Source organism: Malania oleifera, chromosome 2 (assembly GCF_029873635.1).
Source record: "Malania oleifera isolate guangnan ecotype guangnan chromosome 2, ASM2987363v1, whole genome shotgun sequence".
NCBI classification, from domain to species: domain Eukaryota; kingdom Viridiplantae; phylum Streptophyta; class Magnoliopsida; order Santalales; family Ximeniaceae; genus Malania; species Malania oleifera.
In genome coordinates, this window is record NC_080418.1 from 131,917,547 (window position 1) to 131,989,635 (window position 72,089).

The window sequence follows — 72,089 nt, forward strand, 5'->3', positions numbered from 1 at the left end:
AATCAAAACATATCAAGTGAAACTTATTTTTGACAATCAAACAAAATATATAAATTTTTTAGATTAATCCAATTGCATAAGATTCTACTAAGTGCAGAAGAAACCTATGTGTATATTAAATTGGGATGTTCATAAAATTGCCGAACCCAACCTCGAACTAAACTACCCATAAAAATAATGGTGAAAGTGTTTGGGTTGGGTTGTCGATTTTAATTACGTACAAGTTGAAGATGTGGGTTGGATGCTGATTGAGGGTGCAAATAACTTGACTCATCTTGGCCCAAATATAATGGCAAATTAAAAAGAAAAAAAAAAAAAAAAAGGGAGAAAAGGTGAAGGCTAGATATTGTGAGTATTGTTATGAGGTTAAAGTTTCTCAGAGAAACTCGTTCTAGTTCAATCTCCATATTTCTAGCCGAGGTTACTCACTTGCTTATATTCTCCAAAATTTCAATTTTAATCGTACTTTTCCATGTTATTTGCTTCTTAAAAAAATCAAGATTGTGAACCCAACCCAATCCACCGAGTTATCAAATCAATTTAAACTACTCCAAACTATATCTGATATGATTTGTTTTTGTGTTGAGTTTTTTTTTTTAAAATGACCTAGTCAGTTTGGTTGCAAATTTGAGATCAAACTGAGATAAAACTAACCCACGAGTAGTCCTAATAATAAACTCCATGATTGTAATATTTATCTTGATCATAATTTTTCCAAAAATAATCAAATCATATTAACAAGGGGTGTCCACAGAGTCGTTAAATCCAACCAACACTGACCCAACTCCATCCAACCCGCCTACAAAAAATAATTTCAAAGGTGTTGAGTTTAATTGTGTTATAACTCTATACAAATTGAGTTGAAGATGTGGGTTAGATGATGGGTTAAGGGTACAAACAACCCCAACTCGATCCGACCCTGATATAATGATAAAAAAATTAAAAAAAAAGAACAAAAACAAAGTGAGAGAAGACTGAATGCTACATATCATGATGGTTGTTCTAAGGTTAGGGTTGATTAGAGAAATCTTTTTCTCTTCAATCCCTATATTTCGAATAAAGGCTTAACTTGTTAAATATGTTCTTTAAAATTTAAATTCTACTCATATTTTTTCATGTTGTTTGCATCTTTAAAAAATAGAACTAAACCACGAATTTGGCCAAATTCCCTAAGTATCAAATCGAATCAAACCATTTCAAATAATATGGGTTTGACCTTGATTTGAGTTTTTCACTCAAGCTAATCTAATCCATTTAATTGAAAACTTAATTTCATTCTACTCTCCTATGAATATGATAATATAAAAAAAAATTATATTGGGCATGAATTTTAAATCTTAAAATAAATTTAAATTTTTTTAAATTTAAATATAATTTCTCATTCAAATTCAATATAAGTTTAAATTTGAGCCGAATTTTGAGTGGGTTCTCCTCTCCTGTTTCTCTCCAAGAGCAAAGATATAATTTTTCTAGGAAAAAAACTATCTTTCAACTCGTCGTCTGTTCAAAGTAGCAGAAGGTCATCTCCGTACAGAGCTCGTCTTACTCGTCTGTCTGAAGCCCAGAGAGAGAGAGAGAGAGAGAGATTGAGAGGGCCTTTACGAAGGTAACATACCATTGATTTTTCGGTATAGATAGATTTTTATGCTCTTCTTCCTCCGTGTCTTCGCAAGCCCTAGTTTCCCCTGTTCTTATTTGCTTCCTCTCTTGTTCGGATTATTGTGTTGAATCAGTTCAGTATATTTCATTATCATCTTTATTTGCTTTCGGCTTTCTGTGTGTGTGTGTGTGTGTGTGTTTTTTTTTTCTATATTAATGTAGGCGGTTTTCTTATGATTTGATTGGTATAGGAAGAAAGAGATGGCAATTGCCGGCCCTGGGCAACTCAATCTCAACGAGTCCCCTTCCTGGGGATCCCGAAGTGTCGACTGTTTCGAGAAATTGGAACAAATTGGGGAAGGAACATATGGGTCAGTTCTCCCTTTTAATTCAGCTAGCTTGTTTTATTTTTTTTGTTCTTTCATTTTTCCCCTCAATTTTTTTTTTTTCCCCTTTTGCTATAGCTCAATAATATTTGTTTGAAGATTTCAGTCTGTTTGCATGATGATGGGTTTCTTCAATTTTTGTAGTTCCAAGTTGGTTGCACCTATTAGTGTCGTTTTTGTGGTTGATGCTGGCCGTTGCATAGTGTTTTAGGGACTATTGTTTTGGATCTTGCAGGTGGATGGGCCTGTGGGCCAAATTTTGTTATATGGTCTAGCGAATTGGTTGTCTTTAGCCATGAAAAAGTTGCATAGGATATGATTTAAAGTGGTTGACGACACTGGATATGCATTAATTGCAGAGATACTTGGCACGATTTTCATCAGGTGTTCTTTCAAGTCAGATATGGGGATTCAAAATTTCAACTGTAAAAACTAAATTAGGAAACAAGATAGAAGGATTTAAAGATAGGATTAAGTCACATGCTGTTATCAGGTGTACCTAGTGTATCACCTGCAGAACTTCCGATTAACTATAAGCAAAATTGAATAACCAGAACCAACCTAGAATGCCAAACATGCTTGCTTGCCTTGCCATTTTGTTTGTTTGTTTGTTTTTTAGATTGGCATGTTTTTACTTAGAATAATTGAGAACTAGAGAAGCTTTTGTTTATCAGCAAAATGTCTTCGTTGGAGGATCAACCAGTGTTACTGTGATTGTACAATTTTACTTAATTTTTGTATCAACATTTTTTTTATGGGGTGACAAGGAAATATTTTTTAAGAAATTTTTTAGGAGGTTAGATTGGAAGGAGGGTTGGGGGTTTAAATAGAAACTAACTGACTTGTAGAGAGGTATTGTTACTTTGGTGTTGTTCAAGTTGTAAATGTCTTAAAAGGTGAAAGCATAAGGCAAGACGTTTTGATCCTAAACCTAATGAGGCGGGGAATTAGCCTCAAAGCATTTAGGCATGAACCTTTTATGAGTTTTTTTTTTATTATTAAAGTATATAAAATTTAACTGCATATTTTTTCAAAAAAAAAAAATTCTAAATTAATATATTTACAAAAGAATTAAGAAGAAGAGTACAAAAAATAAATGTAATTAAACCATCTGTAGTTCACTCTAAACTTGCAAACTTAATTTTCCTAGGAGGTGAAACAAGGCAGGGCGCGGCGGGGGCGGGGGTGGGGGTGGGGGTGATTAGGTGTTGCTCAAGTTGTAAAGTATTGCAGTTTCCATGTACTTTATTTTTTCAAAAAATCTTCAAATCAACTTGGGTTTGTTAGCTGTGAATTTGTTTATGCATTGGCTGGATTAATAAATTGATTTCCTTTGGTAAGCCATTCCTTTTTTTTTTTAGGGCTGATAAAAGCCCTTGATCTGCCACCCAGAGAATGATAGGACAATAGGCATAAAAATTTCACTCTCAAATCCTAAGAATCCATCCTATAGAACTGAGGTCATAAAGATTGAAAAAATTATTAACTGATGAAGGATTCCTCGAAAGTTAAGGATTCGGTCTTTGGATCAAGGGTTGTTGTGTTTAATTAGTTAGTTTATTATGTGCATTTAGTTTAATTAGTAGTCCGATTATGCGTGTTTGGGGTTGGTTATAATACTCGTATTTTTTTGATTCGTTTTTAGTTCATGCATCTTTTGGGGTATATGTGTAATTTCTTGTATTATCGGCTTTCTTATAAATAGTGTGTGAAAACCATGTAAGAGGTGGTTTTTGTGTTTCCCCCATTGTATGTCCTTTCTTCTCTTCCTTCTTCCTTCTTCCTTCTTCTTCTTCTTCTTCTTCTTCTTCCTCTATCCTCTTCTCTTATCTCTCCCAAATTATATGTTGGCTCATGGCAGTAATTCCATGATGCTGCGCTGCATCACAAACACAATAAATTGCAGTAAACACATTGCATCTCCAATTTTCTAGCATCCTTCCCCTCCTGAAACTCCTACAAGAAGGAACTAGAAACCATCCAAGAAAAAATCTACGCAAATCCACTGCTCTCCAATTATATGATAGGCAGCAGAACAATGCAGGAGAAAATGTCAACGAGATTAATCACTAAGGTGCATCAAACAAACATGAAGAGATAATGCCTTCTAAGGCTTTGTGACCTGCAGTAGATTGTTGGTGTGGACTTCCCAACTTTATCAAGGACTGTAATAAAAGAAGCCTTACCTTGGAAGGAACTTCAGCTTCCAAATATAATTCCCTAAAGGGAAAGGGGAATGAATAATATGAATGAAGAAAGGTTTGCAAGAACAGTCTAGAATTATCCAGTGTCCAAATCTTATTATCATCTCTAGAAGAAAGCTGAAAAAAATCCATAATAAGGAGGAATAATAAGGAAAATGAATCACATAGAAGAGAATAATTTGCAAGAACACTCTCCAGAATTATCCAGAGTCCTAATCTTATTATCACCTCCAGATGAAATCTGAAAGGAATGCATGTTAAGAAGCAAAATGAGCTTGGCTGTGCCTCTATCCTTAAGATCCCTGAAGAAATGAGACTTTGAAGAAAGAGAGTATCCTTCAATATGCTAACAATGGGAGATTATGGAGACTAAAGTGGTGATAACGGCAAGGAAAAGTTTCCAAAAAAAAAAGAAAGAAACAGCACCTCTTCAAAGTCTTCAAAAATCCGAAACCTTTTTCCCACTTTATATTTTGCCCAAGAGAAAAAACACAGGAAAAATCTGGTATAGAAATTTCGGAGGGCTGTCTTTGGTAACAATGTCATTATATTATCCCACCACTTTGTTTAAAACTGAACTTAGTTTTTATTTTACTCTGAGCCAAAGGGAATTAATTCCCAAGGGGAACTCCATTACCGTTTCCAAAACCACAGCAATGTTCGTAGGCACCAAATTATTAAGATATCAATTCCTTAGGCATCATCTATTCTTGAAATTTTTTGTGAATTGCATGCTTGAAGGGTGTGGCAGACCCTTTGTTAATAGATAAGAAAATAGCAACAGTCAAAGATATGTTTTAAGGCCATGATTGAAGAGTGATGTCTTTGTTGTCATGGTATCACACTTGTCTTATGGTTGAGAAAATGGGTAGTTGGGCCTTGAGACATATTATCAACTGCTAAGTTTGCTCTTTAGTTAGTCATCTATCTGTAAAAGTTTGAGATTGTTAGGGTGTTCTCCCACATCAGCCCATTGGCATTGTTCTCTTACCACTTGACTCTTGTCCTTCTGATTCTCTGAATCTGTTCTGGTAGTTGCCCCAACACTATGAATGACCAATGTCCTGGGGTAAAGTGTAAGATTTAATGGGGATTATAAACTTGGTTGCAATGTTGCATAATTTGTGTTGTAGGAATTAGGAATTTAATGAGAGTGATAATGCCTTGGTTCATCTCTGTCTTGAGTGTTACCTCAAAAATTTGGGTCAAGAAATCACATGCCCCAGCTACTTGAGAATTCCCTACTCCCTACTTCCTTATTCCTCTCTTTATGCTATTTTGTTTGTCTGTTTTTCATTTTTCTTTCCCTATTTCTCTTCCTTGTTCTACAGGCATGCATAGCAAGGCAACAAAGATCAGTTGATGCATACGAGAGATTTTAAGATAGTTGATATCCATACTAACATGGAAGTTGGGGGCTTGTTCAGTCTAATAGTAGTATCGATAATGAGTGATTTATATCATGCTACTGGTGCTAGAAAACAAAGAGGAAGCTTAAATAAAATGAAAGATAACTGACACTTCAAGAAAAGATGTGTGACATGTGTCTGCAATATTTTCCTTATGGAATATTTTCTAGATTGAGGTATGGCTAAATTATTTTTAAAAAAAAGAAGAGATTGGGCAAATACCACCCAGGTTTTCCTTTGTGGATTCCATGAAATTGTTCTCTATTTCTTGCTCTGGAAACCTGGAACCTTTCGTTTTCTGAACCCTTTTTTTCTTCATCTTCTTTTGTATGATTTGTAATGGATGTAATAGGTAAGGAATTTATTTTTCTTCTTTGCTGCTGCACTGGCAGTCAAGTGTACATGGCTAGAGAAATTAGAACTGGTGAAATTGTTGCGCTGAAGAAAATACGAATGGACAATGAAAGAGAGGGGGTATGTTCTTTTTGTCAATCTTTTCTTTAAAACCTTTTTTTGCTTATGTAAGTTTTGGGTTTTAATTTCCTAATTTCTCTGTCATAATATGTAATCTTATTTTGTATGATTCTGCAGTTTCCCATCACTGCCATACGTGAAATCAAAATTCTAAAGAAGCTGCATCATGAAAATGTTATTAAGTTAAAAGAGATTGTAACATCTCCAGGTAACTTATTTCTTTCCCTACCTTTTTTTTTTTGTCATTTATTATGTAGTTCTGTATTTATTGTTTGTGTTATATTTCAGATTTAGCTTGTGGTTTAATCTGATTCTGATGCTTTAAGATGGTTTTCTAGGTCCTGAAAAGGATGAGCAAGGGAGGCAAGGCAAGACTTTTTCGTTGTAGCTGTTTGAACTTATCATGTGTTCTTTATTTTGGAATACCATATCATTTTTCGTGGTTTCATTTATGATTGCCTGTTTTGTGAAATTACATTTTTCCTTTTCTTTGTGGGTTCTCACATAGTTGCAAATTACTTGTGAATTGGGATTGCAGATGGTAATAAATATAAAGGTGGGATCTACATGGTGTTTGAATATATGGACCATGATTTGACCGGTCTTGCTGATCGACCTGGGATGAGATTTTCAGTGCCCCAGATAAAGGTATCACAACTGGCACATAGAATGCTGCTTCATTTAATATAAATATTATAAAAGATCATCTGATTCTTGACATTCAATTCTTCCTTCTTCTTCAGTGCTATATGAGGCAACTTTTAACAGGGCTGCACTATTGTCATGTAAATCAAGTTCTGCACCGTGACATTAAAGGTTATTATAAAATGTAAAAGCACATCTTTTATTGTTGATCTTGGTTTTTTTTCCCCCGTCCCCCTCCCCCTCTTTTAACATTGTGAGGCTAAGAATGGGTTGTCCTTAATTTGTGGCTCAGGCTCTAATCTTCTAATTGACAATGAGGGGACTTTAAAGCTTGCTGATTTTGGGCTTGCCCGGTCATTTTCAAATGACCACAATGGGAATCTCACTAATCGTGTAATCACATTATGGTATAGGTAAAAACAATTAACTCCAATGAGTTTAGCCCTTCAATTTTTATGGTTAAGCTCTTCCTTTCCTTTCCTTCTTCTTTTTTAATGAAATGTATGCATCATTTCACTTTAGAAGAAAGTTGGTTTATTTCCATTTTTTAAAAATTTTCATTTGTTGTAATTTGAACAGACCACCAGAGTTGCTGCTTGGGGCAACAAAATATGGGCCAGCTGTCGATATGTGGTCGGTTGGTTGTATATTTGCTGAGCTTCTGCATGGAAAGCCCATCTTTCCTGGGAAAGACGAAGTAAGTTCTTTGTGGCATTTATGAGATTCTGCTAAAGTAAATAGCTCAGGACTATACTTATTGTTTGAGCTATAATTCCATCCTTTTAAAGTAATCTCATTGTTGTTCAAAGAGTATATAATGACTGGTTTAGCCATCCACATCCGGGTTGCTGTACTGTCACTAATCTCCCTTTTTTCATTTGACATGTAAAACTGTATTTTCAATCGATGGCACCTAGATAGTGCCAAAGGAGATCAAGCTAACAGTTGATGCCAAATTTCCAAACTTAAATATTTTTGGAATTTCATTTGTAACAAAATGTACAGGTTTTTCCTCATAAAAAACTCTCCTATTTGTTAGCCTCCAAACGTATGCACAAAGGAACCAGGATATGTTAAAACAGCCGCCCTAGAAGCTTCTAATGCAAAAGGCTACTTTTCTTGTCATTTTAAAGTTCCACACTGCTTTAATGTAAAATATTTCTTTTCACTACAAAAACATTCCTTGAAATAATTTTTTTACTGAAAACTTCTGGTCTTCGCCTCATAACCAATTAACCCTGTGATACAGTACCTACAGTCACAAACAAGAGATAATCCCTAAAACCTCAAAATTAATTCATGATATTCAACTCTCTTTAAAATCTTTTACAATCATATATGCCTGACATGCTTGAGAATCAACAAATAAAATAATGAAACCTATTAAAACTAAAATACTACTTAGGACCTAATAAAATGCTACTAACTCTAATATAACTAAATACTACTTCCCTAATAGCCAAATACATAAGATATACTCACTCAGGACCTTATCGAATTACTACTAGAAAATGTCACAAAAATAGAAAAAAAAATTACCAAAAGAGCTCAAAAATTGAGATTCCAAATGGCTTAATTTGCTCATATGCGATCTCTTTGCTTTCTCCATCACCCTGTGTTCCATAGTGCTGTTAGTCATTGTCTTGTAAAGATTGCTCAGCAAGTCTCCACTTCCTTGACATCCCAGTAGTTCACTAATCTTCTAAGAGTAATGTTTATATTTTTTGATTGAAAAGGAAAATAAGTTATTAGAAGAAATAAGAATGTGCATGATAGTTAGCACTTGGCACATACAGAAGGATAAGAAATCTTCCACAACAAAATAAATACCACAAAAACATGCATGCACACACACACACACAACATCAAAAGAGAATCTATATACTGCATCCTATCCCAAAGCAAAGATAAAAGTTAACCCCTTTGCACCAACCAAATCCCCCACAAAACAGTGAACATCACACTTTTCCTCAAACTACCTGTGTCCTTACTCCCCCCAAAGCCACTAAACAAAATAGCCAAAAGATCTTCTACTGTCTCTGGACAAGCCCAAATCTCTCCAAATTATTCACACAACTTACTCAGCATTTCCCATGTAAATGAACAGTGTAAATTCAGATGAGAGGCGGTGATACAGGGTAGCATCAATGATCCGCAGCCATGGGAGATGTAGGAGAGGAGTAGGGAAGAAGGAGATGAAGGAAGAGAGATAAGGGGAGATATAAGGGGAAATCACACGTTCAACTCAATTAAAATTTCATCAACAAAGAACTTCTCCTACATGGTTTTCACACACTATTTATAAGAAAGCCCATAATACAGAAAATTGCACATATACCCCCAAAACTACATGGAATAATAAACAAGCCCTAAAATACACAAATATTACAAGCAAGCCCCCAATTCACCTAATTTTATACAAATTAAACTAAACACCATAAACTATTAACTAAACCCAGCAATCCCTTAATCCAATTCTTCTAAATTATTCTCCAACAAGGATCTTCCAAGGTCTTGCTTCTTATCCTACATCAGGCAGTCTCTGAATTGTTAAAGCAGAGTACAAAGATCTGAGGAATTAATACTCTTATTCATCCTGCCCCCACCATCCAGGCAGAATTTATTCTCGACGATCTTCCTTCAATAAGCATTATCCTCCACTACAAATCTCCAAAGCTAGTTACTAAGGAAGGTCTGATTGAAGTCTTGAGGACACGTTGCCCGCAAACTACCATCTTTAATGCTAGAGCAGATTTTATTCCAATCCACCAATTGAATTTTGAGCATTCTCACTATCATCCCATAAAAAATCCAGCTGCAGCCTTTCAAGTTTCTTAGCTAAAGAAGTTGGAATTGTGAAAATGGACAAGTGGGCTGGCCAGGGTACTCCAAACTAAAGTTATTCTGCCTTCTTTAGAGAGAGTATTTCCTTCTACCCTGCAAACATTTTTTGAAGTCCTCAATGATGCTGTCCTAGGCATTCTGGGCTTTGAAAGAGGCCCTGATGGCATCCCCTAATACATTGTGTGGAGCTTACCCTCATTACAATCCAGTTGTCCTTTTGCTCGTTTAAAATTTACCTTGATATTCGATACTGCTTCAAACCACAGAAAAGCATACCTCAAATACCTGAGTTGCTCCTCCTCCTCCTCCCCACAGAATGTAACTTGTGTCATCTGCAAAAAGTAGGTAACAACTAATCCTAACTTACTATCCATTCCTACATTGAAATCTCTGGGGAAGCTGCCTTCATTTGTCCTCCGGATCATATATGAGAGCTCTTCCATAACTTGAGTGGACAACAAAGTATGGGAATAAGGGGGTCTCCATGTTTTAGTTCTATGGAGAAAATCTGTAGGGGCACCATTAATATGCACTGAGCAATGGATTGAGAGGATGCAGAATCTATCACCAGAACCCATTCTCTCTATAAGGTATAATAGGAAATGCCTGCATGTGGTGGAAAGCCATCTCGATGTCCATTTGCAAATTAGGACAGATTCATTCCTTCTAGTTTTGGAACTCCCACAATAATTTGCCACAAGCCTGCATCCAAAAATTTGCTTAACTTCAAGCTCACTATTTCCATCACCTCCTTGGGTCTTAGAGCCAGCAAGTAGTAAGTATTGCAAACCAGGCAGATGATCTGAATGCCTTGTATTACTAGCTCCCCACCCCTCTCCTCTTCGTAGAGATTACCACAATGAAGGCAGAATTGAGGCTCCTTCAAAAATTTCCTTGTCAATAAAATTGAATTAAGATGGCCAGAACTTCATTCTTTATAACTATTTGATGAAAACTATGGATACGTCATAAGGGTGAAGAGCCTCATCACCTTGTCAAACATCAAGAGCTCCCACCATCAGTATGCTTAATGGGGCTACACTATCTGTATCTAGTCTGGTTCTCCAATGAGCCAATTTGGAGTAGAGCTCCCTGCAAAAGTTCATCACCTCTTCTGCAATACTATTTTCTCAGTGAAAGTGACTCCTCTAATGTTTATACTGTCGATGTAGTCGGCTCTTCTATGAAAGTTCACTGCCCTATGGAAGAATGCTGTTTTTTCCCCCATGGCAAGCCAAAGAGCTCAATACTTGATGCTTCGGAAGCCCTCCAACTTCCCCCTTCTTCTATATCTTTAGGGATCATTTGGAGCCACTAATACAGAAGTGTTTTTCAGGAAAAAAAAGTGTTCAATTAAATAAGTGCCGAACTGGAAAAGTAGTGAAAGTTATAAGTGGTGTTTGGTTGTGTTCAAAATAAGTGGTATTTGGATACTTACTTTTATTATAGGGTACTCTATGGTGTTTTTTAAACATATTTTAAATTAAAAATATTAATATTTTTAATTAACAATTTCACTAATAACTATTTTAATTATTTATATTTTAAATTTAAATATTTACTATTAGAAAAATAATATAAGATTATTATTTTTAATTAATAATAATATTATTAGTAATGTATATTTATAACATATTACTATCATTTGAAATTATGATAAAAATAATATTATTAATTAAATTTAAAATATTAATTTATTTATTGTTACTTTAAATTAAAAAGTAGTTCTTGTTCAATTCATAATTGAATTATAATAACTAATATGTATTTTTAAATATATTTTATATAAAAATATTAATATTTATATAATTAAAATTTTAATTACATTAAGTATATAATTAAAAATTAAATATTTTCTATTTGCTAAAATAAGATAATATTATTTATTAATTAACTATAATCTTGTCATTAATGTATATTTATAACATATGATTATCACATTAATTTATGATAGAAAAAATATTAATAACTAAATTAAAATTTTTAGTTTATTTAATGTTAATTTAAATTTATAGATGGTTCTTTTATTCATTCCAGAATTTAATTATTTTTTATTAATAATTTATAAGTTATTATGCATAATAAAATAATATATTATTAATTTTTAATTAATAATTTTGTTAACTGTTATTTTTAATTAAATTTTGAATATTTTATTAAGTAAAATTAATATAATATTATTTTTTGATTGATAGTAAGTATTTATAAAATATGATTATAATATTAATTTAATATTGTTAATTAAATTAGTATTTTAAATTTTAATTTTAGTTTAAATTAATAACTGGTTTTTCTTCTTCATTTTAAAATTGAATTGTGTTTCATTAATAATTAATATATATTATAATACATAATAAAATAATATATGATTATCTTTTAATATATTTTTTAAATTATAAAATAGCCACTAAATTTATAATATTTACAAAATTGGCCCTGCCTATGAATAGTGTCACTTATAAGTGACCAAAAAGCTATCTTACATTGCTTATCAAAATTCAATTAAATAGTTCTTAAAAAAGTGATTTTGGAAAAGTATTTATTGCAGTAAGTGTTTGTTGTGGTGCAAGCCAAAGGCCACTTGTAAAAGTGGTTATTTTAAGTGATAAGTGCTATAAACACTTTTTTTAAGTGCTCCCAAACGGGGGCTTAGTAGTAGTCTTTGCTTGATGATTTTTATTGACTTCTACATTAGCTAACTTTTTTGTGTAAAATATTTACTATTTTAACCAATGCCTCAGTTTACTCTATCGAGTGCCTAGGGCCTCACATGGTAGGAGGTCTTACGCTGTTGCACCTTATGAGTGCCTTGAGCTTTTGACATTTGACAACATTGCTGTTAAGTGGAAACCTGTGGTGAGGTGTTATGCACTAAGAGGCCAGGAAGTATAATTGGTCAATTTATCTCGATTCCCTCTCCAGCTGCTAATGGAACTTCTGGATTTCATTTGTGAACTGTCCTAGGGAATCAGATGGACACCACTGAATAACAAAGCGAACAATTGATGGTATATTATTATTTCTAAATGTTGAGCTTCGATCGTTGAGACTTGAGTAAAATTATCGAATCAAATTTTATACTCATTTGATTCGTGGAATAGCTTCAATTTGTACCGACACACTTCGTTATTGACATATGTTCTTTAAATGAATGCTTATTGAATTAAAGTTTATGGTTGTTTGTTAATTTGTCACCACTTTACTAAGTTGTCTTCATGGATCTTATTATTTATTTATTTTCCCAATAATTTTCTTGTATAAGTTAACTCTTTTCTGTTTAAGGTTTTTTAGTCCTGTGAACCTTTTATTTATGTCTCTTGTTCTGTTATTACGCTTTGTCCATGGACTCCATACATTGTTGGAAATTACTAGCCTCTAGGCTGCTCATAATTGTAACTTTGGTTTCTTGATGTCTGCTTAAGAGATTGTGCAGTTTATTGCAATTTAATTTTATTAAATCTTCTGGATCATGTTACCAAAGATCTCTAACCTGAAAATAAATCAGTGCAGTTTCTAACCACTGGACTTAAAATAATGGGCCAATTGAAAGTGTCCTATGCATCCCTTTGTCAGGCTGTTATTGATTATTGTTGTATCATTGGACTCAAAAAAGTTTTATCTAGTGATTGTGGCCTCTGGCTGCATACAAATCATCTTTTAATTAAAATGCTGTGTTCTTGAGATTGATTTACCTCATTATTGAAAGGTTTTGTTCGTTATATTTGGTTTCTGCTACTGATCTTTGTAGTAGTTAACTTCTCTGCAAGACACAAAGTTTAATGTGCATTCTCGTAATTATTGTAGCCTGAGCAATTAAATAAGATTTTTGAGCTTTGCGGAGCTCCAGATGAGGTCAACTGGCCTGGAGTCTCGAAGATTCCTTGGTATAACAATTTCAAGCCAACAAGACCGATGAAGAGGCGCCTAAGGGAGGTCTTCAGACAGTATGTAACTTTGAACATGTGTTCGTATATGATACAAAAATTAACACCATGTAGGCACACACCTGGTATGATGCCCTCCTTATCTATTATATTACTTGTTTTTTGTACAATAGCTTTGACCGTCACGCTTTGGAGTTACTAGAGAGGATGCTGACCCTTGATCCATCCCAGGTATCATTCTAGTAGATGTGCTTCCACAATTTCACAATTTAATGACACTAACTTGTACCATTTTGCTTCTTCTATTATTGTCCTTTTAAAATCAAAATTTCTGTTTCAATCTGGCATTTCAATTGCAATTGAACGTCTTTATGTGATTATATTCTATTCTTTTTAGCCCTTAGAATCTAGAACTTGTAATCATTTGAATTTTGTTTTCCATGTTAATTGTGTTTTGACGGTGTATTTTCTTGAGAAGTTAACAATGTGCATGCTTAATTGATGACTTCTTTTTTCATTATACTGTTTTACTGTAACATTTTTCTATTAGGAGTTCATTACAATTTTGTGAATTCTGGATGATTAATCCAATTAATAAATTGTTTGTGAAAGAATGAGTTGCAATCAAACTTGTTGCCATTAATAACAATGGATGCCATCTGTGTTCACCCAAATTTTTTATTATGCCATTTTTTGCCTAACAGAGTTGCTTTGATCACTCATATACAGTTGCAAATATTGGTTTAGTACATTAATTTAGCTTGTGGATGAACTAATGATACTCAATCTTGTGACAATACTCCACTGAATGAATTTGCTATTATGTTTGCTTTGTCAGGAATGTTGCAACTTGCTTTATGGTTTAATGACAGGTGTATTCATATTATGATGGCTTCTTGTTTGGGGCTGTGTGAGCGCCCTTAGGTGCATGCAAAAGTTTGCAGTTGGTTGTTATGCTTAATTTTGTTGTGTTACTATGTCTCAGCTTTCATTTCATGGGCATGTACATGCATATGTTCCCCAGTATTCTTCTTGTAGGATTCAAGAAAGATGAATCCACTAATATTCTTTTGTATCCCTTTCTTCTTTCTAATTATAATGTAGAGAATATGTGCCAAGGATGCACTGGACGCTGAGTACTTCTGGACTGATCCGTTACCTTGCGATCCTAAGAGGTTTGAACATCTTTATCTCCCATTCTTTATGCTCTCAGCGTTCTCCTTTCAAATGATTAAAGACTCAATCTTCATCCATGCCATGAAAATAACTGGACCCATTTCCTTTTTGCATTGCCCAGCTTACCAAAATATGAAGCATCACACGAGTTTCAGACGAAGAAAAAACGTCAGCAGCAACGGCAACATGAAGAAACAGCAAAACGCCAGAAACTACAACATCCACAGCAGCATACCCGACTTCCACCCATTCAGCAATCTGGGCAAGCACATGGTCAGATGCGGTCAGGACCTAACCAGCCCATGCATGGCTCCCAACCACCAGTTGCTGCAGGACCAGGCCACCATTACGGGAAGCCTCGAGGACCATCTGGAGGGCCGAACAGATACCCACCGGGTGGAAACCCAAGCGGGGGATACAACCACCCTAACCGTGGAGGTCAAGGTGGTGGTGGAGGTTATGGTAGTGGCCCATATCCACAGCAAGGGCGTGGCCCACCCTATGGTTCCAGTAATATGCCTGGTCCAGGTCCCCGGGGTGGTGGCAGTGGTTACGGAGTAGGTGCACCAAATTATCCCCAAGGTGCACCATATGGTGGCTCCGGTGCTGGTCGGGGAGGCTCAAATATGATGGGTGGGAACCGTAATCAGCACAATCAGCAGTATGGCTGGCAGCAGTAATGGGTTGATGGTGGAAATTGGTTTTGTGCTTCCAAAGATGGCCTATATCTTGGATTGACAGGAGAAACAAAAATAAAATATAAAGTAAAAGAGATCATTTTTCTTTGCCTTTTGTATTGGAAAACATTTTCCTTTTCTTTTTTCCCCTTTGGTTAGTATATATATATATATAGCAGAGCTGCCGACATTGATGAGATGGAGAAATGACAAGGACTTATGCCTTGCATGCTTCTCTAATGTAAAACCACGACTGTTATTCGGAGTAAAAGGTTGTGCGGTGGATTCGTAACTTCATATTGGTCGTTCTTCTCCAATCTGATGGACAACTAGCAAAACATTGTTTGTGGGTGACATGCTGAATATTTTCCAAATTACTATTATTTTTATTTGCCAGGATGTTTAATGCTCTTCTCCGTTTCTTATTTTTGTTTTTTTTTATTTTTTATTTTGAGGTGATTATGCCCTTGCAAAACACCCACCCATTGGCCCCCAAAACACGAAAAAAAAAAATATTGACTGGGCGTAAGTTCTTGGAAATAGTTCATTCATAAAGGATAAAATTTCAAATTTTCAAAAACTAGGGTCTCTCGCTGCAATTGAAAATTGTCACAGGTAGGTTATTCTGGTATGGCGCTATTTCATTCTTTCTCCCAGCCTGTAAACGCAAGACTACATTTTCTTTTTATATGATGGGCAAGGAGTAGAAGCCCCATGACACAAAAATGAACACGATGGAATATAGCAGATGTTGATAATGATAATGAAAGGCAGGGCAGACGAAGAGACCACACCCTGCAACCACCAGCCAAACAGCCAGAGAAATCCCCCAATGCTGAGCAAATTTCAAAGCTAGGATGGGAAAACTATTTCCCATTAAACACTGGATGAGAAAAATCACTGAATCCCAATTAGCAAATGTTATGGTAGAGAGCAAATGATATACAATTAATCCGAAACTTCAACTGTGGACTTAATGGTACAAACGGTGTAGTCACCAGAAAACTACTGAAGCAAAAGGAAATTGCATCCATACACTTGGTGAAAGTGATTGAATCAGCAAGTCTGAAAGATAAAATCTGCACACTCTGCTTGTTGCCACTACATCCGAGAATAGAGGCGGGACTTCAAATTTCTGCTCTAGTCAAACCTATCAGGGAACCAGCTTTATGCCTGTCTGGCCGGCCATAATGAAATGGGCGATGATAAGGTGGAAAATGGAAATACAGGATCAGGGAAAAAGAAAGTTCGGTCATCATTTCACTACAATTGCCAGGCCTTCCAACTATGTGAAATGAAAGATCCGTTTCCTTTTTTCCAAAAAAATAAATAAATAAATAAATATATTGTATTACAGCTAATGGTATCAAGAAAAATATTAATTTACCACTAGCACAAGCCTAGCCATAAATCCAGCTGCAGTCATTGCAGAAGCCCGGGTCTTCCACATCAAAATACAACTCTCCACCTACCTTGGTTCTTTCTCTTACCTTCCAAAGATCAAAGCTCGGGGGACACACCATCTGCAATTGCAGTCATAGAGCCTTCCCGTGACCAACAATCCCAGGTTTTAGCTCTTTTACTACTTCCAGATAGGTATCAACTGAATTAGAAATAAATGGATTGAGTCCTCATTTGAGATAACTGAATTTTTTGGGCAGGCTCCTGCCATTTTTTTCAATCAGCGAAGAGAAATTATAATTAAAAAAGCATCAAGGGATGCCACCCGAACACAAAGGAAAACAATGAGAGACAAAATTCCTTACTGAAAAATGTCAAGAAAATTGCAGACGACAAAGAGGTCCCTCCCATAATGCCAGCTAGAGATCATAGCAATCCACTGGTCTATGACAGACTAAATAGGAGAAATAGTTCCTTTGAAGGCTCTTCTGTTCCTTCCTCTCGACACCACCCAGAAAACAGCAAGGGGGATGAGGGAGAGAGATCTTCTTCCTTGCTTATTCCAGCGTCGAAGCCAAGAGGAAGGCCTGACTCTGAGTTTGCTCCAGAAATCATCTAGGGCAACCAGGAGCCACTCAGTTTCACCCACATCAAGAAAGATAGAGAACTGCCTATCTTGCGATTTTCAGCGACCCTGCATAGGTCAAGAGCAAGGTTGAAGGACTTCCTCTCAATGAAGATGGCCAGCCTGCCATTGCAATGCATGTTGCGGAGAGGAGCACACAGGAACTGAAATAGGCTACCAGACAAGAAGAGAGGTTTGAGGTTGAGAGAGAGAGGTTCATTGTAGAGGAAGGGATCGTGAGTCACTCAAGGGCTCGGATGAAAGGCTGCAAAGCTTCCAAGGATTGAAGGAAAGAGCTTCGAGGAGAAGGGAGGGGTTGCGAATGGCTCTATGGCTCTGACTAAACTCCTGCTTGAGGCTCAGAAGTAGTGCTTCAACGGGGCAAAGTCATGACGCTTTGAAGGACCACGAGGAGAGAGATATCAAGGGAAGTCAGCTGGGAGGCTTCCATGCTCTTTGACGAGAGAGAGTTCTGAGCTTCGAGGCTTCCATAGCATGCAACGACGATAGAAACAAGGGAAGGCAATTGTAAGAGGAATAATCAGTTTAGGCTCCTGCCATTAGAGAAACAAAGTAAATAGAAATATGATGCATGCATCAAATTCATAAAAAAGAAGAGCAAAAGACACTCACCTCCCTGAGGTTTCAAAAATGCCACAAACCTCCCCTCCAAAAATTAGTTTTTTTTTTGCAAAATACGAGGGGAGGTTTGTCTCTTTAACAAACCTTAGGGAATTATCTTTTTGTCAAACTTCAGAGGAGGTTAATTTCTTTTGCCCTAAAAAGAATCAAAGGGAGGCAATCGTAAAAGAAGTAGTCAGTTTAGGCTTCTGCCATAAGAGAAACAAAGTAAATAGAAATATGATGCATGCATCAAATTCATAAAAAGAATTTGAAGAGATCTCATGCCAAGCTAGAAATAGAATTTTCATCAGCTTGTATCATCACAGAACTGAATTTTCAAGTAGGTTTCTACGTAAGAGAAACAAAGTTAAAGAAATATACTGCAAGCATCGAGTTCATAATATATATATATATATATATATGAAGAAATCTCATGCCTGGCTACAAACAGAATCTTCACCAGCTTGTATCATCTGGTATGGGAAACCACGTCATGTGCTGATGATACCACATACAATGACAAGATAATTGAATGACCAGGATAAAAAAAAATAGAGATGAATGAAACGAGGGAGAGACAAACATCTCTCTGTTTTCCCTTTTACTTGCCTAAAAAAAATAGCTGAAACCACTCACAGAACCACCTTCATTCACATCAACACCTACTGAGAAAATGTATTTTCTTTTTATGAGATCCACCTTTGAGAATCATTTCAGCAACAATAACTGAATCAGTTAATTATGGTCATGGTCTTAAATATATTTCTATAATAATATATAATATTGAATCAAATGCTTCATGCAACATAAATGAATGAATAAAATGCCTGAATTTGACCAAGGAGGTAGCATCCCTAACTCATGCAGATTTTATGCAGAGCAGTTATTAATTATTACTTATTTTTTGGTAGCAAATTATCATCACTTTTTACACATAATATAAGTGAATATTTTTTTTTTGGCGAAAGTGGGGTGGGGATTGAACATTGTTACAAAATATCCATACTTGTCCAGCTACATCAGCATTTTTTCTACAAAAAAGATAGATTGATGAATGCAACAGTACCATAGAAAAGATAACGGATAGAACAACAATCCTCTTTTTTACAGCATGGAGGATAATGAATTCAACGGACATGTAAAATCAACTGCTTAGAACAAGGAAGATGAGAAGGAATAGTATTTGTGCTCTGCATAAAGGAAAAACATGAAAATATTCATATACCCTCCGCAAGCATTTATTAAGAGAGAAAAAAGAGATTACAACCTAAACAAGGACAAACAATCCTTCAGAAAAAAGAAAACAGAGGAACAAAACCTAACATTTCAAATAAGAAACCCCCTCTTTAAAGCCTTCGCATCATATTTCACTGAGCACTTAAAATTCGCTAATTCACATAATCCCATCTTCAACTTCCTTTTACCCCCATCCAATCGAACTCCATTACCTCCAGGACTAGATAGGCACAAACTCATCTCCAACAATTATTGAGCTTCTAAATCCTTCCCATTAATTTCATCAACAGGAGTGGGCAAAATTCCACCTTTAGACTGCTGCTCCTACCCGTTCCATCTTCCTCAAATATCAAAATACCCCGTAAACCTTCCATTGGAGATGGTGGCATGTACGATATCCCCGAGTAATCAGATGATTCATATTCATAGCCACATTTTTCCCAAATCTCATTCAAAAGCAAACTGCCATCATCCGCAAACTCACAGATATCATCACTATCATATACTATACATCACCCTGTTTTTCCTTCCCCTTACCCTTCCTACACCTTACACTTGTATCACCCTTTTCAATCTTCAGAGATTCCACAACACAGAATACCATCAGCATTTTTTTAAAACTTTTTTTTGTTGTCACCTGTTTGTCCACCTGGCATGTATAAACCCTTGGATACCTCCTTCCCTTACCAGTAGACTTGTCCCCCACATTGTCATCCTGATCAAGCTCTTGCCCTGATGGCAGCCCTCTCAAACAAAATTGCACAGGAGCATTAACAAAAATCCCAAAACCAATTGAATTGTTCCCATCCCTCGTTGGCATTCACCCGACAAGATTCGCTGCCATCCATCCTGTGCTCCAAAGTGGAATGGTCATTTTCCCTTTGATGCAATATGGATGTGGTGTCAACCCTCTTCTGCTAAATGGAAAAGCCAGCAGTTCCTCGTACTCCAAATGATAATCAACTGTAACAGGGTCATGCAAGCCCTTTCTGAAATTTGTATTGGGTTGATTACCTTGATTATGTGGGTTAGAAGTTTGGGAAAATGAGGCCCATTTAACTCTAACCTTCTTCAGGCCCAAACTAAATCACTCTTCTTTCACCTCAAGATTAATTCTGTTTCCAACCACTGAGCGTTGGGCTTCTCAACCTTCTGACAGGGCTGAAATTTGGGTATGTACCATGCTTGACCAAGAAACCAACTTACCCAACAATTGGTCAAAATCTAACACAACAGTGAGCGCCCCAGGCCCAATCCACTTGATTGTCAACCCCTGATAGCCTCTTGGAAAACACCCTAGCTGTCTCTGCTATGAGCCGCTTACCTTCCTCTGCAATTCATCATTCTGACTGCCTCAGGCCATCTTTGATTATCTTCCACCGCAAAATCTCACCACAATTTGGAGACATATGATCCTTGTCCTGCAACAAAACTTCTTTCCGTGACCAAGATTTTTGTTGCCATGTAGGAAATCCTTACATGACCTGTTTCCATTGTACCAGTGCTATTCACTGAACAAGGCAATTCCTTACCTAATCCTCCACCAACAGTAGAAACTCTCTCAAAACTCCTCCAGCCATTATCACGAACACCTCCCGGGGTGAACACACAAAACCTTTTCTGATTCAACTGATCTCTTTCTCTTGAACAAAAGAAATAAAAATCACCCTTCCTGTTCTCTCTAGACAGGGATCAAAGGATCTTCCTTTGCCATGATTGATCAAAGAGCAGAAAAAAAATGAGAGAGAGAGAGAGAGAGAGAGAGAGAGAGCATGTTAAAGCAAGGTGTTCTGTGGCCTTATTGTATCTAATGGTCCTAGTGCAGATACTATATCTGCAAATTCGTTAATGGCACAAGCAAACTTATTAAAACTTATAAATTAAGATGTTTCAACTTCCAAATCTTAAATGATTTATACCAAATTTTAAATTAAGCTACATACCATATACTCGAGATGTTGAACTTTACATTGCTTCTTTAGACACTAAAGCGAGAAAAGCCTCGTAGCTGTCACTATTCACTATTTCATTAATAATAAATCAAATCTGAAGTAAGAAAAATCAAAATAATGAAACATAAATGATGGAACATATTTATATCTCATATTTCATGGCATGATCAAATTAAAGCATAAACATCTAATAAAAGGATATACAGCATGGAGCAAAGACGAGTCTACCTGCTTTTTTTTTTTTTTTTGGAATTGAAAGATGTCTGTATATTACATAATATCTAAGTGGTAGATGGAAAAATTTCTAAAATATGATTTTTAGCCTCCTACTTGATATATGGTTTGTTTATCTTAAATTAATTTGATTTTACTCCCTGATAGTTCAATAGTGAATTTGATGAATATAGTTTATAAATCCTATTTTAAGTTTTAAAAGCTTGAAATGTTTTCAGAAAGCACAAAATTAGAGTAAAATTTATTAAAGCAATTCACAGTCAGCCTAGGGGAAAAATGGCCTGCAGTGGACCTTAATGGTGTGCAATGGACCATAATGACCATTACAACACTCTAGCAGGCTGTATTGAATGAACAGATGTTAATCAGGTCATTTATGAGATATCATCCATGAATGTTTCGGAAAGCACCTCTAATTAGGTATTCCACACACTTATATGATGGCAGAGGCACAACATTACAAATATATAATTAATGAGGAAACAAACTATAGCTAATTTAAAAAACAAAGCATTACTACAAGATCTGTGCTCCTGGGCAATCTATCAAGCAAATACTTCATCAAGGTCCCATACAATGAAAAACAATATGGTAATAATCTAGCCAATGCAATACCTATAAAACCATCATTCATTTACAGCCCATGGTAGAAAACAGAGAAAAACAAGACAAATACAACTATTAAATTCTAAATGATCAATCTGAGAATGGCACCAACCTTTCAAAGCTTCTGTGGATGTTTCACGTCTTTCGCTTGTTCCATTTATATCTGCATTTATTACAAAAACTCTGTTAAATCAACAGTTTAATTTTTTCAGTTGGATCAAACCCTTTCCTGAACATCTCTTCTACCCATCTCTTAGCCTCAGCTACCCTACCCTGTTTGAAAAAACCCTGAGCTAATATATCATATGTCCATCGATTGGGTTCATAACCTTTTTGCTGCAACCTACTGAATAATTCACAAGCAGAGTCCATTTGGGTTTTGGTTAGTCTTCTCAACAACATGTTGTAAGTATAAAGATCAAGTGGGAAGCACTGGTTTATCACTTCTTCCAAGCCCTCAATATTTTGGTTGATTGTCATACGACCAGAAAATGCACCAATTAGCTGGCCAAGAATTGAACAACGAGAAGATGTCTCATCATGTGCACCTCTTGAACAGACCCACGCCTCATACAGCTCTTTACTCTTCAATGAATGCAACAAAAGTACGTTGCCAATGAAGGATGAAATATGATGCCTAGTTCCCTCTAAATCATAGACAATATTTACCACCGCATCATACCTTTTGCACAAGCACAATGACAGCACAAGTTCCTCATAACACTGAAGACTAGGCGTCACTCCATTCACCCGCATTTCTCTCAGGATTTCCAATGCAATATGTGGGTTGTTGGCTTTGCATAGACCGACAATCATGGCATGGTACAATTTTCTGTGAATCTCTCTCCTATTGCGCAAGTCCCTAAAAAAATTTAGGGCTTCAGAGATTCTTCTGTTCTTTAGGTAAGCCTGCAACATCAAAATATCAGAACTCAAATTGGGCACAAGCTCACTTCTCTGCATCATCTCAAATACTTCTCTGGCAAGCTCAGGTTTTTTGGCGTCTCCAGCTCCATCAATGAAGAAGTCATAAACCTGACATTTATTTTCATGACAAGACAACAGCATCTCCAGAAACTTGAAAAATTGCAAATGTGAAACATCCATTTCAAATAGACATTTAACAACTGCTCTCAACAATTTCCGAGTTGGGGTGTGGCCTTTCTCTTGCATTTCAATGAGAAGTCCAATAGCAATACCCCCCCTATTCAACTTACTTAAACCATATATTAAGTTAGAGTATGTATTTTTAGAGCCAAATTGCGTAACTCTATTGAGTTCTCTGTGTATGAGATAACCATCTTCTACCCTCCTGGCTCTACAGAGAGCTGAAATAAACTTGTCATATGTTGAAGTACTAGGCATGAAATTTTGTTCCAAAGCTACAAGAATCAGTTCCTTCATCTTATCAAGCTTTCCCTCTCTGCAGAGGGCATCCGCAAGAATTGAGAAGGTCTTCCTACCAAGGAAATAACCTTGGTCAATGGAGTTCCTTAAAACATGATATGCTTCATCAGCATCATCCCCACAAAGGGTTTTTATTAGATGGTTGTAAGCCATGCGATTGGGAGAAAACTGAAACTCTGACCTCGAGTTGTACAACTCAAGCGCAACATCCATCATTCCAGCCTTGCAAAAAAAGCACAATGCGGCATTTATGGTCGCCTTATCAGGTGCTATCTGACCCTCCTTCATTTCCATCAGCAAATCATAGACCTCCTCAAGCCGGTTCTCCTTTAAAAGCCTGTAGATCAAAATATTATAACGAAACACATCAGGAACATACCCCTCCAAAGCCATCTTGCCCTGCAAGAATTCCAATGCCACATCAACCTTGCCAGCCCTAACAAGTTCCTTGATCATCACACTGTAAGCATGCTTCATCTGAACATTTCTCAGCTCATGGAACTCCTCAACCAAGCAACTAGCCTTGTCAAACATCCGGCTTTTACAAAGCGCACCAACCATATGACCAACCATATATCCGCTCAAAACACGCCCGTCACGGACCAAGCTGCGAAGAAACTCTTCTGCCTCTTCCAATCGGTTCTGCTTGCAAAAGCTCTTCACTAATATGGAGTGCGTGATCTCACTCTCCAACCCCCTCATGGAGATTTGCTTCGACACGACCTGGACAGCATCAAAACAGTTCTCCTCCACCAAAGCATTCAAAAGAACATGATACGCAAAATCATCCAAGTCAAGACCATGAAACCGCATTTTGCCGAACAGCTGGAGGGCGATCTCGGGCTTCCCCGCAACTGCGTATCCCATGACAAGAACGTTGTAGAATCTGACCTTGTAAACATAACTTCGCTTCATGATATTCTCCAGAAAGTCCAGCATGAGAGACATGAGCTTCGCGCGCAACATAATCTTGAAGATGGCGCTGAAGGTTGCGCGGGTGTGGTAAAACCCTGCTTGCCTCCCGGCCCAGTCGAAGAACTTCAGACACGACAGCACGTCCTTGCCGTAGTTCAAGACATCCAATACAAAGCGCTCGGAGAGCGGAAGGCAGAGGTCGGAGAGTGCCGCATCGGCGGCGTTCCGCGACGACGGGTCGTTCTCGTCGTGATCGCCCAATATCGAGTAAATTCGATCCATCAACGCGTTGTTCTGGCCTTTGAACCATTCTTTGAACGATCGCGCAACGTCCTTCGCTCGAAAATTGATCTGCGCCGGTGGTGCGGCCGGCGGCAAGAACGGATGGGCCGCAGAAGATGTAGAAGACCAAGAAGAGAAGGAGAAAGAGGAGATTGATGAGAGGAGGAAGGTGTGATCGTTGACGATGAAGATTGGGGAGAGAAAAACCCTAGATTTGGTAACATGTCTGAGCTTCAGCATGATAATGCTGATACCTGCTGAAGAACCAGCGGCCATGGGGAAAAGCGTTGGGCCATAAACTCGGAATGGCGGGCGACGCTCAATCCAAAATGACGTCGTTTCTTTGTTGGACGTGTACAAATTTACCCATCAAATTTTTTTTGATTTATTTTGATCTCAAGTTTTTATTTTTATTTTTTTCTTATTTAGGTTAAATCAAATCATAGAAACTCAAATCATTTTATACTTTTTCGTCCTTTTCAAAAATTTAAAAATATTTTAAAAAGTGAAGAAATGGGAGGAAAAAATATTTCCCATATCAATCAAACTGTCCAGGTTCAAAAAATACACAAAAAAAATTTATTTCTCTGAATTTTAACTTTACAAAAGCTAATAATCTTCTTGATGAAATTGGGTTAGAATGTGCACTTCTTTTGATTTTTCAAATTAAAAATTTATATAAATTCTGCCATTTCAAATTTAGACCGTTACAAATATGTACAAGTGGTATTGAATTTTTTCTCAGTCTATACAAATTTAAATCTTCTCCTCAAAATCTATACTCCAACTACTATCTTAATTTAGTTTACAAAAATTCCATTTCATATTAAAAAAAGAGTAAGATCTAACATTGCATGACAAATATCGAAGCATCGAGCACATAATCGTCTAAAGAAATTTCTCTTATTCACGTTACAACAAAATAAGGAATTATCTATGTGGAGCATATCTTGTCGGAGTCTTTGGCCATATTTGTTGAAAGGATGAAAGGAAATAAATGTTTAGGTTAATCATAATATATTTACGATAGTCCATGTTTTATTTGCCCAGTCAAATATTGTTGGGTAATTGGTAGTTACTTAAACAGAACCTAAGTTGTAAAATACTGATTGTAATTTTATTGGAGGACCAACTAGTCCTCCTCCATCTAATGAAAATATACCAAACAGTGAATTCTATTAAATTATACATGAGTCCTACCATGTAACACTTATTGCTTGGTGTGTTTTCGCTAGTTGGAAAATCCTGAAAGACTTAATTTTTTTGCCCTCAAGAACGGTCCTATTTTTCGATATGGGTCAACTTTCACTCCACCCACTCTCTTCTCTTCACTTCTATTCTTTATTGCTTTTAATATGAGTTTAAATATTTCTATTGGTTTGCATACATTTTAGTTTTGCATAAAAAAGCTAGAGTATAGCACAAAAAAATCATGTATTCAAATGCTAAGGCTTTTTTGGAACTTATTAGAGAAAGAAAAGAAATTTTTTGAAAGAATATGTTTTTCATTTTTGGTTATGAAGATAAATAAGAAAGAAAAATAAAATATAAAAATTAATGAAAATAATTTTGATTTTACATATCATTAGCATTCAATTTTTCTTAATTTTTAATCATATTAGGATAACTTTTAATTTTCAATAATATTTATATTTAAATTTGTGGATTTAGACAGGACACTTTTTTTTCTTTTTCTTTTTAAAAAAAGTCAGAAGCCACCCACATAGCGACCTCGTCTCAAGTGGATTTAAACATGACACAATGCAAATTTAGAATAAAATTTTAAGCAACCAGCAAGTACAAAAAATAGAAAATTGAGATATTTTAAAATACCTCTTTAGGCTTCGTATGTTGTCGATGTTTACCAATGCTCGAACCCACCCAACATTTATTTTGAAAAGATTTTTGCCAATAGGCTAGGTTGAGAAGATGGTAACAATTATTGAGCTAAGCAATATTTTAAACACGGAAAAGGGTGAACATAGCTTAGGAGAAAACTATGAGGAAAATGAAAGGCAACAAAAAATTGAGGTATTTTTAAATACCTCTTTATGTTTTTGTGGTGTGGTTGCTTACCACCACTCGAACCCTGCCATGAAGCCTTTGTCTTTCCTTTCACAAAGCCTTTGCCATGAAGCAAAGTTGAGAAGATGGTGGCATGCCTTGAATTGGAAACCATTTTAAGCAAGAAAAAGGAAAAGCAATACAAGTTGCATTTTCTTAAAGTTTACAATGAATTTATTTGCATTTTCAATTGAAGAAATAATATATATGCTGTTTTTTAAGTATTTTGTTTAAAAAAATATAGAAGGAAAAAATAGAAGAAGACTCATTTTTCATTATATTTTTCTTTCAATATTAAATATTATTAAAAAATAAAAATTTATTTTAACATTATTAAAATTTTAAAAAAAATCAGATACTAATGATGTGTAAAGTTAAATTTTTTTTCTTAACTAAATTACTATATATAGATTCATATGCATTAAGTATTTTTTTAAAAATATAGAAGAAAAAAATAAGAAGAAAACTCATTTTTCATTATATATTTCTTTCGATATTAAATATTATTAAACAAAATTTACTTTAACATATTTAAAAATTAAAAAATCAAATACTAATGATGTGTAAAATTTAAATTTTTTTTAATCAAATTGATATATATATATATATATTCATATAAATTAAGTATTTTGTTTAAAAAAATGGAAGAAAAAAATAAAAAGAAACTCATTTTTCATTATATTTTTCTTTGGATATTAAATATTAATAAAAATAAAGTTTATTTTGAGATAATTACAAATTAAAAAAATCAAATACTAATGTTGTGTAAAATTAAAAATTTTGTTAATTAACTATAATTTATAAAAAGCAATGAGTTTTAAAGGTTTAGATTTTTATTTGGTTTATAGTTAAAAATTAACTCGAAATCACTCCTAGCTTGAATGTTCCAAAATATAATGTAGTGACAGTAGTTAAGGCCTCGGAAGAACTCCTATATTATATAGAAATTTTAAAAAAAAAATTCTTGAAAAAAATAATGTCTTATATTGTTTCTTATGATAATTCTAATAGAAATTCTAGAAGTGAGAAACAATATATGGAAGTTAATTTTGACACAATTGATACTAAAAGCATATCATATAATAATAAAAAAATTACTTTTACCATGACAAAAGTTAAAAATAAATAAATTAAAGGATAGCAAATCTTTTATTTTATTTTATTTTGATTAAAGAGGATGACACGTCCAGCCTGACAGCACGTGGAGAGATACACACATGAAAGATGATACCCATTATAAGAATTATAATAATTTTTTAAAAATATCACATAATAAACTCGAACAATAAGACTAAAACTCAGGACCTCCTCGTAACCACCTTTGATACCATGTTAGATTACCATTTTACCTAAAAGTTTAAGTTGTTAGATTGTGGGTCATGTATATCAAGCTTTAACACTACAAGAAGAGAGGATTGAACCAAGTGTCAGCGTTTGTGTATGTATGCACACACACATACTCACACGCAGTTCCAACTATTCCTTCTAATTATTTATTATATAAAATTTAATAATTATATACACGCCAACATTAGTGAATGTTTTGAAAAACGATTATATCTTTTTACTACTTAACATGAGCAATCATTTTTTTAAATTGCTGGATGGATAAAATTGACTAAAATGGGTTTCAAATGCACACAAGTTTCAAATCTATCACCTATTTCATATGCTACAAATGCTCGACACTTTTGTAACACATGGGTAAACACCAACTTGACTTAAAAACTTAAGTCTATTAGGTTTTGAATCCAACCATGTATATAAGCACCCATCATCCACTCAATTTTTTAAATGTGGGATAAGCTCATGAGTGGAATTCTCAACAAATACAATCCTACTAAATTATACATGAGTCCTATCATATAACACTCAAATGTTTTCCTTAGTTGGAATAACCTGAATGACTTAATTTTTTTCCCCACAAGAATGATCCTGTTTTACAGTATTGGTCAACTTTCACTCCATCCACTCTCATCTTTGATCTTCTCTTCTATTCTTTATTTATGTTTAATATGAGTTTAATTAAATCTATTTGTTTACATAAATTTTAGTTTTGCGTAAAAATAAAAAATGAAAAAAAGCTAGAGTATAGCTGCAAAAAAATTATGTAGTCAAAAGTTAAGGCTTCCTTTAGAACTTATTAGAGAAAGAAAAGAAAATTTTTGAAAGAATCTATTTTTTTATTTTTAGTTATGAAGGTAAATAAGAAAGAAAAATAAAATATGACAACAAAGTAATTAACATAATTTTGATTTTGTACATCATTAGCACTCGATTTTTCTTAATTTTTGATGATATTAGAATAACTTTTTATTTTTAATAATATTTAATATCAAGAGAAAATATAATAGAAAATTAGTTTCCTTTCGTTTTCTTTCCTGATAAAATCGTTGATCTAAACAGATCCTAAACAAAGGAATAAATATCAATCTTGTACAACAATGCTATTTAAAAAAAAAAAAATCCTCAATAAGATTTGAAATTAAAATATTGAGTAGTACACATTGACTTGAGCATCTGAGCATCCAAGCAGATAGTGACTTGGAACTTGGAAGTAGAAGGAAATTATGCCTAAAATTAAATTTCCTATTTAAAAGGGTAGATTTCAAATTTTATATTAAAATTTGTGGATTTAAACAGGACACGATGCAAATTTAGAATAGAACTTTAAGCAACCAACCAGTAGAATAAATGTATTTTTTTTTAACAAAAGATTAAAATTTGAGGTATTTTAAAATACCTCTTTAGGGTTTGTATGTTGTCGATGTTACCACAACTCGAACATACCCAACATTTATTTAGGCTTTATATATTGTCGATTTTACCGCTACTCGAACCTACCCAACATTTATTTTGAAAAGTTTTGTGCCAATAGTGTAAGTTGAGAAGATGGTAACAATTATTGAGCTGAGAAATATTTTAAACACAGAAAAGGAAGAAAATATCATAGGAGAAAATTATGAGGAAAATGAGTCCAACATTTCCAAATAGAAAATTACAAGATATATATTTTTTGAAAGACAAAAATTAAATAAACATTAATTTTATATTTAATACTAGAAATAGAATGAAATTAAGTTTATGGTGTCATGCCTTGAATTGGAAATATTTTTACATTAAAAAGTTATAGAAGGTACCAATCCTTTCTTGTAGTACATTCGATGATACCTAGGTGATTCAAATACCATATATCTAATGCGGTGAGAGAAGGGATAGGACCATGATTGATGTATAGCACGTAACTTCATTTTAAATTTTTATAAGAAATTATTTTCAAAATTGTAACTTTTAGATCACAAGATAACAATTCTATGGTCACACCAAAGCTCCTCTTTAATTAAATTTAAATAAAATTAAAGGAGGAAGTACACTCAAGATAATCAATATTAAAGTTATTTGAATTTTTTTTAAAAAAAATAAAATCATTGATTTATGCATAGGGTACAACATCAATAAATATTTTAATTTACAATTTATAATTTCAATAGAATTTCAGCTACCAATATATACAAAAATTATACTCCTTAGTCCCTATCTTGCAAACCAAATGGTATATCTAATTTTGTAAAAAGAAAAAATCTAATAAAAGACGACAAGTTTCAAAGGTTTAGATTTTTTATTTGGTATATAGTTAATAGTTATTTGATATTTATTTTCATAATTTTGGACAGTAATACTAAACATCTGATTTTTTTTTTCCTAAGTCAGAGGCATTGAAAAAAATAAGAACATTTTAACCCAACACAATATTTTAGCTAAGCGTTGTGTGCATCACATCAAGAACAAAAGTTTGATCCAAGGAGAAAAAAATTGTCATGAACAAGATTTTAACTATAACCACCACAACACAACTCCTGAAAAGTGGAACAATTGAATACAAAAATTCTATCCCATTTCTAACCACAAAAAATTGTATTCAAAATTTTCTTTTCCTCCAAATCCTCTGGACTTGATCAAAACATATGCAAGAAATTCCAGAAAAACGCAGACATTTTATTATATTTTCATCGTTCGATAAAACCACCTGCAAATGATTTGCCTCTTCCTTACTCATTTCTAGCAACTTAAGAGAATCTCGTATACAAGGGAAAAAAGCTTCAGGCCGTGCACAAAAAGAACGAAAAATACAGAATAATGCTTGTATATCAGCTCGAAACTGACCCACCCCTTGATCAGAAAATTTAATCTCACTTGCAAGAACACTGGATAAAACAAAATGGTCAAGCCCATCGGCCACACTCCTCCACAGATCCAGAAAATCTTTTGGATTGAGATTCTTCTTGATAGCACAAAGCCCACTTCTCAAAGCATCCAATGCTTCAACAAAATCAATTGATACAGCCATGTCTGTGGCAGCAGCAGATTCTTCTTTTGCTTGTTGGAAACATTCCATACTTTGGAAATATTTCAAGGAAAGAATGTCAAATTGGTGAAGAAGATGAGAAATCAGCTCGATAAGCCAATTTGTCTCCAGCTCAGCCAAGCTGTTTATTTCTTCACTGAAAAAATAACTATCATGCTTCGAGTCTTTAACACAAACATCCAAGTCATTTTCAGCAACTCTCAACTCCAAAAAGTTCACATCATCACTCCACTCTTGCAGTTTAGATTCACAATACCTGGCAGCATTGATTAATCCGCATATTCTAACTAAAATATCATCATCATCCGAATTGACAGGATGGAATTCAATTTTCTTGCCTCGGAGGAGGAGGACTTTAAAAAAATACCAGAGGAATCTAGCTGCAGTTGATCTGATAAATTGTATTTGTGCTGCAATGCTTGGTAAAGTTTGACATCGTGCAACCATTCCCCAAGCAATTTTAAGGGCAGACTCAGCAATTAATGGAGCTTTATAGTCTTCCCTACTGGAGAGAAGAAATTCTTCAGTTTCTGTGTCAATATGAAGCTCAACTCTTTGTCCATCAGTTAACCAAGCCCTCTCACCTGCCAGTTCTACTTTTAATTTCTTCCATGCATTCTTGAGCTCTATCTTGGTCCAAATCTTGAGCCAGTCACGCCTACCACAAAATATAGATAATACTGATATGCCCCTTGAGAACTCTCCCCCAGATTCTGGCAAGAGATAAGTTTCTGAACTCACAAGTGAGTGCAACTTTCTATCAAAATCAACAATAAGATCGATCAAATGAAGCCATGAGGGGATGACATCTGACTTCATAGATTTCTCCTTGTACCTATCAGCAAGAACAGTGAAAACATTTTTTTCTAGAAAGCCTGAAAGCACTTGGACCATTGCAGATACCCAAGCTTCCTTAGCACTAAAGTTCAATCTTGCTCTATCAATAAGAGGCTGCAAAACATCATCAACTCCTGTAATAAAGTCCTGTGTAATTTTATATGCAAGAGCAAAAATAAACTCAGGCTGATCAGCCCATTTCGAGAAGTGATGCTCAGTCCGTGATGCAATAGGAGAAACCAGTTCATCAATGGCCCAAAGTCCTATCTTCTGCTCCTCTTTTTGTCCCAAAAGGTCACTTTGACGTTCTTCCCGCCGAAGTTGAACATGCTGCAAAGCACAGAGTGTTTGAAAGCTCAAAGAATAACACTTCCTCTTTTCTCCCTGCATCAAAAGCAGTGGATTTGGGAGACCTTGTGTCACACTAATTTCTTTTGATGTCACAAGCTTTGGCGGCCATCCTAGAGAAGCAAGGAGGAGTCGGTGATCCACAAGAACTTGAGGCCGGAGAACTGCCAAAGACTTTTCCACTCTAGCATCAACAGATTTGATAAGATGACACCACTGTGATTGAAAATTTGCAACTCTAACTAATACGTCCTCGATGTCATTCACAATTTTTAGAGCCTGAAGCACCTTTTCATGCTTTGGTCCAAAGTCCTGCATTTCAAGAACACATTAGCATCCCATGCTACACTCCTAGAACATATTTCTTATCTGCATAAATAGATAAATAAAGTGGATAGCATGTATGACGTCATTACAATTACAATTGATGGATTTGAAGAACTTGCTGAGAGCATATTCCCAGCATGTTGATTTATAACAGAAATGGCTGCATCTTCAAGATCTCCAACCAGAGCTTCCAATTGTAGAGTTGTCTCTGAAATATTAGTGGGGTAAGTACAGCCCGTAGCCTGGTTGTTTTAGGGGAAAGAGGACAGATATGAGGGGCATCATATGACTAAATTTAACAAAAGCATAGGTCTCGGGCAATTTGACAAAAGAATAATTACTCCAATGAAGATCATAATCGCAACAAATGTGTTAAGGAATTTTTTTTTTTTAGTGGGGGGGGGGGGGGGGGGAGGGAGATAGAAAAAAAGGGCCAAAATAAGAATATTAAGCAGATCAAACATTCTTCAAGACAAGGAACAATTCTGAAAAAGAAAAGATAAAGACCTTTGCATAAGAAAAGCAGGGATTATATTATTATAAAATACAGGTCACACACAAATGCAAGTGTGCCAATGTAGCACATATTATGCAGAAAAAGTGCTAGTGATGAACAATAGCCACTTGTAGAGCTCTAAGTTCAATTTTTCATTCTAGGCAGCAGAACATTTTGGGTTTTAGGGTTTTAAAGTGTATGAAAGAAGGATTGTGATTTGGGGTTTGAAAGAAGAGTGAGGAATTGTTTACTGTTAATGGCTTCGGGAGGAATATGAGAGTGGATAGTAGAGAACACAAGGCACTCTTAGCCCAACACTTGCATAGTGACATCCTAATTATCACCTCTTTCTAATAGGGTCAGCACATCTCATATTGAAGGGAAAACTAAACTTGGTAATACTTGATGGTTAAGCATTTAATTACACCTGGATTCTTATTGTATTTAAACCAATAAATCTAACAAGAAATATTCTAAATGCAAGTCATGATTTATGAAGTGCTTTGCATTTAAATGGGAGAATGGCAAAACAAATATAAGTGTAAAGCATTTGCAAGAAATTGTTATATAGCCTACGATGGCATGGTCATGTGCATCAAGTCATACTAACTCCAATAAAGAGTAATTTGGTATATCAAAGGCTTTAAAACAAGATGGGGAAGCCTGCCAATCACCAGGATGCAAGAAGAGAGAATATGGCAACTTGATTTTTCGGGGTTTTTTTTTTGGGGGGGGTGTGTTTATATGGAAAAATGGAAAAAATTAATTTCTCAGTGGACTTGCAATGGATAAAAAAAAGGATAAATAAATGAAGGAAGGCCAATCCCCAGATATCACTTAGCTAAGTTGAGCAGAGTTTAGATGTGCTATCCCATTGATCCTAAATTGCTGCTCGACAAAAGAAGGTAAGAATCAATGATTTTATAAGTCCAAAAAATTTTTTGCTGAAATTTACAAAAAGGATATCCATAGTTTGCATTGATTCATTAACTTATCTAAGCCTATTTAACTGACGAGGTCACAAGAAATTCTTCAACAAGTTAAAAGAATTTAACACTTCGCTCCCACATGTAATTCATACTTGGGGTAGCTCAGTTGCTTAAGATCTGTAGACCAAAGGCACAAAGATAGATTATCTCTGCATCTGACAAGTTAATCAAACACTCACAGACAGAAAACAGGAACGTAAATCAAGCACAATATCATCTCTCACCAGCATAATGGCGAATAGTGTCAATCCGCTGAACTTCCTTCCCAAGACGAGGCAAATCCTCCCCGAGCATCTTCCGGATTTTCTTGTTGATCATACCTATAATCCCGAAAAACATTATACACAATTACAAAAACGAAGATCTGAAGAACGTTAGAAAACCTAGTAAATCAAACAGCCTCCAAACTAGGTAATTTGAGCAAATCATCGAAACCCAGAAATTGAATCATGCAGAGGTAAAAGACCCACAACCATTTTGGGAAACAATTTTTTTTTTTTTTTTTAAGAAACTAAAAAATAAAAAGCGCACAACATCGAGAAAGTGAGTAAAGGCTTAGACTGACATCGGGATGAGTAGAGACTGAGATTCTGCAAGCTGAGAGTCATTTCGCGAAGGGTGGATTTGGCTGCGAAGGAACGGGAAATCCACGAAACGGAGAGGCTGATGAGTTTTCTGCGAAGAAGAGTGAGATCTGCTTCCAAATCAGAGCAGCTTTTGATCAGCTCAGAGGCGAGATCGGGGGCTCCGGATAGGTCTTGAAAGGTTCTGAAATGCTCTTCCAGGGACAAGAGGAGAGCAGGCGAGAGCTCCCTGTGACCGGGCAACACAATACTAGGCGCTTCCATTGACGCCATCTCCGGAGCTTCAAACGCAAGAACAAGGCACGAGAAATGGAAGAAAGAAAGTGGAATATCGTACTGGGTGAGACACAACTCGGGCGGGCTCCTTTTTCTCTCTCGCGGGTGGATGAGGTGAATGGGTCGGGTCGATCGGGTAGGATGGTTGAGTTTGGTCCGAGTTATCTTTTTAATATACACTACGCCTCACTTTTTACAATTTTATATTTTAAAAATAATTAAAATTTTAAAAATAATTTGATTTTTAATTTTAAAAATACAAACTACTCAAGAGTCTTCAAAACTCTTTTTTATTTTTTTCAAGTAATCTAGAGTTTAAATGTAAATTTTATAAAAATTCAACAAGAAAAAAAGATTTATTATTTTTAGGAAAAATTATTATTATTATTAAAACAATTAGCGGCATTAGTATTATTATTATTATATCTTTTATTATTATGATTATAATATAATCATAGAAAAAACTATTGTTGTTGTTGTTAAATTCAATTAATAATAATATTATTATTATCTTAGAAAACATTGCTTTTTATTTAAAATAATTATTATAATAATTTTCATTATTATGATTATTATAAAAAAGTGTTATTAAAAATTATTATAAAGACAATTAAGCATTATTTTGTTGTTTTTGTTATAAAATGATGTAAGAATTAATAATAAAATAAATAGAGATGAGCAGAAAAGTAAATGAAAATGAGATAGAGATTTTATGTGATTCGAATATACCTACTCCACGGGCGAATTAAATCAAAGTTAGATGAGCAGAAAAGTAAATGAAGATGAGATAGAGATTTTATGTAATTCGGATATACCTTCCACGGGCGAATTAGATCAAAGTTTCACTATTTCGAGAGGAATTAAAATATGATATGGATATGGTCTTATACAAAATATCTCTCCTTATTTATTTTATATCTCCTATCTTTCTTTCTACTTTTATCATTCTCTCTTTTTCTTTTTCTACTCCTGGGAGGGAGTATTTATAGCCTTCACAAGCTAGCTAATGCTAACTTTATTAGTGTAAACATATGGGACTTGTTCACATAGGGACATAATTAGTGCAGACATATGAGACAGGTTCATAGGGACATGAATTAGTACAGATATATACGGCAAGTTCATAGGGACAGGAATTATTGCAGATATATGGGGTAGGTTCATAGTTGACATGAGGGACATCCACATTGTTGACTTTCGTGCAATCCCAAGAGGGGGGGTGAATTGGAGATTAAAAAATTTCCTCTTAGGTTCAACTAATCTAACAACAATATAACGCAACTTAGGGGCAGTTTGAGTATATATGAAATTGCATATGCAATATATTATTCACCTTTCAGTACATACAATGCAATTCAAGTATTTCCCAATAAAATGCAATATCGTGTCAATCAAATATGCAGTATATTCAGTAAGGAAATTAAATCAAGCACAAAATAGAATATAATACAGAAAATGTAAAGTTGACACCGAATATGATATCGAGGTTCGGCTAATCCTGCCTACGTCCCCGCCTTGGCTCACAAGTACAAGGATTCTATTAAGGCTCACTTCATGGGTGGAGCGGCACCATATACAACACCTTACCAGGATAGTACACCTAACTTTCCTAACCGGGTTAAAGTCAATCCGAGACTTTTACCAGGGCAAGTCTCCCTCTTCAAACCCGTGCTTGGAATACAATAATCAATATAGTTTTTGCGTACAAATGAAGTGCTTCTAATCAAGTAAATATGTACCATAATACAGTCCAGATAAATATGCACGCACAAATGGTAGTAAATATGCTTAGTGCCAATAACGTGTGTTAAACACTCAATCTGAAGTTAATGTGCAATCAAGGTCTAGAGTGTATTTCCAAACAATCTTTGAAACAAAGTATCAATGTAAATCAATCACCACAAGTTTCAAAGAATTCCAACTAAAGTATTCAAAATATCTTAGAAATAATTTTTTCAAAATAAAAGTTCAAGAGATATTTGAAGAATAAGTAAGCTTGTGAAAAATATTTTGCACAACTAAAAACCACAAGTTTAATGAGTCTTGCAACAAAAATGCAAAGACTCACTAGCTACTAAGGTTTTCCCACACAAAGATTTATTAGTTATGTGACGCCCCGACCCGCCAAGTGGGGCTCAAGTGCCATGTGTTCCAATCACCTGTATCTGATATCATAATTAACATACACGCAGCGGCACATAAATAAATAACCTCAAATAAATACCAGAGTTCTATATAACAACCCAAAAACGAATACTACAACATCCAAATATCTATCTCCACAACCAGTATTTAAAACATAATCTCGTACAAACATATCTATACATATATCAGTATCTCACAATACCCCAAAAAGAAACCAGCAAAAACGGTCCCAACCTAGGCCTTCAAACCCGGTCTCCAGAAGAACCTGAAAAATTGTTAATCCACTAGGGTGAGACACTTCTCAGTAAGGGTGGAATAAATTATAACATTGTACGACAAATGAGTTTTAATATTTACATATCAAAATAAATTGCTTTTCACATAATATCAATAATAACTGAGAAAATGTACCATTAATAACATTCTTGACATCTAATGTCATACACACATCCAATATGCAGACGTACATAATTTTTATGCAGGCAAAAGTCCCCAAGGATAGGGAAGATTACCCGCCCATACAAGTAGCTTCCATCTTCTCTGGTACTAAAAACTACCTACCAGAGCACTCACCTTACTCAATAAGCCCTTAGGTGAAGTATTACCTCGTCACCAGTACACACATCTTTATTATTTTAAAGGCGAAGGTTTCCGAGGATTAGGATGTCTACCCGCCTATACAAGTAGCATCCCTTTGCACTGATACCAAGAAACTACCTAGCAAAGCACTCGCCTTTCTTAGCAAGCCCTCGGTGTTATGTTTACCTCGCCGCATGCACACACATGCATTCACAATATGCTATACCATTATTTTTATGCTATAATTAAATTCACATGCACACAACACATCCACACAAGAATCACACAACTTATACTTCGTCTTCCAATGTCCTCAGTATGTGGCCCACACAAAACAACAACATTCATATCAGTACGTGGCCCACACAAGCACCTACGTACTTCTTATCTACACGTGGCCCGCACAGGCACCACTACCCACACAGGGTACATAACATGGCCCACACAGGCGCCATTATCCACACAGGATATAACGTGGCCCACACAGGCACCACTACCCACACAGCGTACATAACATGGCCCACACAGGCGCCATTATCCACACAGGATATAACGTGGTCCACACAGGCACCACTATTCATCAGTATCCAATCCCCATGACCTACCTATCATGCATCAGTAGAACAAGCTCTTCAACCTGCCAATGTCCTACCCCATATAAATGACAATATGACAAGCTCCTTGACCTGCCAACGTCACATCATGATTTATATCTAGGCAATATAACAACCTTCTCATGCCAACGTTATATTGAGATACATACGAATAACCACACCAATTAGTTCACACAGACGCATCAATGCATTTCCACACAAGAATCCAACAGACCAATACATTTCCACACAGGAGTCAAACATAATAACTCATTCATCATGCCATAATCATTTCAAACACCCCCACATGCAAATCCAAATACCACAGTAATTCATACTCAATTTATTAGGAAAAATTGTTCCCATGTCACACGAATTTAATATCATATGCAATTATCCCAAATATAAATTTTAAACAAAATCATCATTTTCTAGTACTCAGACGGTTCTAAAAATCATATAGATAAATAATAAATTTCATATGCTCGTAAATAACCGATTCACCTTAATAAAATACTGATACAATTTTATTCCCCTTTACCTGATTTCCTAAATCACGCCTGCAGGGCTCCTAAACTTATACCCGCGGCGCTCACCCGAACCCTGATTCAATCATATCAACCTCAATAAAATATTATTTTAACCTTTCCTAATTTACAATAATTAAATAACAATTAATTTCTAAATAACCCATTTATCCTAGTTTTGGGGCTATTTCCACAACGACTCCACGAGAAATTCGCTCCGCTAGATTTGTAGAGAATCATCTCTAGATTCTCGTGGTGGTGTCTGATCCTCCATTTGGCTTAAAATTTAGGAAAAATTAAGACAAGAATGAGAATTTGGCTTACCCCAGGAGATATGCCTACGTTACTCCTACGACAAATCCACTTCGATAGATATGTCGGTGGCGGAGAATGGAGTTCGGTGGTATTTTCGGATTTCCATTAGGCGAGAATCCGCCGCGAAATCGTAGAAAGAAGAGGAGTGGAGAACCGTGAGCTAAGAGAATTTATTTTTTTTCTTTCTTTTCTTTTTCTCTTTCTGTCTGTGCCAGCGTGAGTTCCTACTTCTGCTTGTTCCAGGTGCTTCCATCAGACTTAACCACTAAGTCTCTTTTTTTTTTCTCCTTTATCCTTTACTTTACTTTACTTTATTATATACTTATATATATATATATATACCCAAAATCCTTAAATTTATTAATTTAATTAATTTTCTTAATAATAATTAATTTATTATTATTATTATTATTATTATTTTAGGTTGTTACAAGTTAAATCGGGGGGAAAACCCTAGCTAAAACTCTCAATCAAAAACAATAAATCAATCTATAACCAGGAGAGTTTAAGCACTAGAATCACTCAAGAACACTTTTTAGAAACTTGATTTCTCAAGGGAATAGCAAAGGAGGAGTGTATTTGGCTTAGTATAGGAAAAATATACTCTTAAAAATTCAGAGAATTTTTGGCTTAATGATCTTGCTAATCTCTCTTTAATTTTGCAATTGAACCCATATATATTGAGAAGGCCAAAATTATAACCATTGGGGACACATAGGGAATTATTAAAAATGTTTAAAATGTGTTTAAGAAATTAACCTTGTTTAACCTCAATCAACCGCGGTAAAAATTTGGCCAATCCGAGAGTTTCGATCGACCGAGCCATAGGTTCGGTCGCCCAAACAAACACAACAGGAAAAGGTAACTTTGGAACTTCGGGTGCCTAAATGAAGGTTTGGTTTGCTGACCAAGGCGATTTTCTAATCTGTCTGAGGTTCGGTTGACTGGTCTCAAGTTTAGTCTAGCGAACTTGCACATTCGATCGCCGGGGGGGTATTTTGAACGTGAAGTTTGGGCGCCCGAGTTGTCAGAAAAAGTTTGGGCTTGAGTTCGGTCGATCGTGGACACTCAGTTCATTTGAGTTCGGTCACTCGAAGTCAGGTAAAATTTTTGACCATACAACAGTTCGGTCGACCGAGGTGTTTTGAACACCAAGATTCGGTCGCTCAAAACCTTAATAACTAAACACCTTAAGTTACGTTTTAATTCAAAAAGTTCCCCCTGATAGTATGTGATAATGGGGACTATCCTTAGTGTAAATGCAAGGACCTAGGGTCTTTCTAAGGAATTTTTACTTAGTCCCAAAAATCTAGTGTCAGGATGATCCCTAAGGTCATTCTATAGTCTTGATCTTATAAGTTTCTACATGCATGATGCACATCGATTTTTACAAACCATTTATACTTTGCTATTATAGACTCGAATTAAACATAATATAAATTACAATAAATGACTATTCTGGGCCTTTATTCTTCAAGTCACCTTATGCCATCATATGATCATGCTTATATGAACCTGCACGCAAACTTGACAGACATTAAATACCAGAGTATTTGTCATTATAAAAAACGAGATAGGACTCAAAAAGTCAACAATCTCCCCCTTTTTTTTATGATGACAAATACAAATGCAAAAATGGGTAAAGCCAAATAAAGCTCCTCATAAGAATATGCATACCAATCTTTGCAAGTGTATTTCTCCCCCTTTTGGCATTGGCAAAAAGAGTTAAGCTAAGTAAAAAATTTTGAGCATTTTGAAAAAAATATTAGCTTAAGAGAACATCCCCTATTTAAAAGAGTTTTGGGCATAAAAAAAATATAATTGTTTTTGAAAAAAATGGCAATTAAGTGCACACACACACACACACACACAGAGGGTATAGTTGGTCATTCAAATTGTTGGCCCGATTGAGCATCTAGAGGGGGGGTGAATAGACGTTCTTCGCAGATATGCAAATTTTCTACAAACAGAAAAATCTTGCCTAGAACAAGTGCATTAAATCACAATATAAAAGTGCAACAAAAAGTAATGAATGAGCAGTATAAAAGAGAGATGAGAGAAGAGAAACTTAACACGGCGATATTAACATGGTTCGGCACCCAGCCTACATCCACGCCTTGAGACCAACTCAAGGATTCCCAAAAATCCACTATACGATCCTCCTTTAGGCGAAGAAGCCAATACACACAACTGCTCACAAAAAGCTTCAATAAGGTACTCACTTAGAGATACCCTACAATGGCTCACAAAGAGCCTTCCTTTACAAGAAGTTGATGAGACGTAAATACAATATTAAATACTCCCTTTCAGCTGGGTATCACAACAATATCCTCACACTATGTCCTCTTTTCAATGGAGTAAAAAACAAGAGTAAGAGCAGCAAGAAGAGGGCAAGTGAGTTTTAGGGAAACCCTAGAAATGAAAGCACAATAAATGATCTTAATGAGTAAATGAGCTTTCTTAGTTTGAAGTAAATGCAATAACCCTTATTTAAACATCAAATGGGCGAGCTGGTCGCTGGAGAACCGTTGAACATTTATTGATGCAAAACAAGGGTTAAACTAGTCGTTCTGCTGCATTTAATGAACCCTACAGCTCGACATTCGTCGACGAGGTCCGCATTTCATCGATGAGTTCTTCAGTCAATTCGTCGAAGAACCTTTGTGTTCGTCGATGAGTTGCTGGTTCTGAATTCAGACAGGTCTCGGTTTATTTTCATCGACGAGCTCTTCAATATATTCATCGACAAAGCCCTGTGTTCGTCGACGAGATGCTGGTTTTGAATTCAGGTGCCTTTTGGTTTCTTTTCATTAACGAGAATCCTATGTTCGTTGACGAGGTCTGTGTTATTCTCATCGACGAAGCCCTGTGTTCGTCGACGAGTCCCTTCTTACTTCTTTAGAAAAAAATCCTTTTTAAGTTCTAAGAAGGTCCTTGTCTTTTTTAGGGTTTTTAGACATCTTAAGTAGCTTTACTTGTGTGTGTGTGTGATATGCCCATTTCTTGCTCTTTATATGAGTTACTCCATATACAAGGGAATTTACAAAATAATCTCTCTCACTCTCACACTCAGTCTTTAGAACACTTGCATATGATGTAGAGTCCATGAACGCTTTGAGTGGCTAAACTTTTGGTCATGTCACAAGTTGCTTCTGGCTTATTTGAAACTTATTACTTTGATCCCATTCTGTACAGCTGATCATGACTAGAGAAAGAGGTTAGTAGCCTTAAAGAACAGCTAATGGGTTGTTGTCATCAAAACATAGTTGGAATGAAAGACCCTTAACCACTTGGTCTAACATTCTCCCTCTTTTTTATGATGGCAATCCATTAGTGTTCCTTTTCAGGGATAAGTGCTCCCCCTTACTAAATGTATTTAAATAAATTCTCCCCCTTAATGCTTGCATTATATGAATGAAGATTTTATTTAAATTTTCGGTAGCATGCCGTCTATAAGTAAGATATTTCCCAAGTAATCTTGCATAAAATCGAGATATAACAATCCAGTATATCAAGCAAAAGCATGTTGGTACAAAGATAGTGCAATTAGTTTCAACAATTTCACTACTTGCTAAGTACAATAATCTCAGTGAAATAAAAAGTTACTACATTGCTTGCAGTGGCTACAAGGTACTATACCAACTAGAGATACATCCAAATAACTAGAGATACATCCGAAAAACTAGAGATACATCCAAAAAGAAAGTTTATATAAGCCTATATCTATCTCTCCCCCTTTGCCATAATCAAAATTGGGGGAAAGCAGAAACAGAGCGCTACTCGTGTGGGCGACCAAGACGGTCGAAGAGGGCAGCAAAGGAAGCATCAAGGGTGTCAAAGCGAGCACGGTTAGCATTTTCTTGTTGGGCAAGAGACGCATATAAGGAATCAAAATGATTACGGTGACGAATTTCAGATTGTGTTATGGCGTTCTGAAGCCCGTCCAGGTGCTCCAGGATATGGCCATATGCAGTATCCTCATCCTCGCTTTCCTCGTCTTCGGCCTCTATGGTGGCCTCAACCTCATCGACCGGAACGCGTACCTGCTCGTGGGCTTTGACCCACGTGTTGGTTGCATCATATTTTTCAAAGTGCATGCGACGAAGGGTTACCTCAGTGTATATATCTTCTGGCATAGGACGAATGCAAGGCAAGCCAGCACGAATGAGTTCGAAGTAATCAAAGAAAGTCGTGAGGAGATGACCGTAAGGAAGGCAACCCCGCTACCTCTTGAGGCTTTCCTCCATATTCTAAACAATGATGGAGGGAAGGTAAATACCACGTCCAACCCAAAGGCGGTATATGTTGAAGATATTGCCAAGGGTGACCTAATCCCGTCCACTAGTGCGAGGGCACAAATTGTACGTGATCATATGGTGGAGGACTTAAAACTCAACTTTGAGGTCCTTGGATTTAGGGTGAGCAATAGCAGGAATGCGAGGATTACCGGTAATGAGCTTAAGTGCGGTGTGCGAGTCAAACCAGTCAAACCGTGTAGGCCAAGAAGACTTGGGGAGGCCTCGGAGTGGATAATGGGTGCAACCAAACACAGCGGAGAATGTGTCCTCGGAGAGTCAAATGATGGTCCCACGAACGGTAGAGTAGGCGGAAATGCCGTGATGTGAGGGAACAAAATTGGCGTAAAACTCATGAACTAAGTCCTCATAGACGAGCTCATCAAGGTCAAAGAGGGCATCCCACCCGAGGGCTTTAATTTTGGAGAGAAGAGCAGGAAAATGAAGCTGAAGAAAGTCGGAGGGCACAATTTTCCCGTAAACGATGTGCCGCTTAAGAATGTCATTCTGATAGAGATGAGCGGCCTCTAGAGAGACGAAGCGAGGGTCGGAGTGTGTGGGGGCAATTGGAGGAGGAATGGTGGAAGGGCGATGAGAGGAGCCTTCGCCGGCCTTGGTTTGAAGGTTGCGGCGCTTGGGTCTTGGAGCCATTGAAGGAGTGAAGGGGAAAAAGAGAGCTGGAAGTGGTGGAGAGCTGAGGAGAGGAGGAGGCTTGGAGAGCTGAGGAGAGGTGGAGGCTTGGAAAGCCTAAGAGATATGGAGAGGGTGCGCGAGACAATTTGGAGTGAGAGGAGGAAGGGAGAGAGAGACAGAGCTGTGGGAGGAAAAAGAGGAACTAAAAGAGGAGGGCAAGGGCTTGAAAAAAGATAGGGTTGTGCCAGTGGGCATATGTGGTTCCCTACAGTTTTCATCGACGAGGCCCTGTGTTCATCGACGAAATTAAGGCAAATTTGACAACAAGACCCTTGTGTTCGTCGACGAATTTTTCAAACTTCTCAACGACGAATACCCTGTGTTCGTCGACGAGAGCAAGAAGAAGGAGAAAAACTAAGTTAATTATAGGGTGAGCTAAATAAAGGGGTAAGAACTGAAATAAGGATCCTATGATATATTTAAAGGAGTACACATGCCTAGGGCGTGTCGGATTTTGTGGAATCTTTCTTCATTGAGTGGCTTAGTTAGAATGTCAGCGAGTTGATTTTTAGTAGGAACATAAACCAACTCAACGTCTCCCTTTTGGATATGGTCTCGAATGAAGTGGTGCCTAATTTCAATATGCTTAGTTCTAGAATGGAGACATGGATTCTTTGAGATGTTGATGGTACTAGTATTGTCACAATGAATTGGAGTCTTAACTAAGATTCGAAAGTCCTCAAGTTGTTGTTTGATGTATAAGGCTTGAGCACAACAGCTGCCGATTGCAATATACTCAGCCTCGGTGGTTGAGAAAGCTATGAAGGTTCGTTTTTTGCAAAACCAGGACACAAGAGAGTGTCGTAGGAAATGACATGTTCCACTAGTGCTTTTTCTATCGATTTTGCAACCACCGTAGTCAGCATCAGAGTAGCATGTGAGGTCGAAGGGAGCATTCTTAGGATAGAAGATTCCTAAGTCATGGGTGCCTGCTAAGTATCTAAAGATTCTTTTAACTGCATGAAGATGAGATTCTTCGGGACAAGATTGGAATCTAGCGCATAAACAAACACTGAACATTATATCGGGCCTGCTAGAGGTAAGGTACAATAAACTACCAATCATTCCATGATAGAGTTTTTGGTCAACATTCTTCCCTTTTTCATCAGCGTCAAGCTTTGTTGTGATGCTCATGGGAGTTATTTTAGACTTACCCATTTCAAGACTGAATTTCTTTAACATGTCCTTAACGTATTTAGCTTGATTTATAAAGATTCCATGTTTCATTTGTAATCCTAGGAAGAATGTTAGCTCACCCATCATACTCATCTCAAATGTTTCCTGCATAGTTTGAGCAAAACTTGACACAAAGTTTCATTGGTGGCACCGAAAATGATATCATCTACATAAATTTGTATGATAAGCATATCATTTTCCTTATGTTTTAAGAAAAGAGTGGTGTCGAATTTTCCTTTTGTGAATCCATTGCCTAGGAGAAATTTACTTAAACGCTCATACCAATCTCTTGGTGCTTGCTTAAGTCTGTAAAGGGCTTTTGAGAGTTTGTATACGTAATCGGGATAAGTGTGGCTCTCAAATCCTGGAGGTTGCTTGACATAAACTTCTTTATTTATGTATCCATTAAAAAAAGCGCTTTTTACATCCATTTGAAATAACTTAAAGTTTTTGTAGCAAGCAAAGGCAAGTAGCATTCTAATAGCTTCTAGTCTTGCCACCAGGGCATAAGTTTCATCATAGTCAATACCCTCTTGTTGGTTATACCCTTGGGCTACCAATCTAGCTTTGTTTCTAACAATGTTCCCATCTTCATCTTTCTTATTCCTAAACACCCATTTTGTGCCAATTATTGTAGTATTTTTGGGTTTAGGAACTAATTGTCATACTTTGTTTCTTTCAAATTGATCTAGTTCTTCTTGCATGGCATTTATCCAATTTTCATCATTTTCAGCTTCCTCAAAGTTTTTTGGTTCTAGATGAGATACGAAAGCAATATGATTACATCCACTTCTTAGGTGAGATCTGGTGCTAACTCCTTGGGATGGACTACCTATGATAAGATTAGTTGGGTGATTTTTTACAAACTTCCAAGCTTTAGGTAGTTCATGATTCTCTTTTTCTTTTGGTTGGTTAGACTTTTGAGGAGATGATTCTAGATGATCAATGTTTGTATCTTGATCATTATTAACTTAAGTTATTCTAATTCTCTTTCAATTCTCAAGGTGGTGACTTGATTGTCTTCATCTATTTCAATAGGTGTTTTGGATGCGTGAGGGTTTGTTTCATCAAACACAACATGGGTTGATTCTTGAATAGTTTGAATTCTTTTGTTGAATACCCTATATGCTTTGCTATTCATGGCATATCCTATGAAAATTCCCTCATCGGACTTTGAATCAAATTTGGCCAAATGATCCCTGTCATTTAATATGAAACATTTACATCCAAAAACCCTAAAGTGTGAAATGATAGGTTTCATACCCTTCCATATCTAGTATGGGGTTTTTCCTAACTTGGATCTAATGATGACGCGGTTACTAACATAGCAAGCTGTGCTGACGGCTTCTGCCCAGAAGTATTTTGGCAAGTTATGTTTGTTGAGCATTGTCCTAGCCATTTCTTGGAGTGTTCTATTTTTTTTTTTTAACTACTCTGTTTTGTTGTGGAGTTTTTGGTGTGAAGAAGTTGTGTGAATACAAATTTTCGTTGCAAAAGTCTTCTAGTTCTTTGTTCCTAAATTCTCTCCCTTTATCACTCCTAATGTGTACAATTGACATTCCCTTTTCATTTTGGATTTTTCCAAAAAAATGAATGAATGCATTACAAGTGTCACTTTTGTTTGCAAGAAAAATTACCCATGAAAATCTTGAGAAGTCATTAACTACAACAATTGCATACAACTTTCTACTAATACTAGCTATGTCATTAGGGCCAAATAAATCAAGATGAATTAACTCTAGGGGTCTTGAGGTAGATATCATTTTCTTGGTTTTGAAAGAGGTTTTAACTTGTTTTCCATATTGACATGTATCACAGATTTTGTCTTTTACATAATTGTCTTTTGATAGGCCATTTACTAGTTCTTTAGATGAAAGTTTATGAAGTAGATCCATGCTTGCATGACCTAGTCTTCTATGCCATAACCAACAAATTTCATTAGTAACTGCTAAACATTTAACGTCATAAGTTTTGATGTCATCAAACTCAATTGTGTATATGTTTGATTCACGTTTTCCTATAAGGATGGTTTTTCTATTTAAATCATTTACTAAACATTTAGGGGATTGAAAAATAATGCTTAATCCTTTATCATACAGTTGACTAACATTTAGCAAGTTAAGCTTGAGAGTATCTACAAGAGCAACATTTTCAATAGCCAAGGATGAATTACCTATTTTACCTTTACCGATGATTCTTCCTTTGGCATTGTCTCCAAATGTGACTAGTCCTTCCCTTTTGTAGGTGAGCGAGAGAAATATGCTTGCATCTCCCGTCATGTGTCTTGAACATCCACTATTGAGGAACCATTTGTTTCTTATGGAATCGGTTTTCAAGCATACCTACACACAACATTAAGTGACTTGTTTTGGTACCCATATTTTCTTGGGTCCTATGGGGTTAGTGTTCTTAATCACCCATTTGTAATTCATGTTTTTTCCTCTATTTCCCCTAAAGGGACAAGTAAATCATACATAACCTATCTTTTCACAATATAGACAAACTTTATTAGCATGTGAGGGGTTTGGCTTTGGTGTAGCGTTTTTCTTTGATGTAGAGCTCCTTTTAGCATAAAGATTTGCAAATCCTATTGACTCTGAAGATGATAGACCATATCCTAATCTTTCTTTGAAAATTCCAAACCTCTGAGCTCCTAGTAACTTATCAAAATTTTCTTTACCATTTGTAAATTTATAAATAGTTTTTTTTTTTATCTTCCACCTTCTTTTTCAATAGAGAGTTCTCTTAAAGAATTTTGACTATTTGTCTTTTCAAGCTTTCAACTTCCTTTTGAGAAGACTCTTTGCAATTTATGTATTCCTTAGTGAGCTTTTCATTTTCAAGACTAAGAGATGCATTTTCTTCTTTCAAAGTGTCACATGAGCAAATTTGTTTTTGCTTGCATCTTGAGTGATTTTCTTCTAAGAGTTTGAGTTTGAGTTTCTTTTTAGATGCTTTTAATTCAATATAGAGTTTTGTACAATTTTCTTCTAGTTCATCATAAGAAGGGAGATATTCGTTATCAGAGTTTACCTCATTTTGTTCATTTGCCATAAGGCAGAAATGAGCAGCTTCTTCCTCGATTTCTTCATCGGTTGAAGTCCCATCCAGTTCATCCCATTTGGTTGCATTCATTGCTTTGAACTTCTTTTTGTCTCCCTGTAGATTGTTGCCTTTTTTTTTTTTTAAGAGAGGACAATCAACCATGCGGTGCCCGATCTTTTTGCAATTGTAGCATCTTATGCTCGATTCTCCTTTCTCCTTTTGTTTGCCGTTTCGTTTGTTCATCAGAATGTTCCTAAATCTTCTTGTAAGGAGGGCGACTTCATCATCATCATCACTTTCTTCCTCTTCTACGACCTCTTTTTGCTTTCCGGCTTTTAGAGCAATTCCGGTAGTCTTCTTGGGTACTTTAGCTTCTACAGCAACATTTTTCTTCTAGATCTCATAGGTCATAAGAGACCCGATCAGTTTGTCAATGGTGACCTTTGAAAGATCCTTTGCTTCTTCAATTGCTGTGGACTTGGTGTGCCATGATGCCGATAATGAGCGAAGGACTTTCTGCACATTATCCTCCATAGAGTACTCTCTACCGAGAGCTTTTAGTCCATTTGTGATGTGTGTGAATCGAGTAAACATGACAGTAATTGTCTCACCTTCTTCCATTTTAAACATCTCATATTCTTTTACCAACATATAAATGTTTGACCTTTTTACCTGGGTTGTACCTTTGTATGTTACCTGAAGCTTTTCCCACATTTCCTTAGCCGTGTTGCATCCACATATTCGGTTGTACTCTTCATCATTTACAGCGCAATAGAGGAAGTTCTTGGTCTTGAAGTTCAATTGTGCTAGCTTTGCATCCGCCTTGGGAAGTTTTCCAATAGGTATGTCATCACCTTCTTCGTTTTTGAAGGTGTAGTCTCCTTCAGTGATGACGCTCCACATTGGTAGTCATAGGCCTGAATAAACATTGACATTCGATCTTTCCATTCTAGGTAGTTAGTTCCACAAAATTTCGGGGGATGGTCCACAGATTGACCTTGGGTAAACATATCCGCCATATTGATCTTTTTTCCTGGGAGTTACTCCGAAGTACAACGACTGGCGCTCTGATACTACTTGTTGGCTTGATTGAGCGTCTAGAAGGGGGGTGAATAGACGTTCTTCAAAGATATGCAAATTTTCTACAAACACAAAAATCTTGCCAAGAACAAGTGCATAAAATCACAATATAAAAATGCAACAAAAAGTAATGAATGAGCAATATACAAGAGAGATGAGAGAAGAGAAACTTAACAAGGCGATATTAACATGGTTCGGCACCCAGCCTATTTCCACGCCTTGAGACCAACTCAAGGATTCCCAAAATCCACTATATGATCCTCCTTCAGGCGAAGAAGCCAATACACACAACTGCTCACAAAGAGCTTCGACAAGGTACTCACTTAGAGATACCCTACAATGGCTCACAAAAAGCCTTCCTTTACAAGAAATTGATGAGAAGTGAATACAATATTAAATGCTCCCTTTGAGTTGAGTATCACAACAATACCCTCACATTATGTCCTCTTTTCAATGGAGTAAAAAACAAGAGTAAGAGCAGCAACAAGAGGGCAAGTGAGTTTTAAGGAAAGCACAATGAATGATCTTAATGAGTAAATGAGCTTTCTTAGTTTGAAGTAAATGCAATAACCCTTATTTAAACATCAAATGAGCGAGCTGGTTGCTGGAGAACCATTGGACATTTATTGATGCAAGATAAGGGTCAAACTAGCCATTCTGCTGCATTTAATGAACACTGCGGCCCGACATTCGTCGATGAGGTCCGCACTTCATCGACGAGTTCTTCAGTCAATTCATCGATGAAGCCTTGTGTTTGTCGATGAGTTTCTAATCCTAAGTTCAGATGGGTCTCGGTTTATTTTCGTCGACGAGAACCCTGTGTTTGTTGACGAGCTCTTCAATATATTCGTCGACGAAGCCTTGTGTTCGTCGACGAGATGTTGGTTCTGAATTCAGGTGCCTCTTGGTTTCTTTTCGTCGACGAGAACCCTGTGTTCATCGACGAGGTCTGTGTTATTCTCGTCGACGAAGTCCTGTGTTTGTCAACGAGTCCCTTCTTACTTCTTTAGAAAAAAAAATCCTTTTTAAGTTCTAAGGAGGTCCTTGTCTTTTTAAGGGTTTTTAGACATCTTAAGTAGCTTTACTTGTGTGTGTGTGTGATATGCCCATTTCTTGCTCTTTATATGAGTTACTCCATATACAAGGGAATTTACAAAATAATCTCTCTCACTCTCACACTCAGTCTTTAGAATACTTGCATATGATGTAGAGTCCATGAACGCTTTGAGTGGCTGAACTTTTGGTCATGTCACGAGTTGCTTCTGGCTTATTTGAAACTTATTGCTTTGATCCCATTCTGTGCAGCTGATCATGACTAGAGAAAGAGGTTAGTAGCCTTAAAGAATAGCTAATGGGTTGTTGTCATCAAAACATAGTTGGAATGAAAGACCCTTAACCACTTGGTCTAACACAAATTTAAAATGACATAACAAACATGATTAGACCAGAATTATCTACAAACCATAGAAATTTAAATTATATCATAAGACCCGTAAAAGATTTGATTTTAAAACATACAGCATATAATAACTCCTTTTGCTAAGATCTTTAAGATGCCTCATTCTGATAAGATGAACCAATTTCTTGAATGTTGTAATAGGCAAAGTTTTGGTGATCAAATCTGCTAGATTATCTCTTGATCGGATTTGCTGAACATTTATATCACCATTCTTCTGGAGTTCATGTGTATAGAAGAATTTTGGAGAGATGTGTTTTGTTCTGTCACCCTTTATGTATCATCCTCTTAGTTGAGCTATACATGCGGCATTGTCTTCATACAAAACTGTTGGAATATCATTGATTGATTAAAGACCATAATTTTCTTGTAATCATTTATCTAAGTCACACACATTCTCTATTAGTTTCATAGATAGTTAATATTTCAGAATGATTAGTGGATATTGTTGTAATCATCTGCTTTATTCTCAAATAAAATTGAATGTGTTTAATTTCATTCCAATGTCATCAAGCAGGAGTAGAGTTATATCTTACTAGTAGATTTGTAGCAAATGCAATGTCAGGTCTTGTACAATTTTCCAGATACATCAAAGAGCCGACAACACTTAAATATGGTACTTCAGGACCAAGTAATTCCTCCCCTCATCATGAGTCTTAAATATGGTATTTTAGGACCACGTAATTCCTCCCCCTCATCATGAGGTCAAATTTGATCTTTCTTAACATAATCACACCATCATTATTGGAGATCCCAAGTGATGAATTTTATCCATATAATTGCCTTAATACCTTTTCGGTATATTTGGATTGATGAATAAGAATTTTGCCATTTACATGTTCAATCTGTAGGCCAAGACAATATTTTGTCTTTCCCAAATCTTTCATCTCAAATTTCGCCATTAGCAATTTTAGTGAGCTCTTCAAGAGTCCCAACTAATTTCTAATTATCAACATAAACAATAATTATAGCAAATCTGGATTATGATAAAAATGCATGGACAAATTGGATGTTTTATGAATCATTCTTTCACAAGGTACTCAATCAATTGTACCACATGCATCCAGATTGCTTTAATCCATATAAGGAGCATAGGAGTTTAACTTAACATAAATTTCTAAATTTTGTTTCAGGTAATTCAAATCCTTTAATGATTTTTTATATAAATTTCACTATCCAACGATTCATTGTAACGCCCCGACCCACCACATGGGCCCGGGGTGCTACTTTAGTGACGTCTCTGTACCTGATACCTTATTCCTCATATATGAAACACATATACGCAACGAAAATAAAATACAAAATCCTCAAATTACATTACAAGAGTTCTAACTATCTTTATACACAAATATCTCCATTTTCACATAATTACATCCCATAAAACTATACAAAAATAAAATCTCTGTCCATACATACCACCTACATAAATTTAAACCACTAGTCTGACTCCTTTAGCCAGTTAGACCCGATCCCTAGGATTTCCTAAAAAGATAGTTTGTAAAGTAGGGGTGAGACACAACTCAGTAAGGGAAATACTAAGTTAATGTCAGTGTGTGACCAACATACATTTAGTGTACAGAAAATAAGCAGTTCACTAAGTAGATAAACACATTTATGAATTCATTCTTATTCACACACACAATTAGCTGAGGATAGAGAAGATTACCCGCCCATACAAGTAGCTTTCCTCTTCTCTAATACCATTACTACTACTAGGGCACTCACCTTTCTCAGCAAGCCCTCAAAATTATCTTATTAATTATTCGTATTTACATAAATTAACAGATATGCATATAAGACACTCCCTGTGAAAAACACACCATTTACTTCCCCCATGGCACGGGGTGTGCGGCCCGAAGGCGGGACTATTGTCTTGGGGGATCCACCCAGACAATAGTCATCTGTACTCTTCGCTAACATACTTCGCGAGTATATACAGCTTTAACTGCTGGTCCGATTGCCCTCGCTCAGGGGGTACATTCACCTCACATAGGCAAATCAAACAAGGCCACCCTACATCTCTCAACACAGGTGTGGGCGCACACGGTCACATAACAAATCCCTAGCAACGGTATCATGCTCACAATACACTAGTCCCTAGGGTTCCTAAAGCATATCATGCAATTTAGATAATATAAATCATCATTTAAAACATTAATTCACATATATTTCATGTTATTACAAAAACTCGCCCCTCGACCACAAATACAATTTGGCTCACAACCATTTAAATAGAACCTCAGCCCTCGGCCGTCATATCAAATCCCTGCATTATTCACAAGCATTTCCAGTATTTCACAAATAATTCCAGTATTTCACAAACAGTTCAGTATTTCAAAATCCCAAATCTAGATGTACAATAATTCATACCAATTAAATCATCTGCCACACGATTTCTACATTTTAACATAATCATTTAATCAAACAAGCTTTTCACCGTTCATTTCATTCAAAAATGCCATACCATTTATCCTAAGTTTGTAAAATGCATTTCAAACGATTGGTTTTCATAATAACCTTATATATATATATATACATACATAACAATTAAATTGATTCAGTTTTCATAAAATTACTGACTTAACTTAATCCCCTTACCTAATTCCTGAAAAGCTCGATAAAACCCCGACCTACGCTCCACAGCGTTCAAAACCCCTGAAACCCTAAAATTCAAACTTTATCATATTATTCATCACAATTCCTAGAGTAACTTTTCCTAAAATACTCCTAGGTTCTGAATACCCTAAATAGCCTATAAAAACCTAAATTATTAAACTTACCCTGATTTAGGGTGGTGCTTAACTCGAAAACCCGCTTTGGCTAGATTGTATAGAATCTCCTGGCGGTTTCCATTCGTTAATTGGGCTTAAGATTTAAGGAAAATTGAGGTAAGTGTGAGAATTTACCTTACCTAGGAGATATACCTACGTCGCTCCCACAACAAATCTGCTCCAATGGGAATGTCGGTGGCAGAGATAGAAACCCAATGGTACTTTCCGTTTTCCAATCGGCCGAATATTGGAGACAATATTGAGGAGAGTGGGAGAGAGGAGAGAAGGGAGAGATGAGAGTGAGGTTCAGGGGGCGCATCCTTCTCTGAATTTCAGAGAGAAATCAATGAAGCTTCAGGTTACCATTATATGTAAGAACCTGAATTGTGATATATGGATTAATTATATAAAAGAAGGTTAAATTGGTAAAGTGGGCAAGCTTTGTCGACAAAGCCAAAGTTCATCGACAGAGTCCCTTCTGTACTTGGCGACGAAGTTCAAGTGCTCGTCGATGAGGAGAATCCGAGAGGTTTTTGGAAATCGAGAATCTTAGGCTCATCGACGAGGTCATCGTCTCATCGACAAGGTGTCTTTCGTGACTCGTCGACGAGGACGCCATTTTGTCGACAAGGGTGGCCGAGTCAAAGGGGTTATAAATATCAGATCCCTTACTTCCAAGCTAAGTAATCTAAAAAATCCTCTCCCTCTCTCTCTCTCTAGAACTTGTAGGCCACTCTCTCTTTAGATTTCTTTGCCGTTTGTCGCCTAATTCGTAAATCCGATGTTACCACGTAGATTAGGGCATGATTCTCTTCACAAATAGCGGATCAGAATCTCGTTTCGAGCAATTTCGGGTTTTGATCCAAAATCAAGGTAAGGCTCGATTTCCACTTTTGTTTCGAAATATGTGTAGTAGTACGAATTGTGAGGAAGTATTGTTCTGTGTTGTTTAGGTTTTGGTGTCTTGGTTCGTAGTTTTGAGAGCCGTAGAGTTCATGGTTCGATTTCGGGTTAAGGTAAAGGGATTCTATTTATATCAATTTATTTTTTAAAATCAAGATCAGTAAACCTGTAGGTTACGATCATATGTATGTTTTGATTACTTATTTGGGGAAATCTATCGGGTAAAATGCGGGATTTTCGGGTTATAATTTTTGGGAAAATCGGGGAAATTGGGTATCATCTCTACTTTGTTTGAAAAATGGTATGTTGTATTTAAACTGTATTATTGAGGTGACCATATCCATATTTATATAAAATTGTATGCTTGAATTGGAAAACGATATGACAAGTATACCAAATGAGTGTGGAAGGTATGGTTTTATGTAATTGTTCTAGGTATTTTGTAAAACATCTAGTGGCGGCTAATTACCGTATGCTAATGAGTATAGGAACATAAGTTCCAAGATGATTCCAAATTTTGTGAAATCAATTAGTGGCGGCTAAATACCATACACTAAAACAGTTATGTGGGGGCTAATTACTGTACACTGCGCCATGTACTGGTTCATTACCATGGGCGAGAGTGTCCTGGTTTATATCCGAGGGCGTGAAATATCGCCAGTGTGTTCCGGCTAGTCATCGATGGGTGTGAGCTACACCGTAATGGCGACGTACCACTATGAGGCTTCGGTTATCACAGGGTTTCGGTTGCTTGAGTGTGATGACACTAACCGTATGTTTAGGTATTGTATGTACTGGAATGGATTTGTGAAAATACTGGAACTGCATGGAACTGTATGGAAATGTTTCGAAACTGTATTGCATTGAATGGTGTTATATTTTACGTAAAATAACACTGGTATGCCACACACTGATATAACCTGTTTTCTTCCTTACTAAGAAGTGTCTCACCTCGAATGTATATACAAATGTTTTCAGGTCCTTCGGGTAGTTGAAACTAACATCCTAGCATCCAAAAGCGGGGGTGTCGTTTAGCTACAGTTAGTGCCTGGATAGGTACGAGTTTTGTAATCGGGTTGTCGTGATGGTTTTGTAGACACCCGAAGTATGTTTTGTAATTATGGGAGCGTATATCCTAGTATTGTATAGACTCTGGTATGGTATGTTATATGGATGGAATGAACATTTTCTGTTGCGTATTTGATGAGTATGGATGTGTATGTGTATGTTTTTTTAGGGCTTTCGTATACCCCACGGGGTTGGACCCTCTTCCAGTATTGTATCATGTATGTTTAATTGATACAGAGACAGGTTAGATTACTATTTTCACATCTGGGACCCATCTGCGGGTTCGGGGCGTGACATTATATATATGTATATATAAATAATATATTATAGTAATATTATATTATACTTATATATATATATATATTAATAATATAATATAATATTATTTTAATTAATAATTATTATTTAATTAATTATTTTTTAAAAAATTTTAATTTTAATTTTAATTAATTAATAATAAATAATTTTTTTTTTTTTTTTTTTAGGATCATTTCACTAATCTTGTTTAACTATTTCTTTTTTTTTTTTAGATTATTACATTCTCTCCTCCTTATAAAAATTTCGTCCTCGAAATTTGTTGAATACAATTCCAAGTAAAATTCATCGTTAACCTACCAAGTTTTGAGTTAATCTTTTAAACCACTCTATTAGAACTGGTAACTAACATAAATTGATAGACTATACATTTTGTCCTAATACACCTTGCTTCAGATTCAACATACAACAACTTCATTTTTTTTTTTTATCTCCAATCTTTCAAAGATTTAACACCGACATAACCTTAGAAGAATCAATAGATAACCATTCTTTGATTATGACATGACTCAAAATTTTCATATTAGTTGTCCAGAACCCACATTTCCTGTTTAGCATATAACAAATGCTTTCATAATGTTTGTAAAATTAACCTCAAATGTTGTTCATGCTCTTCATGAGTCTTTGAATACCCCAAAAAATCATCTATAAAATTATAATGAATTGATCCAAGTATAGTTGAATAACTTGATTTATTATATCTATGAAAATGTAAGGTGCCTTGGTAACTCCAATTGGTAACACCAGAAATGTAATGTCCCTCAATTTCTAAATATAAAATGTCACATAATAGATAAAATGGTCAACCTGAACCCGTGGGTAACGGGGATACCTGTCAAACACAGCGGAATTCTACGCAGCAGTAAACATAAAATCCAAACATCCATCCATAAAACATAATACCAGAGCTTTCTATAACATTATAAAATTGTACTTCTATACATCCTCATATACATCAAAAATATCTCTAAGGTCAAACACAAAATAACTCTGACCCTATTACAAAATCTTACCCTTCTCACAGGGTAATCTCACTATCTCAACGGCAGCCTTAACCCGCCGGTCTCTCAGGGGCTCCTGAAAATTTAATTAAGTTTGGGGGTGAGACACTTCTCAGTGAGGGAAAATAAACTAAATACAGCTGTGTGGCAACATGAACATTTAAGGCATTTATACATATACAGTGCATTTCATATTTTTATAAAATTTCATCATATCATACTAAATATTCACATGCTTTCATATTTTCTAATAAGTCATATCATACATAAAACATCTGTTATAGCTGAATAGTACTGAAAATATACCCAGGATGAATAGCTAGCTAATGTCATGTATTACCCCCCATGACGGGTTGTGCAGCTCGAAGGCGGGACTCGACAATGGCTGGCCAACCACTGCCGAATCAAATATGTCTGAAAGTACGATGGGCCCGTCACACCCTGGTCCGGAGTGCCAGGTGGACGTCCACACTCTACTGAAAGCCACATCGACTATCCATCTCCCATCCCCTCGTGGAATTGTTAGCACTAATCTGAACGTAGATATCTGATCTACATGTAGCTATTGTACCGAGCTCCTGACTGAACTAAACTAACATCCAGATTCTAATAACATATAGTACATAATTTCATACATACGGCCTCGCGCCGATAACATAATAAATACGGCCTCGTGCCGAAATTGTAAATATGACCTTGCGTCGAAAACATAATAAATACGACCTCGTGCCGAAATCATAAATACGGCCTTGCGCCAATAACATAAGTATGATCTCGCGCCAAAATCGTTTTAGGTATTTACATTATGAAAATAACTCATTTATCATATATTCATCAAACTCAATATAGCATACCTCGTCTTTTCAAAAGACCTGAAAATATGCTTTATTCATAAAATCATTCATATCATGATTCACTTCATATAAAAATAATGTTCATACCACACATGTGCCGTTAAAGTCATACTTCATATTCTAAAACCATCATTTATGGCATCTCATACATACATATACATTTTAATCATAATAGCAGTATTTTCTAAACATACATTTCATATGTGATATACAAATATAGCATATGTTTTTCTGAAAATGAATTTACTCATAATTAATAATAAATTGCATGAAAAATAACTGATTTAGTTTATTCTCTTACCTGACTACTGAGAAAGCCCCTAAAATATTCTAGCCTGACCCTCGTAGGATTTCCTAATCAATACCCTGAAACTGAAAATTTTCAGTATTAAACTTCAGTATTTTCATACGTACATAATTTCCTACAACTACCACAAGACCAAATTTGGCTTAAAAAGCCTTACCTCAACTTAGGGATGATTTCCAACTTCGTTTCCCCAATGATCCGCTCTGGCAAACTTGTAGAGAACTTCGCCAGGAGCGTCGTGGTAGCCTCAGATCTTTGATCCGGCGTAAAACTAGCCCAAAATCGAAGAGAGAGAGAGAGAGAGAGAGAGAGAGAGAGAGAGAATCGAAGAGGAGAGAGAGAGAGAGAGAGCCGAATCTTGCTTAATAATGAAATAAAATCCGAATTTTTACATATATATAGACAGGGCATTTCTTCGACCAGCCGCGTCCTTCGTCGACGAATTCTCATTAATTTCGTCGACGAAATTCAGTCGGCACCAAAACCCCTCTCAGTATTTCTTCGTCGACAAAGCCCTGTGTTCGTCAATGAAATTCTTAAAGTCTTCGTCGACGAAACCCTATGTTCATCGACGAATCTAGGCAATCTTTTAAAATTATTTTTATCCCCCAAATGCAATGTCGTCGACGAAGTCTACGACCTCCTTCTGTTTCTGTTTCTATTTCTCTCCCTCTTAATTAGTCAAATTCCATTTTATTCGGGTTGTTACAAGAAACCTATAACAACCTTACTGTGTACTCAATTCTATCTTTGGGGTGTGAAATTTTCAATTCTTAATTAGTGATAATTAGATTACAAATCAATCTTCAAAACTTTTGGGATTTTACCAATTAATCAAATAATCCACCAATCCCTGGAAGTTGATGCCAATTCGTAACGTAACATGATTCAAATTCCAATGATTAATGCATAGCCTCGAGATCCGACAACCTATGATGATATACTAGATCGAACAAATTCCTTGTCGAGAAAATCTTCTAGTTGCACCCTAGGTTGCCTTAGTTCAATTAATGTCATTCTATATGAAGCAGTTGACATATGCTCTGTTCCTATCACCAAATGAATATTAAACTCAATCTCCTCTTGGAGATAGCCCCGATAAATCATCTGAGAAGAATGTCTAAAAATTCATTACCTATGGGTAAAAAAGTTTGGGATTCGTTAACTCGTATATTTCTTTCATTGCTGCTACAAACCCCAGACATGTGCCCAAATTTTATCCTTTCACAAGCATTCAAGATGTCAAATAAGAGATTGTTAGTTGGAAGGAAACCATCACTCCATTTGGATTTCTGAGTACTACTTCCTTTTGAAAACACTCAACTAAGTGTATGATAAATAGATAACCATCAATGGTTAGCCTCATATTTAAATAGAGAACTTGCATTGATGACTCATACTCATTAAGGACCATCCCTGCTGGGACATCTCAGACCAGGGTGTGTAATCATTTGCTTGTCAAATCAGATGTATAAAAGGCATTTCAAAACTCTCATCATAAATTTTTCATTCATTTGAGTAAAAATTATATAAGCTTCTAAACATTCTCTGAAATTCTAATCACCCAATTCCTTTTCAATGTCAAACTAATGCATAGGCTTACACTTTTAAATCAAACTAAGGTATCATTTTCCAACCAAATGGGTTCCTAAATTTATTATATATTTTTTTCACTTCAAATAGTTTTTAAGACTCAACTTCTAACCTATGTTGGCATATGTTGAATATCAAAATATAGTTGGAAAATATCCTCAATGAAAAGCAATGATTACAATTATGGCAAGTCTAAGTCCTGGTATATAGACTCAAGCCAACCCTGATCTTGCTCCAGTGACTAGAAAAATATGCAATAAATACGTGTCTTGATTTTTGGAACAGAATACAATACTGATGAAGTTATTTAGTCAGTTATGATCGGTGATCGGACATTATCTGGCAGCACAAATCTTGTATGAAATGGATCAAGAAGGAAAATGTGATATTCATTTGTACTATAGAGTTGCTAATGGTAGAAGGATTAGATTCTGGAGATAGCTCCAAAAGCTACAATCAATTGCAAATCACCATAGCAGATTTCACATTAAGTTGTATATGAATCAAATCCCAACTGAATTGATGCCCAAGCGATTAAATTAGTGTCTCATTGCCAAGTAGGATTCACACAGGATAAAGCAAAAAGATAAAGTTTCAGGTCCTAGTGTAAAGACCCAGATAATTTTCATAATTTAAAATAAGAGGAGAGAAGAGAAGAGAAGAAGAAAAATTAAATAGGGTCTCGTCAATGAACACAGGGAATTTGTCGATGAGCACACATGAGGGCCTCGTCAACAAGGGTGTGTCTCATCTACGAGAAGATACTGAGATGCTATTTTCCAAGTTTTGAATTTCGTCAACGAGGAGTAGGCATTTTTCGACGAACTTTCTTCTTGACCTCGTCGACAAAGTGACGTGGCTCATCGACGAAGGCCAGTATATAAATAGCCTAAACTTGAATTTTCTAGCAGATGTTTCACGCAAAAGCTCTCCTCTCTCTCTCTCTCTCTCTCTCTCTCTCTCTCTCTCTCGTTTGTCTCTCCTACCTTCTCTCTAGATTTTTGGGCCGGATTCTCACCGGTTCAACGATCCGAGGCCACCACGACGCTCCTGGGAAAGTTCTCTTCAAGTCTGCCGGAGTGGATCGTTGGTGGGGCTGGTTTGAATTTCATCCCAATCTCAGGACAAGACATTATATTCAAGATTAGCCTTTTCCATAGCTATAAGAAATATAGTATACGAAGAAATACTGACATATTGTTTTGGGAGATGTTGTTTTCAGGATATTGAGCGAGGAACCCTACAGGTGTAAGGCCAGATATAGAAGGGGCCTTTCATAAATTAGGTAAGGGAAATATGCTATGCTAGGGAGTTTTAGAATATATAATAGAGAATTATGTATGTATATTTCCAAACATGTTGATCAGTTTATTTTTCTAGAATATCATGACTATTATTATTTTAGAGAAATTACAGATATGAAGCATGAGATTTGAATTACACAGTTGTGTGCTCTGAGTTTATTATTGTTTAATATGTTGATTATGAAATTTTACAGATATCCAGTTATGCAAGTTTTTTAGTAGAAAGTAAGATTTATAACATTTTTCAGAATAACATGATTTCTAGACCATAACACTCAGACAAATATTACAAATATTTTAGATAGATATTATAGATATCTCAAAAAGAAATTACAGATATTATAGACAAATATTACAGATATTTTAGAAAGAAATTACAGATATTACAGACAGATATTACAGATATTCTAGAAAGAAATTACAGATAATACAGATAGATATTATAGATATCTCAAATAGATATTTCAGATATTACAACTCAGATTTATAGTGTTTGGTTATTTTGAAATCATGTTAAAAGCAAGAAGATAAATATATATATATATATATATATATATTTATATATGTATACAGTATTACACGATGTCAGAACCCTGTGGAAATTTCAAACAGATATAGACAGCATAGCACGATACCATTGCTATTACAGATAGAGTGCAACCACATAACTTATATAGTATGTGGATTCCGTTTAACCATGTCAGGAGAGATTGCAGTCTCCCCAGCGAACTGGGTTGAGGTGGCCGGTTAGACGATGTTAGATTTGGAGATTGACCGTAGAGATTGCAATGGGCTAGATTGGTGGATGATAGAGAAAGATTGACTTGCCTAGTAGGCCAACTAGAGTAAGTCTAGCTTATGGGCCGCATAACCTTGTCATGAGGGGTTAAATCATAACATACAGATCCCAGGGTATAGAAAAAGTTCCTATGTACAGATAAATCACACAGAAGTAGTTTATATTATCATATTAGCATTATATACAAATAGCAACCTCAAGTTTACAGTTGTATTTTAAACTACATTACATGTATTTTATACAGTATATCAACTTACTAATTTTACAATATCAGCATTATTTCAGTATGTTAAATGTGTAACTCAGCCGCTACACATTAGTGATAGCATATTTCCTCTTACTGAGCGTTGTCTCATCCTGATGACTTACTATTTTTTAGGAAATCCAGCTAGGCTAGTGGATCAGGCTCGCGGGTAGAGATTATCTTGCACTACCCATACTGGAAGGGTAGGTGTTTTTATGATACCAGTGGTTTGGGGTAGATTCCAGGGTTTTGGTGATGTCACTAGGTATTTTGTAATATTTACATACACTATGAGATTTATAGTTTTCTAGTATTGTGTATAATAGTTTACAGTTTCTTGTATACTGCTGCTTAGATATATATGATGTACAAAGTTTCCTAAGTACTCCTTTGAGCCTGGGATGTCATTAGTAGTATCTCAAACAGATGGTAATTATGTTATATATGTATAGATGGAAAAAAAAATTGTGATATAAGTAGCAAGTCGTTACAGTTTGGCATTAGAGCCTAGGTTCTTAGGTTCTATAGACTTTAGAATGCAGTGGGAACAATACCAGAATATAGAAAAAAGATTTAAGGTTTTGTTCTGTGATCTGGATACAGGATTTTCGTGGTGGTTCCTATGTTTTTCCTAGGGTGACAATTTCAGGAAAGTCATAGTAAACTATCGACGAGTCGTGTGTTTAGGTTGCAAGATTGGATTTTGGGTTAGGAACAGGGGTGATAGTTAATAGAGAACCAGAGGTTCTAGTTAAATAAAATAAATTAGATTTGTATGGAAGATAGGATTGTGAGATAGTGTTCTCTGTATTTTCAGGATGGATCTAGGGAGCAGTGGTACTAATGCGGGTAGTGATAGACTAGGACCCTCCAATATGGGAGAAGGAGATACAAATGCAGTATTACGCAACGTCACCTAGCAGGTGATGGCTGAGATGGCTAGGAGCGGAGGAGAGCGGGGCTGCACAATTGAGCAGTTTACACGGATGAAGCCTCCATCTTTTGTTGGAGGACCTAACCCGATCATAGTTGAAAATTGGGTTAAGGATATTAAAGAAATTTTGGCAGGGCTGGCATGTTCAAACGAGCAGAAGGTATCATTCGCATCATTTAAACTAACATGAGAGGCAAAGTGCTGGTGGAGATCAACGCGTTTGATTGAGGAACAAAGGCCGGATCTAGTGCCAGTGTCATGGAGTAGATTCAAGGAATTATTCTTTAAGCGATATTTCCCTACTATCATTCGGAGCGCGAAGACAACAGAATTCTTGCACTTAGTTCTGAGGCAGATGACAGTGTCGTAATATGTTGCACGATTTATTGAGTTGTCTCGTTTCGCCTCGCACTTGGCACTAGATGAGGAAAAGAAAGCAAGGAAATTTAAGGAAGGCCTGAGGAAAAATTTATTCGAGCAAGTTATCAGTTTCTGGGCCCAGACATTCGTGGAGGTGGTGGATAGAGTTGCTATTATCGAGAGTGGTATGTAGAGAGGTGATGCAGCTCAGAGCCAGAGGAAGAGGTCCGCGACTCAGGATTTGCAGGCAAGTTCTAGCCGAGGGCCATGGAGAGGAGATCTTTATCGGGGTAGTCAGGGATAGTTGACGGGCTGTAGTGGTCCTCAGGGTGGACAGGCTATCCTTACCTATCCTAGATGTGGCCAAAGACATCCAGGTGAATGTAGAATGGGAGAAAACGTCCGCTACCGTTGTGGGAGACCCGAGCACAGGTCTTGGTCATGTTAGGGATTGTCGGCTCAGGCACCAGCTCCCAGACCATATCGGGGTGGTTATTAGGCGCCCCGTGAAGGCCAGCAGAGGAACATTGCACCGACGAGAGTGTAAGCATTGATGCTAGGTGATGTTATGTAGTTGGAGACATAGTTACAGGTACTTTTACTGTTTTCTCATATACAGCTGTTGTTTTATTTGATACAGGTGTCACCCACTCTTTTATTTCATCGGTGTATGCTAAATTAACGGGGTATGAGGCACGGTTGTTGGATGTTGAGTTAGTTGTAGCTACGCCGATTGGATTAGTGATGAGATGTAGAAGAATACTCAAGGACTTTCCAGTGACTATTCAGGGAAAGATATTGCCAGATGATCTTTTGATGTTAGATATGCAGGGGTTTGATATAATTCTGGGTATGGATTGGTTGGCAGTTAACCATGATAGTATCGATTGTCACTTGAAAGAAGTGATTTTTCGACCTCCAGGTGAGCAAGAATGCAGATTTCTTGGTTCACGTGTACGTTCTTCACCACAACTTGCGTCAGCCATTCAGGTGAAGAAACTGATTCAAGATGGCTACTAGGGGTTTGTTGCTTACATAAAAGAATTGTCAAAAGAAGAACTGAAACAAGCTGATATTCCTGTGGTCAAAGAATTCTCAAATGTATTTTCAGAAGAATTACTTGGTTTGCCACTAGACCGTGAAGTGGAATTTACTGTGGATCTTCTACCGGGGTCAGCCCTAGTATCCAAGGCACCTTACCAAATGGCTCCAGCTAAGTTGAAAAGACTAAAAGATCAATTGCAGGAATTTCTGGATAAAGGGTTTATCAGGCCCAGCATGTTGCCCTGGGGAGCACTAGTTCTATTTGTGAAGAAGAAAGATGGGACCATGAGGATGTATATAGATTACAGGGAGATAAAAACTGACGGTTAAGAATAAATATCCTCTTCCTAGGATTGATGATATGTTTGATCAGCTCTAGGGGACCTAAGTTTATTCTAAAATTGACTTGTGGTCGGGTTATCATCAGGTGAAAGTGAGGGTAGAAGACATTTCAAAAATTGCATTTCAAATGAGATATGGGCATTACGAGTTCTTAGTGATGTCATTTGGGTTGACTAATGCAGCAGCGGTATTTATGGATTTAATGAACCGAGTGTTCCATCAGTACTTGGACCAGTTTGTGGTTGTATTTATTAATGATATACTGGTCTACTCGAGCACGAGCATCATTTGAGGCTAGTATTGCTAACATTGAGAGAGAGAGAAGGCTATACACGAAGTTTAAGAAATGTGAATTCTGGCTGAGGCAGGTTTCTTTTCTTGGCCATGTGATCTCTGAGGCAGGTGTAGCGGTTGACCCGAGTAAGATAGAGGCAGTAGTAAATTGGGTAAGGCCAGGGAATGTCCAAGAGGTTAGAAGTTTTCTAGGTTTAGTAGGCTACTACCGATGTTTTGTTGATGATTTCTCCAATTTATTAGGTCCGCTGATGCGACGTACGAGAAAGAATATAAGATTTGAATGGACTAATGACTGTGAGCAGAGCTTTCAAGAATTAAAGTAAAGGTCGGTCATTGCTCCAGTGTTGGCTATTCCATTAGGAGAAGACGGGTTTGTGATATACAGTGATGCATCTTTGAAGGGTCTTAGGTGTGTGTTGATGCAGTATGGCATAGTTATCACGTATGCTTCTAGATAGCTTAAAGAATATAAGAAGAACTATCTTGTGCATGATTTGGAGTTACCTGTAGTAGTGTACGCTCTCAAAATCTGGAGACATTATCTATATGGTGGGAAGTGCAAAATATTCATGGATCATAAAATCTTAAGATATTTCTTTACCCAGAAAGAATTGAATATGAGACAAAGAAGATGGCTAGAACTTATTAAAGATTATGACTGCACTATTAGTTACCACCCAGAGAAAGCGAATGTGGTAACTGATGCTCTGAGCAAAAAAAAAGTGAGACCAGTACTGGTAATATGGAAATTCAACACTCGATTTTGATGGATTTAGAGAGACTTGGCATGGAGTTAGTAGAAGATAATCCTCAGGCATTTATTGCCAACCTAATTGTACAACCTACGCTATATGAAAAGATTAAGGCCGCTCATGGTGATGACGCAGAGTTAGCAGAGGTAATAGCTAGAGTATGGGATGGTCAAGGAGAAGAGTTTATTATCTCTAATGACGGAGCTTTAAGATTTCGCACCAGATTGTGTGTGCCTGCAGATGATGATATTAGAAGAACAATTTTAGAGGAGGCCCATAGATCACTATACACAGTTCATCCTAACAGTACTAAAATGTATAAGGATCTATGAGAGTATTTTTGATGGAATGGAATGAAAAGAGAAATTGCCAAATTTGTACAGCAGTGTTTGACGTGTCAGCAAGTTAAGGTTGAGCACTAGAGACCAGTAGGACAGTTGTAGCCACTCTTCATTCCAAAGTGGAAATGGGATCACGTCTCTATGGATTTTGTTACTGGATTACCACCGATGCGACAAGGATTGAATGCTATTTGGGTGAACGTTGATCATCTAACAAAGACTGTCCATTTCATTTCGATTAAAGTCGATTTTTCCATGGACCGATTGGTAGAAATATACGTTCAAGAAATAGTTCGTGTCCATGGAGTGCCGGTATCCATAGCCTCAAACCGAAATCCTTGGTTTACCTCACGATTTTGGAAAAGCGTTTAGGAGGCTATAGGTACGCAATTAGCATTTAGCACTGCTTTTCACCCTTAGACAGATGGTCAGACTGAGAGGATGATACAGATATTAAAAGTAAGCTTCGAGCATACGTGCTAGATTTTGGGGGTAGCTGGACTCAGTTTATGTCACTAGTTGAATTCACTTATACTAACAGCTATCAGGCCAGCATTAGTATGACACCCTACGAGGCATTGTATGGTAGGAGGTGTCGTTCCCCTCTTTCCTGGGATGAAGTAGGTGAAAGACGAGTTTTGGGTCCAAAGATAGTACAACAGGTGTGTGATAAAATCCGACTAATTAAAGAAAGAATCAGTACCACGCAGAGTCGGCGGAAAAGCTACGCAGACACTCACCGCCGAGAGTTAGAGTTGGGCGTGGGAGATCGAGTATTCCTGAGGATAGCTCCTCTGAAAGGGATTATGAGGTTTGGAAAGAAGGGCAAGTTGATCCCTCGGTATATTGGCCCTTTTGAGATACTAGAAAGAGTAGGGTTAGTTGCCTATAGGCTAACTTTCCCACTAACTTTATCTAGAATACACGACGTATTTCATGTAACTATGCTGAGGAAATACGTACCAAAACCATCCCACATAATCAGTTATGTAGAAATAGAACTTAAAGATTCATTAACTTATGAAAAAGCACCAGTACAGGTCTTGGACAGAAAGATACAAGAATTGCATACCAAAGAAATTCAGCTAGTAAAAGTTTTGTGGAGAAACCATGCTATAGAAGAAGCTTCGTGGGAGCTTGAAGAAGAAATTAAACAGAAATACCTGCAATTATTCCAAGAGGTTTAGCTATAATCAGGTAAAATGTAAATAGTTAAGTAATGTTTCTTTTGCAGGTACATGTATTAATTTAGTTAGTAAGTAGTCTTTTAGTTTTATATGTGTAATCTCCCAGAACGTAAAATGTAACCACGGTATTCCTCCTCCATAAGTGAGGGTAAGTAATAAAATAAGTAGACCACTTTTCTTCAAAGAATAATGCATGGTACAAATAGCAAATTTATAGGACAAAATTTTATAAGTAGGGGAGAATGTAGAGACCCATATAATTTTCATAATTTAAAATAACAGGAGAGAAGAGAAGAAGAAAAATTAAACAGGGTCTCGTCGACGAATACAAGGAATTCGTCGACGAGCACACACAAGGGCCTCGTCGACGAGAAGATACCGAGAGGCTGCTTTCCAAGTTCTGAATTTCATCGACGAGGAGTAGGCATTTGTCGACAAACTTCCTTCTTGACCTCGTCGGTGAAGTGATGTGGCTGGTCAATGAAGGCCAGTATATAAATAGCCCAAACCTGAATTTTCTGCAGATTTTTCATGCAAAAGCTCTCCTATCTCTTTCTCTCTCCTATTCATCTCTCCTACCTTCTCTCTAGGTTTACGGGCCGGATTCTCGCCGGTTCGACAATCTGAGGCCACCACAACACTCTTGGGAAAGTTCTCTTCAAGTCTGTCGGAGCGGATCATTGGTGGGGCTGGTTTGAATTTCATCCCAATCTCAGGGTAAGACATTATATTCAATATTAGCCTTTTCCATAGTTATAAAAAATATAGTATACGAAGAAATACTAACATTTTGTTCTAGGAGATGTTGTTTTCAGGATATTGAGCGGGGAACCCTGCGGGTGTAGGGCTAGATATAGAAGGGGCTTTTCAGAAATTAGGTAAGGGAAATATGCTATGCTAGGGAGTTTTAGAATGTATAACAGAGAATTATGTATGTATATTTCCAAACATGTTGATCAGTTTATTTTTCCAAAATATCATGTGTATTATTATTTCAGAGAAATTACAGATATGAAGCATGAGATTTGAATTACATAGTTGTGTGGCCCGAGTTTATTATAGTTTAATATGTTGATTATGAAATTTTACAGATATTCAGTTATGCAAGTTTATTAGCAGAAAGTAAGATTTATAACATTTTTCAGAATAACATGATTTCTAGACCATGACACTCAGATAGAAATTACAAATATTTTAGACAAATATTACAGATATCTCAGAAAGAAATTATAGATATTACAGACAAATATTATAGATATTTCAGAAAGAAATTACAGATATTATATACATATATTACAGATATTCCAAAAAGAAATTACAGATAATACAGACAAATATTACAGATATCTCAGATAGATATTTTATATATTACAACTCAGATTTATAGTGTTATGGTTATTTTGAAATCATGTTAACATCAACAAGATAAATATATATTTATATATGTATACAATATTACACGATATCAGAACCCTGTGGAAATTTCAAACAGATATAGACAGCAGAGCACGATACCTTTGCTATTACAGATAGAGTGCAACCACATAACTCATATAGTATGTGAATTCCGTGTAACCGTTCCAGGAGAGATTGCAATCTCCCCAGCAAGCTAGGTTGAGGTGACCGATTAGACAATGTTAGATTTGGAGGTTGCCCGGAGAGATTGCAGAGGGATAGATTGGCGGATGATAGAAAAAGATTGACTTGCCTGGTAGGCTAACCAGAGTAAGTCCAGCCTACGGGCCACACAACCCTGTCATGAGGGGTTAAATCATGACATACAGATCCCAGGGTATAGTAGAAGTTCCTATGCACAGATATATCACACAGCAGCAGTTTATATTATCCTATTAGTAGTATATACAGATAGCAAGCTCAAGTATACAGTTCTATTTTAAATTACATTATATATGTTTTATACTGTATATCAGCTTGCTCATTTTACAGTATCATAATTATTTCAGTATGTTAAATGTGTAACTCAGCCGCCACACACTAATGATAGCATATTTCCTCTTACTGAGCGTTGTCTCATCCTGGTGACTTACTATTTTTCAGGAGATCCAGCTAAGCGAGCAGATCAGGGTCGCGGGTAGAGATTATCTTGTACTGCCCATACTGGTAGGGTAGGTGTTTTTATGATACCAGTGGTTTGGGGTAGATTCTAGGGTTTTGGTGATGTCACTGGGTATTTTGTAATATTTACATACACTGTTTTGGTGATGTCACTGGGTATTTTGTAATATTTACATACACTATGAGATTTATAGTTTTCTGGTATTGTGTATAACAGTTTACAGTTTCTTGTATACCACTCCTTAAATATGTATGATGTACAGAGTTTCCTAAGTGCTCCTTTGAGCCTGGGATGTTATTAGTAGTATCTCAGATAGATGGTAATTATGTTATATATGCATAGATGGAAAAAAATGTGATACAAGTAGTAGGTCGTTACACCTAGCATGTATGATTTTTCTTCTAGATAGCAGATTGCTAAAGGTTTGAATATCATTATGATTTTTCTTATAGGTAAGTTACTAAAGATGATTTTGTTAGGTGTTATTTGGTTCACAAGATCTTTCGGAATACTTGGTAATGTGATGCCCATGACATCTTATTCTCATGTTTGTTTTTAGGTTATGGCGATAATACAACTTCCTAGGGAATAAAGAATTTTCCCAAAACATAGGAGTCCAATTGTTGCCCACTTAGTATCTTACATTCTTATGGGCATCTTAATTTTAGGATTAAACTGTCCCCACTATTTTGGCCAACTTATGGAAACATGAAAATATGTAGTCGATGCACATTCTCATCGACCCATCTTTCTTTTTCACAAACAATATCGGTGCTTCTTAGGGTTACACGTTGGGCCTAATAAACCCTTATCTAATAATTCTTATAACTGTTCCTTTAACACTTTTAATTCTACTAGTGTCATTCTGTACAGCGCTTTAGAAATCGGCGCTGTCCCCGAAACTAGATCGATAGTAACCTCTAGTCCCAACAAATCCTCGAGGAATATATCAAGAAAATCCCTCACTACTGAGATATCCTGTAATAACCCCAAAAATGATTATACAAAATTAGTGGGATGATTCCCAAAAAAAAAAATTAATTAATTAATTAAATTTATAAAAATAATAAAAATAATAATAATAATAATTAAAATTTATTTTATTTTTATTAATAAAGTATATTATTATTAATATTAATTATTATTATTATTATTATTATTATTTTATTAATACATACATATATATATATATATATATATGTATATATGAAACCTCCTGAAGCAGAAGCTTCAGGAGGATTGGATTGCAAACTGTGCAGAGAGAGCCCCCCCCTCTGAACTTCTCTCTCTCTCCTCTCGTTCTCCCTCCCTCTCTCCTCAGATCCGTGATGGATTCTCGCCTGATCGAAAATCAGAAGATACTGTTGGGCTCCATTCTCCGCTGCCGTCATTTCTACCGAAGCGGATTGATGGTAGGAGCGGCGTAGGCGTATCTCCTGGGATAAGCTAATCTCCCTTTTTTTTCTCAATTTCTTGCAAATTATAAGTCCAATCAAAGATCGGACACCACTACGAGAATCTAGGGATAATTCTCTACAAGTCTAGCGGAGTGAAATTCTCATGGGGTCGTCGTAAGCATAACCCCAAATTTGGAATAAGGGGGTTATTAAGAGGCTTATTATTATTTAATTGGTGTTGATTTAGAAATGTTAGAATATTGAGCATCTGGGGTTGATGTTGAATTTTTGAAATTTAAAGTCCGGGTGAGCTCCACGGGTGTAATTTCAGGACCCGCAGACATAATTTAGGAAATTAAGTGGGGATGTTAAATGTTAATTTGAGGTAAATGGAGCCTAGAGAAGGTTAGATGGGTATTATTTTGGGGAAATGAGTTAATTAATCTGTGGAAAATATAAATTACAGGATTTGAGTTTCGGGCGCCAACGGGTGTAGGATTTGGGGTTCCAACGAGACTCTCAGTAAGTCAGCTAAGGGGAATAAATTATAACAGTATTTTTAGAATTTTTGTTTAATTTAATATGTGAAAATGAGCATATGGAATTTTGTCTAGAAATTATTATAATATAAATATAAGATAAATTGTGTGGCATTTGAGTAATATTAAATTGTGATATTTTGGTGTGTGAAATTAATATGTTATGAATATTAGATGAGAACCGTGTGGCATATGACATGATGGAAAAATGTGAAATATAATGATGAGTAATTTCTGAAAAAATATTGAAATGAGAATTATTGTTGTGATTAGTGGAAAATAATGAAATATGGTATTTATATGTGAGTAAAAATGATTTGCATGAAAAATGAGATTTTGCGAATTACTGAAATGAGTATTTTGAGAAATGTTGAAATACGTGAAACACGATATATACTATTTTGAGATGATGAAATGTGCACATAAAACGATGAGAACATTTATATTGAGATGAATTGAGATATACTGATATGAGAATAATGATGTATATTGATATGGAAATACTGAAATGTGAAAATGGGAAATATGAACACTGCAATATGGAATTGAAATATGATTGATGAAATGTCAATACTGCATAATGATTGTGGGTATGTGGTGGTGAACCCTGATGGACGGTTGTGATATTGAGCACAACACCGTTGCTAGTGGTGTAGTGCAACCACATGGACTCTTGGAGCGTGTGGCGTGACAGTTGACTGAGCCATTTTGTAGAGTTGTTGGGCCCCCTAAGTCCGGAACAGGGCTATAGGCCGGCAAGTCATACTACAGACGCGATATGTGATATGATATTTTGATCTAACCGGGTCAGCCAACCGCAGTTAGATCCAGCCTTCAGGCCACACAACCTTGACCATGGGGGGAAGCATGGTGTGGAAAGAAAGATCCT

The 72,089-nt window shown here is 36.1% G+C and overlaps 3 protein-coding genes across 10 annotated transcripts; 1 reads left to right on the forward strand and 2 right to left on the reverse strand.

The window, feature by feature from the left end:
* Nucleotides 1–1,398: 1,398 nt before the first annotated feature.
* Nucleotides 1,399–15,402, forward strand: LOC131148575 (cyclin-dependent kinase C-2-like). 2 transcript variants are annotated; one of them, XM_058098369.1, is made up of 13 exons: nt 1,399–1,606; nt 1,851–1,970; nt 5,991–6,072; nt 6,190–6,280; nt 6,411–6,440; nt 6,611–6,720; nt 6,816–6,888; nt 7,010–7,130; nt 7,297–7,414; nt 13,366–13,505; nt 13,619–13,676; nt 14,550–14,620; nt 14,743–15,402. In XM_058098369.1, exons 2-13 carry the CDS (start codon nt 1,861–1,863, stop codon nt 15,299–15,301), a joined length of 1,563 nt encoding a protein of 520 aa, XP_057954352.1. In that variant the 5' UTR covers nt 1,399–1,606; nt 1,851–1,860; the 3' UTR covers nt 15,302–15,402. The 2 variants fall into 2 exon arrangements, with proteins under 2 accessions (XP_057954352.1, XP_057954353.1); XM_058098370.1 differs by lacking the exon at nt 1,399–1,606 and having other exon boundaries at nt 1,855–1,970; nt 5,951–6,072.
* Nucleotides 15,403–16,188: 786 nt separating this feature from the next.
* Nucleotides 16,189–24,932, reverse strand: LOC131148577 (pentatricopeptide repeat-containing protein At1g71210, mitochondrial). Of its 4 annotated transcripts, XM_058098374.1 has the most exons (4): nt 22,089–24,877; nt 17,958–18,102; nt 17,065–17,878; nt 16,189–16,963 (listed from the first exon to the last, which is right to left on the reverse strand). In XM_058098374.1, the coding sequence occupies exon 1, from the start codon at nt 24,854–24,856 to the stop codon at nt 22,163–22,165; it is 2,694 nt and encodes an 897-aa protein (XP_057954357.1). In that variant the 5' UTR covers nt 24,857–24,877; the 3' UTR covers nt 16,189–16,963; nt 17,065–17,878; nt 17,958–18,102; nt 22,089–22,162. The 4 variants fall into 4 exon arrangements, with proteins under 4 accessions (XP_057954357.1, XP_057954356.1, XP_057954354.1 ...); XM_058098373.1 differs by lacking the exon at nt 17,958–18,102 and having other exon boundaries at nt 17,065–17,809; nt 22,089–24,932; XM_058098371.1 differs by lacking the exon at nt 17,958–18,102 and having other exon boundaries at nt 22,089–24,905.
* Nucleotides 24,933–30,396: 5,464 nt separating this feature from the next.
* On the reverse strand, nt 30,397–34,943 carry LOC131148578 (RINT1-like protein MAG2L). 4 transcript variants are annotated; one of them, XM_058098376.1, is made up of 4 exons: nt 34,573–34,943; nt 34,232–34,327; nt 32,612–32,730; nt 30,397–32,507 (listed from the first exon to the last, which is right to left on the reverse strand). In XM_058098376.1, exons 1-4 carry the CDS (start codon nt 34,862–34,864, stop codon nt 30,564–30,566), a joined length of 2,451 nt encoding a protein of 816 aa, XP_057954359.1. In that variant the 5' UTR covers nt 34,865–34,943; the 3' UTR covers nt 30,397–30,563. The 4 variants fall into 4 exon arrangements, with proteins under 4 accessions (XP_057954359.1, XP_057954360.1, XP_057954361.1 ...); XM_058098377.1 differs by having other exon boundaries at nt 32,618–32,730; nt 34,573–34,941; XM_058098378.1 differs by lacking the exon at nt 34,573–34,943 and having other exon boundaries at nt 32,612–32,764; nt 34,232–34,322.
* Nucleotides 34,944–72,089: the final 37,146 nt, after the last annotated feature.

What these genes read in the sequence shown, in the direction of transcription:
- LOC131148575 (XM_058098369.1), top strand. Translation starts at nt 1,861, where the DNA reads ATGGCAATTGCCGGCCCTGGGCAACTCAATCTCAACGAGTCCCCTTCC. An exon ending in TCTGCACCGTGACATTAAAG is followed by an intron (nt 6,889 to 7,009) that starts GTTATTATAAAA and finishes TTTGTGGCTCAG; the next exon opens with GCTCTAATCTTCTAATTGAC. An exon ending in TTACCTTGCGATCCTAAGAG is followed by an intron (nt 14,621 to 14,742) that starts GTTTGAACATCT and finishes TGCATTGCCCAG; the next exon opens with CTTACCAAAATATGAAGCAT.
- LOC131148577 (XM_058098373.1), bottom strand. Translation starts at nt 24,856, where the DNA reads ATGGCCGCTGGTTCTTCAGCAGGTATCAGCATTATCATGCTGAAGCTC.
- LOC131148578 (XM_058098376.1), bottom strand. Translation starts at nt 34,864, where the DNA reads ATGGCGTCAATGGAAGCGCCTAGTATTGTGTTGCCCGGTCACAGGGAG. An exon ending in CAGTCTCTACTCATCCCGAT is followed by an intron (nt 34,328 to 34,572) that starts GTCAGTCTAAGC and finishes TCGGGATTATAG; the next exon opens with GTATGATCAACAAGAAAATC. An exon ending in CACTATTCGCCATTATGCTG is followed by an intron (nt 32,731 to 34,231) that starts GTGAGAGATGAT and finishes CTAATATTTCAG; the next exon opens with AGACAACTCTACAATTGGAA.